Source organism: Empidonax traillii, unplaced genomic scaffold (assembly GCF_003031625.1).
Source record: "Empidonax traillii isolate 1590-97213 ecotype Southwest subspecies unplaced genomic scaffold, ASM303162v1 scaffold1817:size114834, whole genome shotgun sequence".
Taxonomy (NCBI): domain Eukaryota; kingdom Metazoa; phylum Chordata; class Aves; order Passeriformes; family Tyrannidae; genus Empidonax; species Empidonax traillii.
Window position 1 is genome coordinate 61,455 of NW_020957010.1, and position 53,380 is coordinate 114,834.

Below are 53,380 nucleotides of genomic sequence, written 5' to 3' on the forward strand. Positions count from 1 at the left end.
ACTCTTCGCTGAGCATAGTTTTCTTAAATGATTTTTTATTCTGTAAACATATTTTATGTAGTTCTGCTGTAGGTTTCTTACAGAAGTAGTAAGCAAATTCATGGGTGACTGTTCTTGGAAAAGTAATGCAGGAATTGTTCTCAGAAGATGCTGCAGCCTGAGTATTTAAAATACAATGCAGGTCTGCCTTTTGTGTGCCCTTAATCTGAAACCGGGTAATGCGTCAGTATACACTGACTTGTTATTCCGTAGTGTGGTAAATAATTGCATGGACTTGTTCCTAGTGATGCATTTTCTTAGGCTTTTTGTCTTACAATCAGTGATTAAAATGTCATTAGACAACATGTGCATAATCATAATATAAACTATGCAGATCTTGCAGTTTCTTTCTTCTGACATAAATATTCTATCTGTGAAAAAGATGCAATGTAATACAAAGAAATTATAAAACAGGAACACATCAAGGAGAATACACATGAGCACGTTTTTAGCTCAATGTAAATGAATCCATGCATAAACCATGAGAGTCTGAAGATGGCTGTGAGCTCTATCCTGATTTTTACCTTATAACATACTGAAAAATGATCTGTGATGCTAAAAGATGGTTATTTTTGGCAACCTATATCAATTTTCTATTCACACAGCAACTGGTGGCAACTAAAAATAATCCTGGTTCAGTACTAGCTAAAAATCTGGTCACATTTGGCACATGAACAACATGCAGAAATAAAATTTAAGATCGCCTGTTCTGCTATTTCATTCGAACCCACTCATCAAGCTTAGTTTGCTGCCATTTGAAAGCTATTGAAAAGCCATTAACTGGCAGGACTGTGAAAACCGCAGTGCAGCAGCACACCTCAGTGCTGGAAGAATGTGGCTGCAAGTGCACACCAATTAAATCTTTCTATTCCAGGGATGTGGGATTAGGAGCGGTGTCAATCAATTGTGCTACAATAGCACGTGCAGCAGTCATGGTTCAAGACACACAGAGGTTTATCGTAACTCCAGCAGCCGGGTGAGGATGACTTGGAAGCCTCTGCAAGATCCTGGAACAGAACCTACATTAAATAATGTATTCTGAGGTATATTGGATACCTGAGGAAGGGCTTTAAATAATGCATTTTCTGGGCATGACAGTTGTAGCAGAAGAGAATGCTGAAACCTGTAGCAAGACTACAGCCTGAGATGAAAGAATGTCTCATTACCATTTTATCAAGTGCTGTAAGTAACAAAATGGTTATTTTGCTCTTAAAACTGTCTTTTTATTTTCCACGTTGTGTCTTTTAAATGCATATGCAAACAGTCAGAGGCAGATGCTGCATGATGCCAACGTAGTAGTGGGGAAGGGGAGTTGTTACTTTGCATGTGAATATGCAGGCAGAGTCCAGTGATTCTTTTTTTCCTCTGTTCAGAGGCAACTTCATTGTGTGTGTGATAAAGCTCTCATTCTGAACTTCATACTGATCAGCTTTTAAAACTTTTGTTTAAATTAATCACCAAAGAATATAATATCCGGAAAGAAGAAATGCCATTCACAGCATTATGTTAAGGACGCCTTTAAGGACAACCTTGAACATGGCTCTCACACTTTGCAAGGGTGTACAAATGAGAATAGCTTTATAATTTTGAGCCCAGCTCATCATCTACTATAGATCAAATGCTTCAATCCCCTCTCTATCAGAATATTTAGCTATTTGGTGTAACAGACTTAAAAAAAAATAGTAATGAACTTTTAACCTTGAATCATGCAAGCTGCCTCCTTAAAGGCATCCTGAAATTGGGATCTATGCTAAATATATTGATTCAATGCAGAGCAAATTCCTAACAGCATTTTTTTCAAGGCTGCTTCTCTTCCTAGCTGCACATTTTTCAAGCTTTTAGGATTTTCCTTTTAAAGCATACAGGATCTGAGTGGAAATTGCTGGTTCTACATCAGATTAAATGAGTTATTGTATAGGTACTTGTTTTGGACAGCCAGCAGTAGTTTGATAACCATGAATATTTTTTTACTGAAGGACTTGCAAAGCTTCAGACTTCTAATCATTATGTCACAGTTTTAAAATGAAAAATAGCAGATTACTGTAAAAGATTTTCTCTCCAGATTGTGGTCTTTGACGACTTAAGTGTACCAAGGATATTTTTGAAACTATTTTTAAAATACCATGTTACAGTTAAGAAACGAGTAAAGTGGTTCTCTGCTGTTTAAATATGGAATTAAGGTGCCCTGGAAGTATTTTAATAATTCAAGGAAAAATTATTTGTGTGGTTTTCTTCTTGTCTGGATTCAATGGGACTTGTATATGGACTGTTTTTAAAACTAGTGGGAGTTACAAGCCCAAATTCCCTGTTCATGCAGAGAAGCACAGATTAGTTTTACTGCAGTTTTAAAGGTGCATTCTAAGAATAAGTCTTTGAGCTTGTATTAAGACTTGATAAATGCAAATGAGGAATTTGCAACATAATAACTATCTTGAAGATGTCAAAAAGGTATTGTTCAGTCTTTATTCACTTTAGAATTGCTTTCTTAAAGTGAAACTGTAGCAAATCTATATAGGCATGTGAGTGTCAAGAACATATTAAATGAATAACTTTTCAGTGAAACCATAGGAAAGAAATGAGGAGGACAATAAGGTGCTTTTATTAAAAGGTAGAAAATGATGACTATTTGGGATGTTCCTTGCATTGATTAGAAGGCAGAGATGAAGGACTAAAACACGGCTGAGGGAAAGGTGAATGTACAACATTAGTTTTATGTATAATATTTGTCTCTTTCAAATTTGGAATTTTGATTAGTTATTTCTCAGCAAATTGGGGTATTTTACTACACATCTCTTTTCCTATTAAATAGTATGCTTTAGAAGATATTGGGTGCTGGCTGGAGCCCAATGGGATGGCGTTTTACTGCCTGTCCTTTTCAGAATTGGCAAAAGTGCTTCCATTTCCAACTGTAATTAGTGAAGGAGAAACACTTTCTCTGTGATGCTCCCCTGAGCGTTATTATTTGACTTAACATGCCAATATGTTGCTGATATTTTGTGCTTGGCAGACAGCTGGGATCAAAGATGGGCCAGGGCTGCATGCACAATGGCAAAACCAGCAATGTTCTGAGATATGCTGAGAACAGCTGAATCTCACAGTGGTTGGGACATGACTCTTCACACCACACTTTGCTTTCAATCCATTTCATGAATGGTTTCTGTATCAGAAGGAAAAGACACTGAACCAGAGGAAGCATGGTTGCAGAGCACTGTCTCTTGGTCTGCTTTGGGGAGAGGGGAAATAGCTAAAAAACACAAATTAATGTCACCTTAAAAGTAGTGTTTTATGAATTGTAGCCATGTGCCTGGCTTTTGCATGTATTTGCATTTTGGTTTTCTACCTCTGCAGGAATTAGGTGTGGAGATCTGAGCTGAGAAGGGCTATTTAGTTTTTAAAATGTTTTAGTAACATTTTACTAGTAGTCTCTAATTTATTCAGTACATTGCTCCCATTAGAAGATTGTGAAAATGACCTATACTTCACCATGTAAGTCACCATCTTGTCATAGGCTCTTTCAGGCTGGAAAGATTCAATCTTGAAGGTCTCCAGTCCACCATAGCATCATTAATGTTGGAAAAAACCTCCAAGATCACTGAGTTCAACTATTAACCTACCACTGCCAGATCCATGACTAAACATGTCCTTAAGCTCCATATCTGCATGGTTTTTTTGAACAGTTCCAGGGACTGTGATTCCACTGCTTCCCTGGGCACTCTGTTCCAATGTTGACCACGCTTTCAGTGAAGAAATTTTTCCTCATATCCAATCTAAACGTCCTCTGGCACGACTTCAGGTCATTTCCTCTTGTCCTATCACTTGTTACCTGTGAGGAGAGACCAACACCCACCTCCTTACAGCCTCCTTTCAGGTAGTTGTAGAGAGCAATAAGGACTTCCCTGAGCCTCCTTTTCTCCAGACTAAACAGCCCCAGCTCCCTTAGCCTCTCCTCATCAGACTTGTGCTCAAGACCCTTTTCCAGCTCCCTTGCCTTTCTCTGGATATGCCCTCCTTCTCTAAGCAGGGTAGCTGTGTGGTCAAACCAGATTTTCTGGGACCATGCCCAGTGAAGTCTTTCTTCCCAGTAATACCCTGCTGCAGCCATCATGTTGTCTTTAGCTGGCACCTGCAGCATTAACACACAAGCTGTATGTGTCTGCCTCTTTGAGCAGCTCATGTTGTCACTACTTGTGCCCATCTTCTTTTTAGCAGCCAAGTATCGCTGCTGCTCTGAGCTGTCCCTGTCTGTGCTACTGGCTTCTCCTTGGCAATCTGTGAGCATGAGCTGTTTAAAAGAGAGAACAGTGGTGCATAGGAGAGTATCACATCTGCCAGCTGCTGGATACCATTTTATCTCGATGATTTGTGTGACAGACTGTACAAATGAATGTAATTTTGCAAATTAGGCAGCACCTCGATGCTATTTTCTCTCCTTGTATATCTCGCTATGGCATAAATATCATCATTTACGTGTTACGGCATTGGGTTTCCACCTGTGCTCTGGACTTCATCTGAGGGATCTGCAGAGGTAACTACGAAAAACAATACACTACTAAGGAGGCTTAAGTTCATTACTCAAGAGTCTGATTTCCGCTGCAAATGGTGTAGAGGTGCATAAATGCAAACAGAATTAAAACCTTGCTAAAGGGAGTTATAGTCATGCCAGCTGGAAGTCTAAGCCAAGTGAATTTATCCAAATATCAAGATCATCAAATCTGAATATCAGAGACTACTTCTGTTTTTTTTTTTGGTTTATCTTTGCTTCCATTTCCTTTATCTCCATTGTATGAGTTATGAAACACTGAATTGTGCTCTGTTACAGAGCAATGCTTACAGAGATTTGGGATTGAACTACTAATTAGGCAAATTTTATTTAGAATTGAAACAAGATATAAAATAGAGAATTATTCTCTTCAACATCTAGCCCTTATTACCTTCAGCATCTGACTACCTGGCAAGCATTGTCCATGAAGAAAATTAACTAAGAGTACAAAAACATAAAGTCATAGAATGGTTTAAGTTGGAAGGGAACTGAAAGATCATCTAGTTCCAACCCCTCTGCCATGGACAGGTACACCTTCCACTAGACCAGGTTTCTCCAAGCTCCATCCAACCTGGCCTTGAACATTTCCAGGGACAGGGCATCCACAGCTTCTCTGGGTAACTTCCAGTGCCTCACCACCCTCACGGTAAAGAATTTCTTCCTGGTACTGATCTAAACCTGCCGTCCATCAGTTTACAGCCATTCCCCCCTGTCCTATCACTACATGCCCCTGTAAAGAGTCCCTTTTCAGCTCTCTTAGGTGCTGGAAGGCCACAGTAAGGTCAACCCTTCTCTTCTCCAGGTTAAACAACCCCAGCTCTCTCAGCCTGTCTTCATAGGAGAGATGCTCCAGCCCTGTAATGATCTTGGTGGCCCTTCTCTCAACTTGCTCTTACAGGTCTGTGTTCTTGTATGTTGGAGGCCACAGAGCTGGATACAGAACTCATGTGGGGTCTCACCAGAGTGGAGAATCACCTCCCTTGTTTTGATACAGCCTAAGATATGATTGGCTTTCTGGGCTGCAAGTGCACATTGCTGGGTCATGTCCAACCTCTTATCCACCAGCGTGCCTAAGTCCTTCTTGGCAGACCTGCCCTCAATCCATTCAGCCCCCAGCCTGCATTGATACTGGAATCTGTCCCGAGCCAGGTACAGCACCTTGAACTTGGCCTTTTTAAATCTTATGAGGTTTCCATAGGCCCACTTTTCAAGCTGCACTGAAAGATGCACTGAAAGGTTTGGCCTTTAAATTTTGCTATGTCCTATGACATCCTTTGGATGTCTTGTCATCTCAACTATTCCTTTTTTTCTCTGCCTCCTAATCAGAGTACTTAACAAGTCTGTATACTGCAGCAGTGTTTCCTTACATGACAAAAACATTGTCTTGACTTTAGTCTGCAGTGACAGAGACCTTAGTCATATAATTTGTCTTGAAAGGCAGAAGCCAGCAGTAATATACTTACAGATGTCATCTTGTGTTTTTTCACCCTATGTTCAAGGTTTGATAACGAAATTGCTCACATATTTATGAATGAAAGAAGAGTAAATTCTGTGTATTCTTTTCATGTTTTCCATTTTGTTTAATTTTACCGCTCTTATCCAAACCCCAGCTTACTGTTTCAATACATTTTCTGTTTCAATAAAACTATTAACTACTAGAAATCTCAACGTAGTTGGATGAGAGTTTCACCCATGATGGTGCCTGTTCCTCTTCAGCAGGGTTATGGGACAGAATGTATTGACACATTCCAGGATGCTTTGGTGGAACGATGTGTATTGTTCTAAACACTCATTTAGCACTTAAAATTCAGTCTCTGTGCTTTTCCCAAGAGATTCAACCAGTCTTCTGATGCTCCAGACATGTGCCACAGCAGTAGCTCTGCCTGAACCTTATGCAACTTAGAAAGGGTTGGGGAAAGATGAGATATGATACATTAGTTTCAGTTTTCAGAGGATGGAGACTTGAACTTGATTCTCCTATGGGTGAAGAAGTGGTGAAACGTGATACCTTCGTGTCAACTTACTGTGAGACAGTAAGGCCTGTGAAAATTTCATCTGTATATCAGTAGCGTGAGTTATTGTAGCTTACACTGAATAAGAAGAGAAGAGGAGCATGAAAAGAAAGTTGGAGACCTGTAGTTGTTCTGTGACACTGGAACCCTTCACCTCTCTGGAAGGACATGCAGAAATGTGTGATGACCCAAGTAATGGTGATGTAGGTATTCTGTCACACTGGATGGTTAGTGACAAGAGAGAATTAGCAAAGTTCTTTGAAGTTTTTTCATTCCTGTGAACAGGATTTCTTCTATTCCAGGGTTGGTCAGGAGCTATTAATAATTTATTAGTTCCAGAGAATTCTTATGTCCTCTTGGGCATGTCCTCTGCCTCCAGTGAAGAGCTCCAGGGACAAAATAGTAGCAGTTGTGCAGGTGGTGGGAAATAGAGCTGTAAACAGAAGAAGGATGTGTGTGCCAGTCTTTATTCAGCAGCTATCCCATTTGTTTAGGTTGATAGTTTGTGCTGGTGTCTGCTAACTCTCGAGTCATGGTTTATTTCTGCAATAAGAGAGCTAAGTACAACATGGCTGCTGGAAAATACTCCTTTTCCTCGTACATCCTTATAACACTGTGACCTGTGGCATGAGGTTAAGATTGTTACTGAAACGAGATGCTTAGCATGACTGAGATACTCTGCCTGCTGAAAATGAGGCTGGGAGGCAGAGGCAGGAGACCTCTTCCCTGCAAGTCCTGAAAGAGCAGGAGGAGTGGCTCTGTATAATGAGCCATGGCTTGGGAGTTTTTAGGTCCTGTGAAGATACATAAAGCAATTCTGGGGAAATAAAGAGATTTTGATGAAAGATATTTGTTTGAGAAGCTTATACTGTAAAAATTTATAAATAAATGCAAAGACAATACACAATATTTCTTACTCCATTTTGACAAACTGAATCTGTGTCTGATGTACCAGTGATACACAGTGCAGACTTTTTTTAAAAAAGCTTGGTCAGTATGATAATTCAGATGTCATGAAGGATATCTGAAAAATCAGGTATTTAATTATGCAGAAAAGAACAAATGAGTTTTATCTTACTAATCTTGATACAAATAGAGCCACAATTAGAATATTTTTACTTTTGTTAAACTGTTTGTGTCTCTGTCTTTCTCACTGTCATCACAGGATAGGTGCAGGATAAAGAAAAACAGGAAATTATTTACCACCTATGAATGCTCGTACATCTGTACCAGCTGATGATCCTAGATGCATTTATTTATTTTTATTCTTCAGTTACTGAGTTCATGTGACAATGAGAGAAACTTGACATTATTTTTTAATTTAACGAATTTTTACCTCATCTAAATTAAAAAAAGTTAAAGATCATGACACTGGATTCCAGGGAAGAGGTAAAAATATTTGTATTTAGGAAGCAATACTTAGAAAAATGTGTCAATAAGCCAATTATCTTGGCAATTACCATGTAATACTGGTGATCTAATAGTTTGACAAGTATGCCTCCAATTAAATAAAACTTCCCTCAGAGTAACAACTAACAACTTTCCGAACAATGGCAACCATTTAGAATAGCATTTGGAAATTACATTACAATGAAGATTTATATTGCATTGTTCTTGGAAAAATACACTTTGAAACAAGAGTAGCAATATTAACTTGGACAATTGAAAGCTATAACATTTCCAACTTTGTATTCAACTAAAAATAGGCTCTATTTATAATATTTTAGTGGAAATCACAGTAATCCACCAAATATTTATATATCATCATTTTATTTCTCACTGTAAAAAAATTTGTCATGGGAGACAAGTTTCAGGACTTTCTGTGGAAAACTTTGCTGTGAACTTGTAAGGAAATTTAAAAGAAATCTTTGATAATTTTGGTATTTGGAGTGCTTTTTTCTTCTAATGTACTAATTCTGCCAACAGCAAAGAAGTCTAACCACCCTGAAAATCAGATGAAAGAAGATTGTAAAGGTCAAAGTACCATATTTTCTCACCATATTGGCACAGCATGTGTGAAACTTCAGATTCTTATATTACATTTTTTGAGAAGATTGCTGCAAGAACAGAGAGCAGAAAAAAAAGCAAACCAACAACACCCTCCCCAAACCTCTCTTTTTCGACTTATGAGATTGTAGCAATATAGCCACTTTTCCTCACAGTTTGTGAAAATTTTGAGACTAGAAAACATATTTTCAGTTGAGAAGTAGCTCAAATTAGTCACAATTATTTTTCTTTCTTTTTTTCATGCAAATTAATATACGGCATCATGGTAAATTTGCTAAGTTGCAAAACCAAACCAGAAAATATTTACAATAATTCAATTAACACTTGCATCAAAATTGCCACAGTATGTGTGGTTATTTTAAAGCAAGTAAAATTTGAAGTTGAATTAATTCTAGTTTGTTCCTAAACAAGTGAAAATAATTAAGTTAACAGAAGTTTAGTTTGATTTTTGAGCAAATAAAGAGCTGTCCTAACACAAGTTTTTTAATATATCATAAAGGATCACCACCAATTAAAAAAAAAATATGTTCAGTTGTTTATTAAAAGTTGTATTTTGCATTTGTTTGCTTTTAAGCAAATGCCTTTGTTACAAACAACAGCAAAATAAGACTTGCTAATGAAACCCTCAAGTTCTATTATTTTGACTAGTGCACATACCCACAGCTAAGAGATGATATGGATCAGTCTGTTGTCACTTTCAGAAACACAAATGCAAGTAGTATCACCAAAATGGTTTTCCTTGCCAGTGCCATTCTTGTATGATGAACAAAACCATCTCTGACAACTTCCCCCCATCTATAGGGTGATTCAGAGATGTAGTCCATTTTAAACCTCTTTTTGGCCAGTAAGAATAGGACCTGGCAAGGTGGGCAGGAGGGCACAACACAGAAGTAGAAGAGTACTTGGTCATTTATTACTAGCATTTTACCCAGCTAGAATACAGGTGTTCATGTAGGGTTTCCACTTGGAAGTGTACTTTGCTCTCTTTTACTTCACTGTTGTTTTTAAAACAAAAAATGTTATTCTTGGTAAAAAGGAAAAGATGGAGTCATATCTTTGGTTGTACATCTTATAATGAATGTCTCTCTATGCAGTATGACATTTCAGAAGAGACTGAAGTGGTGTTCAGAGCACATTGACAAGAATAGATCTGGGCCATTCCACCTCAGGTTGGTGGACTCCTGCTGTGGTCCCATTTGGTGCAAATCTTGTTATGAAGTGTGACATAGAAAATATATATGGGATCTTGTACAAGCATCTACAGAAAATAGAGCAATATATTAAGGTCATATTTTGAAAGTTAATTGATGGCTTTCAAATGTGGTCTCTTTACTAGAAAAGCTATCAAAGCTTTCTCCAGTAAATGTTGACATCTAAGCTGAGGAAAAGGAAGGAGGGAGGAAGGCATTAGAAATTTTCTCTTTTATCTGTCTTTGTGGAAAGAGTAGCATTGTTGTTTTAAGGTATTATTATTATTATTGCAGAAGGCTCTAAGAAAATGGGTGAAAAGAATGTATCCCTTACTGAACAATCATTTTTATGTATCATTTTACGTTCAGATTGCACATTAATAGCTTTTTTAAGGTGTTTTCCTTTGGACACAATTATTTGATTTTGTTAGCTGCAGTACTAATGGTAGTTACAGAAGTGATATGTGTAAGTCATATATAGACTGTTGTGAAAAGTAAAATTCTTAAGGCAAACCAAGTGACTTAATTCCTCTTAATCACTAATGAGTATGTAGATTTATTGTGTCTTAGAGTGACACTTTTTTGTCTTGTAAGCAGTAATGGAACTGCAATAATAATTTCTCTTTGATTTCTATTTCAGTTTTTTCAATAGCTGTGAAACATTATTTATATTTGTACAGTTATTTCCTACCTAAAGGAGCTTGAAGATTCATGTAGTCTAGAGTCCATCCTTTGATGCTATGCTCTTTTTCAGTTGGTCAAATGAGCTGAAGCTGTTCACTTGTTTCTTCTTCTTTCTTCTTCCTTCTTTCTTCTTCCTTCTTCTCTTCCTCCTCCTCCTCCTCCTTCTCCTCCTTCTTCTCCTTCTTCTCCTCCTTCTCCTTCCTTGTCTTCCTCCTCTATGTTTGCCCATTTTAATTTAACCTGGAAGTGACATTACAATGCATGTTAACAATCAAGTGTGACTATGCTTATCTTTGCTTCTTTTTCTTAATATGTACATGCCATGCAGCTGTGCTGTAGTATTGTGTGACCAATATATGTATATATGTATACATATATAGTAGAGATGGCAGATGTGGAAGGTGACCTTACAGACTATTGTAAACTCTGTTGTCAGGACAGCTGCCAACTCTTTCATTTTCATTTATCCATGAGAATCCAGCTCAGACTAGCAACCATCCTTGCTCTTCTAGCTACCCTCCCATTGCAAGGGAGAGAAGCCTTTCAGATGCCAGTGGTGTAGCTCTGCATACCAGAAATTCTCATGCATTGCTTCTCCACTTTACTGAGAGGTTCTCTTAACAGAACTTCACAGGACCATTTGGAGATGTCAGTACTGAGTCAGTGAGCTGACCTTAGTACCAGAAACATTGAGCTGCAGTGCCCACATTGGTGCTTTTGTGTGGCTCTCCACCCAGTACACCAAACAAGGAATCTTGTGGTCTTACCTGTTAATCTCATTCATATGTGCTATTTTTATCTTGGTACTCTGCCTAAATCTGTACTATATTAATTTTATTGTTCCAAATTCCCTTCATTTTTATGCTATATAATCTTTCCTTTTCTCTTTCACTCTTTAGGTTTCTGTTAACTTTTCTCTCTCCTTAGTCACTGCTTAGCTAAGCTATACATATTTGATTCTTTTCATCTTTCCTCATAAATCAGTCCCTCAGGCCCCAGAACCATTTGTGGTACTTTCTTTTGAACTGCTCCAATTTGACTGTCTAGAATTGAATACAATATTCCAGATAAGTTGCCTTTGTGCAGAAAGGAGGAGAGCCTGTTTCCAATCGTCTTGCTATATAAAAACTGAGGCGGCAGTCCCTTGATGTACACTGAACAGTGACCAAAGGCCTACATATTAGGTCAGCTGCAGAATTTTTGTTGGCTGCACTGTGCTGTAAACTAATTTTCCATCTGCTTTTACTTTACAGTAATCTCTGTAAATTATTAGAGTGCATGTAGAACCACAGTTCACTTGGCATAGGATTTCCTTTCCTATGTGCTTGCCAGTCCTTATGGTTAGGTCTGTGAACCAGTGTTTCCCTTTTGGCTTTAAACTCTCTATGGTGTGTGATACTCAATATCATCTTTGTCTTGATTCACATACATATATATATATTTATTTTTTTTTTTACTGAGTTTTATTCATGCAGGCTTTTTCAAATTTTGATTTATGTGTTTTTCTTCTGTGTTTTCTGTAGTTCTCATATGCTAAATGCCTCTTGATCCCTGGCATATTTGCAGCCTAACTAGTGATATCTGAGAATGTCTGCGATGAAAGAATTTTCCCAGAATTTGAAACAATCCAATTTTTTTGTTTCGTTATTCAAGTACTAAAACAGTTGGTTGTAGCTCCTGCTGTTTAGCTTTCTCAGTACCTTCAGGGTGTATCAACTGTAATTTTGACTTCTTCTCACTGTGCACCTATGTGTTAAATCACTCTTCCAATTTGCAGGTTTACAAGTATTAGCAACAGTGACAGTGTTTTTCATCACTTATTGTGATGAGTGTCTGTGTAACAAGCCCTTTTTATTATACTGTGATGGCAGAAAGAATTTTCCAATGCATCTGTTCCCAGGTGCACATCCTCCCCTCCTCTCTGTCCTATATCTGAAAGTGTGGACCAGAGGTGAATGTGATATTACATCTCCACTTACTGCACTGTAAGGAAATTACTATTACCTTCAAAGCTTAGTTGGAACTTAGTAGTTTTTGTATTGCAGCCAAACAAAGACAGCTAGGTCTGTGCAATGACTAGTAGGAGCTATTTTTTTCTAGAGGACTTCTCTAGAAAGAGGACTTCTTTGTTCTCATTGTGCCTTCTGATTTGGAGCTTCTTGGGGTTTACTTGCTGTTGGTGCGATTTATAGCAATTCATGTAATTCAAAGATGACCAAATATGCTGATGCTATTTTCTTACAGGCTTTGTGAGTGAGAAGCATTAACTAGAGCTTTATATTATTCTAACAAATATACATAGCTTGCGTCTGAAAATCCCAAATAACGAGTGACATAAATTCATAGATCCAAAAGTGAACCAAAAAAAGAGTGAAAGACAGGGTTAGATCAGACAGCCAATTTGTTTTTTCTTCTAAGTTTTTGACTTAGATCTATCTTAAAAAATTGTGTTAGTGCGGTCAGTTTGAATCAGAGGACTGTTGCTTTCTGATTATTGTAGACTCTCTCTTCAGATCCTGACATGGGGACTTAAAATATTTCTTAAAAAACCAAAAAAAAACCCCAAACCAAAACAAAGAACAACAACAAAAAAAACCAACAAAAAAACCCCAAAACATATTTTGCTTTGATCTTCCTATGGATACAAAGTCTATACGATTATGTTACTTGTAAGTGTGCATCTTTTAGTTTTGATTCCCATGATAATTTCCAAACCTGTTACCAAGTTTCCAAAAAATGTTTCAAAAACTGTTTAATCGTGACACAGTTTATTCAAAGAAGTGACAGCTACATTTCCTGGTAATGTTGTACAGCTATTTCACTGTGGTTAGAAAATATAATGTTGCTTTTCCACTACATGGTAGTTTCATGGATCAATTGCTCAAAAGCCTTGAAGTCCAAAAGAACAGTAAGTAGTGTTTCAGACTATTGTCTGGCTAGTGCTGGATGCTTTACTGTAGCATTTTGGAGATGCTACAATAAAGCCCTGAATCCAGCTTGAGCACAGACTTTCATCTCCAAAGTGCTCAATTGTCTAGGATATTCTATGAGAAGAGATGAATGGGTTAATGTGTTTTACTCCTGTCTGAGAGTGTACAGTCTTTTCACTTGGAAACTCTCAGTGCTCCAGAGCAGACAATGGTGTTTTAGTTTGTTTCACAGAAGGTTCTGATGTTTGCAGGAGAAAGTACTTGAAGTATGCTAGGGTGTGTGGGAATCCAGACTGCACCTTTGTCTCATCATCCAAGGGAGTAGAGGGAGTATAGAAGGATGACGGCAGTAGAGAGGATATTGAGATAGCAGCTTTACCAGAATAAACAGAGTGTTCATTTTGCTTGCATTCATGTAGTTTCTGGATGTGGTCCACAGATGAGGACTGCTCTGGGATATACAGACTTCCCCAAAAACCATTCAGACTTTTGAGTTCCCTGTGCTTCAAGACAGGCAAAAGAAAATAATAATGATTTTTTTTATTTCTAAAAAATGGGAAGAACCACTTATGCGTGTTTTTCAAACCTGTGTTTTATCACATCAAAGGCCAATGCACAGGCAAACAGTTTGGCTACATTTCTTGAATAAGCTGGCACACAGTTAATGAATTTTACTTAGAACGTAAAATAGCCATATGTTACAGACTGCTACATAGCATAAATCAGAAATGACAGGGCAGAGTCCTCTGTTGTATTTAATTAGATATTATTCAGGCTCTCTTTTATCACTACAATGGCAAGATCCCAAAGTAGTTGATTCTTTGATTTAAATATAATAAATTTTTTAGAATCTGCTATAACTTCACTGAATTGCTGATAGATAGGTTTTAGAGTCTATTAGAAAGCACGTAGAGTTGATTAATAGTCTGATAAGTAACTTTTACTTGGTATCAAGCTGGAAATTGATTGCAGATCCTGTTTACCAGTCTAGTCACATCGAAAGGCTCTTGAAGAGCATCACACGGGTAGGGTTTTTTAAGAGGATGGTTGCTCGAATGTGCTCAGGATTGCTCTTCAGCAAAGACAGAATTGGGTATTAAGCAGAAATTGAGGAAGCTTTATGTATCATGCCATTTAAAAGACCTGTTTCCTGTTACACCTGAAAGAAGCTCTGTGAAGCCAAGAACAGAAGAAACACATCGCTTCCTTTACTGCAATGTAGTTTATTCTCAGAGGACCTGGCATTAATTAAATTCTTTGCATTCTTTACAAGGTAAATACTTTATATTTATACTGCTCCATCATGATTATCTGCTTTTGGAGTGGGAAGGGATACAAGAAAAAAGGAAAGGACTAAGTTCGTTGCTGCAGTGAGCAGAGCACTACTGACCTGATGAAAGCGTTTTAGCTGTGAAAGTCAGGCTGAGTGGTTACTAGCACCACGATTCAGTCACAGCCTAATAAATGTAATGGAGAGGCTGTTCACATGGTAGGTAATTTTTTCTGTGCTGAACAAAGGATTTTCAAATGTACGTAGTTTAATACTGACCTTAATGCTGCAATTTGAGATGGATTTAAACTAAGCTAGCCCCTTCTGTGGCTAAGAAGTATTTCTTTTTGAAACTGGAAGATGAGTAGACAATACATAATAATTTCTGAAGAGGACACCTGTAAAAAATGCATTGTTCTGTCATTCAGACACCATGACTTCGGTTAGGCTGTAATATTTTTGTCACTGATTTTATATGGAATTCAGTTCAGCTGCATAAATACTAATAAATTATTATTTCTAATTTAATATAATACATTTAAATAATATGCATTGCTGGTGGCAGAAAATTCTCCCATATAGTGAAGTCATTACGTGTAACAGCAAAGTGCATTGCTGAAAGGGTCAGTGCTCAGTCATTGCTGAAAGGGTCAGTTTCTGGTCTGATTTCTGTTTGCAAACATGGAGTGTACATTAATGTAGCTTTTTGAACTAGATGAAGCTGCACTGATTTACACTATCCATGTATCTTGGTCTGTAAGTGCCAAAGCATTTGCTTCTCACTGCATGCCTTTTCCACATATCTTTGTTAGTATTGTGATTATGTTTAGCTAGAAAATTTTAAAAGTGTTATACAGTAGTACAGTTCTTATTTTTTAAAAAAATGGGTTTTTTATTTATTTAATGCTAATCTATTCAACAGTTCACCAAAAATGTTGAAATTATGAAATATTTTATATTTCAGGATAATTTCAGGTATCTTAATTAGAATGTAGGTGTTTAATTGCAGTTCTGAAGAGGAGCTGCTATCACTACCTTTAGCAAGAACAGACCAAGAGTGGAGCTGAAGTGTCGCAGGACCCAAACTACCCTTTTTCCTTTAGTGAGATCAAGACGCTTAGAATACTGTTTAGGTAGCAGTCTCAAGCAGACATATTCTCAGAATCTCAGATTACCATTTTTCCAGATACTTTAAGCCCTCTGCATTTTGTTTCAATGCTGTAAAGACCATAGTCTTACAAATATTTGGATATTTCATTATTCATTGTTTAAAATATCATCAAAATCAACAAAAATGTTTACATAAAGATAAGCATGTGCCTTAGTATTTGAAAATTTGCAGTTTCAAGCATCATGCACCATCATTCTGTGTCATGTCACACGAGATGCTTGCTGCGTTGAGCAATGTCAGCAGTTTAGATTTTGCCTTTAATGAAGAGAGACTTTGCAAAACACACTGTTTGCACGGTACAAGACTTTTACTTACTTCTCTGAATCACAATGGCAAATCAGCAAATATTTATGCCATGTGGAAAGTCACAATACATCTGAGCAGAGAGGCAAACTTTTGTAGTACCTGTGAGAGAGAACATGTATGTAGGCATTTAGCTTCACATTCTGGAAATGACTTCTGACCTGTGCCCCAGATTAGACAGGAACATAATCACCCCTACGTCATGTGAATTACCATCTGAGGTGCATTTTTTTAGGATGACTAGTCTCCCAATTTAAATGCCAGAGCAAATGACTAAAAATAATTAATATAAAGAAACGAAAGTATAAAGGAAACTGAAAATAGGCGTGGCAAAAACATTCCTGCATACTGTAAAGTTACTTGGGCTCAAGTCACCTGCATGAGATGGAAGAAAATACAAGTGATAATCACATTCTTTCTCTCTATGTTCCATCACCCTTTCCGTGCCCTTGGTGTTGTTCAGGAGCTGGTGCTTGTAGTGCCTCAAAATATTCCCTCTCTCATCTTCACAGTGAGAACTGGTGACAATTCAGAGTGAACATTTCCTCTTTACTCAAACATCTTGTGTTTGTACTGACAGGATTAAGCTCATAATTTGTGTTGTGATGCAGTTAGCTTCTGTCCAGTTGTAAGTAAATTGCTACAATTTTATGAACAGGTTGTTTTGTGGCAATGATTTTCTTTTTCTTGTGGTCCGAGATGGACCCAGGCAGTGAAGCAGCTCTACACTAAAACATCCTTGAAACATTTTTTTTCCTGTTGGTTACAGTGGTAATGATTTCCTTTGTCCTGTACTAGTTAATAACCAATGCAATACAATAAAAGATTCTCTGGTTTTGATATTTCAGTGTTTCATGAAGGTTTTTGTATTATGTGCTTGTACAGAAGATGCAGACCGTAAAAGTGTATATCTACCAACAATCTTGTTTATTCTAGTAGGTTTTGTCCAGAACATCTCATTAAATAAATAGTAACTTGTTAAGTTTTTTCAGTTTTTTTATGGGAGACACCGCCAGTGTGTTATTTGGTGGAATATTCCATGACAATGGCAGTGCCCTTATTGAATCACTGTAGATAACTGTAATTTGTCATACACTGAGGCAAGAACCACATAAAATAATCTTCAAACATGATATCTTATATCATGAGATATAAACCCCTATGCAGATTGATTCAGAAGGCAACCTTTCTCGCTACCCACAAACCTTTCCTCATGTTACTGCCCTGCCTCCTGACTAGCATACTGAAAACCAGCTCTGGTTGAGAACATGTTTTTCATACATCTTCTGATATTTGAATCTGTCTCATACAGTGTTTTTTTCCAGTTCAGTATGGCAGTTTGTGCTGTTTTTCTCATATAATGAAAAGGAAAGATGGACAGACTTGCCGCACGTTACCCTTTAAGAGGCTCTCTAATAGTTTTGCTTTTGAGTCTGACTGCAGCTGAGTTGTCAATCTCTAAACAGTAACAGTTTACATCTGCCAAATAAAGTTGTGGATTTTAGCACCTATTTTTTTTCCTGGAGGTTTTCTTTACAGTGGAAGTTATTGCTGCTGTTGGCAGTGCTCAGTTAGGACAGAGTAGTTGGCATACTTCGGATGGTAGAGCTTAATCCTGAGGATTGGGTTGACGGTAACTTTGGGTAGTTCAACAGGGAAGTGCATATTTTCATGCCTGAGGCAGACTAACCCTGTGCGTTGGTATGGACTGGGAACTGACTGACTTGAGCTGCAACCCTGCTGAAGAGTTTGCAGGGCTTACAGCAGACACAAAGTTGAATGGAAGCCAGCGCTACAAGCTGATGATGAATCATGCAAACCATATAGTGGAGTATACTAGGAGGTGTATGACCAGCAGTCCAGGGGAGCTCTTTGTCTGCTGCTACATGCGGCTAGTGAAGCTGCACCTGCAAGTATCTGTTTAGTCTTGGTCCCTCCCAGTGTAAGAGGGACCTTGAGGAAGTGGAATGAGGGCAGCAGAAGGATAACTAACAGACATGACAAAGCTGAAGGCTTCTCAGTAGTGACAGTAGTAACAAGGGATAATGGCCTCCAAAAAAAAAAAGGCATCTTTGATAGAAGACAGTGCAGCACTGAAACAGTTTACCCAGAGAACTTGTAGAATTCATTGATAGAGGTTTTCAAGACTGCTAGACAAGACAAGGTTATCTGATCCAATTTTGGTGACTAAACCCCTACTCCAAGTGGTATGAAGAGGTCCATGGAATTTCCTCCAGGTGCATGTCTATAACCCTCCTGGGTTTGAGTTGAGCTCTCTCAAGGCACTCTGCCTCTTGTGCCATTGTTGGTCCCCCTGCTCAATAGGCCAACACAGAGCAGAGATCTGCCTTGTTCTAAAACTGGGACTTAATGTTGCATGCCTTAGAGATGAGCATCTGAAGGATTAATTCAGGGAGTTTGCCATCTCTGCATCTATACTATGTGGTTCAATCCAGGCTTAATCTAACAAAGTTACTGACCTGCAGCTGTTACATCCACAGTCAGATACTGATCTCATCTGGGATGTATCGGGTTCCAGGTGTGATGAGAGAAGATACTGCATCTGCAATTCATTACTTTTCAGCTGAGAACAGTGCCCTAATGGATGGAGGTCTTTTGTCAATCCGCCTGAATTGTTTGACTCTGGCCGCACACTGGAAAGTCCTATGTGAGGCCAGTTCTGGCAGTCAAACACTGTTCTTCATGGAGCAAGTAGATGGGCACTCATACAGGCTGAAGTCATCCCAGTGGAGAGGCAGAGCACACAAAGAGGCTTATTCTTCCTGAAACTGGAATCTGGCTGTGTGAGCTCATCTTTGCTGTGTTGTGTTTGACCAAGACATTAGGCTAATTTGTTTGATCATCGGGATCTCCTGGATGTGGAGAGCACTGTGACGGCAGAGATGTCCTACAGTTTGCATCCGTCTCAGTTGTGATGTGGCAGTGAAAACTACCAGTTCCTGCTAAGAGAGAGGCTATACATGAGCTAAGCTGAGGAACAGCAAGGATACTGTTGAACTCTGTGGCTATGGCTGCTGAAATATTTTGCACATGGCAGAACATTTTTAATAGGGAAGATTTGCAGTTTGCTTATTCCCTAGTCCTGTCATGAGAGAAAGAAGATGCAGTTGCAAACTACTTCAGGCTGAGGATGGTCTGAGTGCAGCTCTTTTGTGTGATTAAGTGCTCTTAACACTGGGATTGAAACCGGGAATAAACTTACATCTTCTGCAGCTTTATGAAGCTATCCTTTCATTTCCATGTCTCTTCCAACTAGGAAATACAAGAAATAAAACATATAATTTTTGCTGTGAAATAAAACATATCATTTAAGGTCAAATGGAAAATTTTATTTTATACAGAAGGAGTTGATGGCTTGTGCCATGCAGGAAGAAAGGGTTTGTGTTTTGGCTTAATGCAAGCCAATACTTGTTTCCAGTTTTTGGTTTGACAACTCGTTTTCTTCTAACTAGAAGGGCATGCTAAGAAAGGAACAGAAATTATAGGGAGAGGTTAGCCTATGTTAAAAGAAACTGACTGAACCTGACCCATAGAATTATATTCTATGTCTGCCTCTGTCACAGAGTTTCCAGCAAGACCCTCTGGGCACTTTTTGGATAAATTATGGGAAGTCTGGTTTGAGACCTTGAGTTCTAATTCATAGTGAATACATATAATATATAGTATAGATTATATATTATTTGTGTCACATGAAATTTATAATATAAAATAATATACCAAACAATATAGCAGTTAATTATATAAAGTTATAGATAGAATTTATAGAGTGATTGGCATGCAGACCTACGACTATCACTTTGATAAATTTTCTTACTTTTTTTTAAATCATAGTAGTTTATAGAATACTATACCTTTAAAGCAAAACAAAACATGTCAAGAGAAGGACATATAATTCTTGAACTGGTCGCCTAAAATTAGTGCTTTAAAAAGAAAATAATTGTCTTCTGGTTCCTCTATAGAGAACAGAGATAAGAATGTTCCTTTGTCCTTCTTTTTAAATGAAAATAAATAAATATTTGTGAAGCTTTTATATGCTGTGATGATGTGAGCTTTACAAAAATCTGTCATGAAATTATTAATTATGCCTTCAGAGCGGGGTTTGAATGGTACTCAGTAGATTAAACACATGTCAAGCAACAAGGAGAAAACAAAGTGGTCGTTTAGTCAGCACTACTCAGGTAGTGCCCTGAATGAGGTAAGGGGTCCTTTGATAATGTAACTGCATACAAAGCACAACAGGTAGACAAAAGCAAGCCTAATAAGAGTTGCACAGTAATGCTTAATTTTGGTATTTCTTGACTGCTCAAGGTGAATTGAGCCTACATCCCCTTCAAAGAGGCCTTCCCTCAAGCTAAAGAGAAAACCTCCCTCATCTGGGCAGCGGTCAGTGCTTAGAGATTACAAATTTGAGCACCTAGCCCACATATGAAGGAAATTTATACATGTGAAGTAGAAAAAGAGAATCAGAAGTGATTGGGTGGTGTGTAGCTACCACATCAAAAGGTCTTAGGGTAGGTTAGAGGGCATGTCATTAATGGGTGTGGATTCATATTCAAGGACTTGGGCAATAAAATTATCTGACAATCTGCTAGACTCCTTTTGTAACATAACAGTCCCCTGAAAAGCACCTAGCAGCATGTAGTCTGCTACAATCTTTACTCTCAGTAGAAAAGAGAACATACTGGAAAAGAACATCAGTTTTATTGCAATGTTGTGGTAACATGATTGTGATTTAATGGTAACAACAAACGAGGAATCTAACTGAAAGGTGAAGCTATGAATGTTAGCAATAACTGATTCAAAGACACATTTGTGATCGGTTTCCAAATAAAGATTTCAGTTTCTGACAGTTTCATTAGAAGAATCAATTTTGAAAGCTCTATACAGTAAAAATTAAAAAAAAAAAAAATAGACATTACTTAGGAATCTGAAATGACTTTGATGTTTTTAGTAGTTGCCTAAGTACCCACTGCACGCTAATGAAATATAATTATGATATGAAGATTTTTCTTCTCACCGAATACAGGAATCTACCAACTTAAAGAAAGATGAAAATTAACAAAAAATAAACACGGGCATCAGACTGGCATTTCTCTTTGTAATAGTTTCTTGTTTGTAAGCAAATGTGAGTTACTTGAATTTTGTTGAAATATTTAGATACTTTACCTATCTCACATTTGAATTTTTAGAACTCTTTCTATTCACATTTGTTCACGTGAACTGAGCTAGCTTTTAAAAAAAAAAATCAATGTTTTAATGGGATTAGTTGTGTGTTGTTTTCAAATAGTAAATGGCGATGACATATACTCTCTATAGTCAGCATTGGTCAAGTAGGTGGAGCTCACATGGTAGACGTAGACATGGTTAGAACAACAAAATAATTGGTGGAGGTTTAATGGCACTTTTGAAAGCATGATCTAGATTTGTCTGTCTTCAATTTCTTGCAGGCTGTTTCCAGCTATGTAATGTTTTTCGGACCCATGAGATGGAAATTGAGCAGTGCTTGCTGGAATCCCTCCCTCTCGGCCAGCGGCAGCGGCTGGTGAAGCGGATGCGCTGTGACCAAATAAAGGCATACTACGAACGAGAAAAGGCTTTCCAGAAACGGGAGGGCTATGGGAAAAAACTGAAACATGGAAAGAATCATCGAGTTCGTTTTAATCTTGCTGATATGGTACAGGATGCAATCATACGTCATGATGATAAAGAAGGTACGTAGTAATGTTGAACTTGTTTTCTTTTTTTTCTATGGAAAAAATTTCAGAGGAAAGCTCCCTTGTTCTGCTCACCTATCTTGAGGTAAAATACAATTCTACATGATAGTAATCATAAAGTGATTGCCTCAATAGAATATGCAGGCATATATTGCATACAACGTTTTAGCTTGTTACTGAAATGAATAAGGTGCAGAGAATAAACCTTCAGAAACCTATTTAATTTGTTTTGAGGTTAATATGTGTATAAACTAATATATTTAAAAACAAGTTAGGACTATAATTCTGTGATTATGTATGGCCTCTTATATACCTCTTATATACTCTTATATGTAGGTATATAGGATATAGAAGGTATATAGTAGGTATATAGGCAATAGAATTTAACAAAAGTTACTTTGAAAATTGGGTTCTCTCTAATAGCCTAATGTCTTTCTTGTACTGAGGTGCTCAAAACTGCACACAATATTCAAGGTGAGGTTGAACCAACGCAGAGCAGAGTGGGATCATCCCCTCCCTTGACCAGCTGGCAATGCTGTGCCTGATGCACCTCAGGACAAGGCTGGCCCTCCTGGCTGCCAGGACACTGCTGACTCATATTCAGCTCACTCCTGAATCTTTATTTATTTGTGCATTTGTTCTGACTATCACTGGGGTGTAGTTCTACATGTTTAGATCTTAACGGGAAATCAATCAAAAAGTTCTTCTTTTCAAGTAAATGCCCAGGTCATCATTTATAACTTAGTTACAAATAAAATTCACAGCCTTTCATTTCAGTCCCCTAGTGTGTACAGGGATGATAATTGAAAATATTCTTCCTCCATGTTCCCATAGCTCCTATGTTTCTCTAAAAAACAAGCAGAATACCAGGTATGACATTTAGCATTCTGTAAAAGTCAGATACTTGAGGCTATTTTTGACATTTACGCTGAAGAAATGTAGTTTGCTTATTGCAGTGGTGGTGGGGCACCAAAAATCTTTTGTGTTGCATATACTTAACCTTGAGGCCACCCAAATCAGGATACGAAGTTCAGCAACTGCTGAAACTGAAGCATAAGCATAAAGGGAAGATACCTCAGGCAGAGGACAGTAAGGTGAGAGAAAAACAGGAATGCTGTCCTGCACTTGAAACAAATAAAATAGGTCCCTATAAGCAAATAGCCTGCAGGAAACTCAGTAGCAGTAACAGTGCTATCATGAATGTGTGGTCCTTTCCAAGAACTATAAAACTGTGATTGTTGTCTTGAAGCAGTTTGGGGGCCTGAAAGTGCCTGTCTACTCTGTTTTTAGACAAATGTTCCCAGAGCCTGTTTTCTTCGGGGTGAAAAATGCTATATTAAGAACTGTTATCATGTAATCCAATAAAAACAAAAAAAAATTAAAAAAAAAAAAGTTGAAACTCAGAGACATGAAAAGTGCTTTCCTACCAGTGTTGATGAATGGAACATCCAACCATGACTCTTTAGTGAATATATATACATTAGAAGTTCTGTTCAAATTAGACTTATAGTTTTGTAGAGAACATTACATCAATTTACTGTGTTTGGTCTTCTTTTATGGAGCATGTAAAGTAGATTCCTTTCAGAGAAAATTGGACTTGAAGATGTGCTCTAGTAGTACACCTAGTGCCTCAAAACAGTAATGAGTTTTCAATCCATAAGGCTAGGTTAGACATAGCCTGAAGTAATCCCACTAAAACAGGTATAGCTGGGGAAGTTGCGCTTTTGTCACCCCGTTTTCCTTGTCTATTTAGGAATATTTCACAGAGTGCTCAGGAATCAACAGCATTTCAAAATATGCTCAGTTTGAATATAGGAAAGCAAATTCAGTAATAAGTATTTTTAAAATGCTTCTCTTTGGAAGACCTGGGCATTGAACAAATGTTTTTTAAAAGGTAATTCAATGCAAGTAAGCAGCAGAGAGGTACTTTAACATGATTTAGAAGTAAGAAGTAGACTTTTAGAATAAAAGCCATTTTACTATATGAAGATAAGTTTTTATCCTGTTAAAAATGGAATCTGGGCTGATCTGAATGTTTTGTATCTTGGAATAAATGTGAAAAGCAATCAAGATGATAATTTAGCAAATTATCAGAAATTCATTTTTGTTTACTCAGCAGGGTATTTTAGTGCAGTTCCAATGTCTTTACTTTTTAAAAAGAATGTAATTTTAAACTGCACATTTGGTTAATAGTGAGGTATGTAATAGCAAGTGTAAAAGTCTGGTACAGCATATTCAGTACTCAAATAGCTTTAGTCAACTAAATTCTATCGGGCAACACCTTTCCACGTGGGCAAATAATTTTGTGAGTTTGAAGTGCAATGGTTTTGAAGAGAGAATTCTTCTCAAGATATACCTAATTTATCTGGCTGCGAATAAGACTGATCCTGCCGTTTGGGATGTACGGACTGTGGTGTCCAAGAAGAAGACTTTGCAATCTCTATACTTTAAATTAAATAACTGAATACACATAGATGGATTCAATTTTGTAATGGAACTGTAAATGTTTTTGTGGCCGTTGGGTTCAAAGTATAAGTCCCCAAGCTTCAAAGCTTTTAGGGTGTGGGATTTTTGTAAAATAAAACTGAATATCTCAGGGCTAAAATTCTTGGGTACCTACAGTTTTCTTCCAATTTTACCCTTGGACAAGTGTATAGGACAACAGAATTATGAAGGAGTAGGTTTATTTACAGAGAATTGAATCTGAGCCTGTTTTCTTCAATTTTTAGATATATTTAGGAAACGTTTGCAAATCTTAGGCTTTCACACACTTTGCCCACAACTATGTGCTTCCTCTATCTTTAAATTGAAACACTTCTCATGTCTAGTTGACTGTTTCGCTCCTCTGAGACTGTTGAGCAGAATCCTATTTGCTGATGAATCCCAGAGAAGTTTTATTTGTTTGGGGTTCTGATTATAAAAAACCTATGTCACTCACACAAACTGATTAAGTAGAAAATGCAGATATTTTACATGAAGATCACAGAAGAGCAACAAAACCAGGAGGATTTGTAGAGAGTGATTAAAAAGGAGATGAAGAACTATGAGAGTTATACAACAATGTTCACATCTGAACAGATTTGAATGCAACTTTCAGCAAGAAAGAACACCCATTTGATAGGTGTAAAAGACAACTAAAGAGGGATGTTTTACAATTCTGTGAAGGAAATACAAAAACCTGTAGCATAGAAAGTGGAAATAGCACACAACAGTAGAACAGGATAGAAATATCTTCCCAAGTGAAGTCCAGGGGTTCATTTCTTCTAAAGTGTCATAAGCTATGTAGACTGGACAGCACATTTTGGAATGGTGAGTAATGGTCTGGTTCGGTAGGTGAGATAAATTAGATAACATAAATATAGATGAATTTATAATATGTTTAGTGCAGACACATTTTGCACCAGAGTCTGATCAGAATTTCACTCTTACAAATTCATTGTCTTTGTTATTAATGAAAAATGTAATATACCTTTTGGAAAATTACTATAGCAGCTGCTATTGTGCAGAAAATGCATTGCTGATACTGCGTGCTAATAGGTGTGATCAGTAGTTTGCATTAAAATTAATTTTACAATGGACTTTTAGAAATTTTCCCAGTGACCTGCTTTGTCTCAAATTTAGAAATTAAATATATGCTCATTATATTTCTCAAAAAGTTAAAAAACTAGTTAAATATTGTATCTTTGCTCTTTTTGGAGACATTTTAAATTATTAATTGTATTTTTTACTTGTTATTCCTAACTGTTATTTAGTATTTTATCTGACCCAGGGAGATGGAAGGGGAATCCTCCTTCTCTTTCTCCTTGCAGCTTCCTGCAATTTCTCTCATTTAAATCAATTTTTCTGGTGCAGTTCATGGGCCACACTCACCCACATTACTAATAGTGAACATTTTGAGAGATTCTGCAGCTATCATTCTCAGTGATGACATGTATAGAAGCAGAAACTGATGAATAAGTGAATCTGTTTTCGGACACTGATTTTGCTCATCTCCACTGCTAGCAAGAGAATAGTTGTAGTTCATTTTCCTTTAAATGCTATATGGCTTTCTTCTTGTGAGATGTTAAATCCCTAATAATAACAGACAGCAAGACATTTGTCCTGCTGATATTAGTCATATAATTGTACTGCAAATTGGGAGATGTAGCCAAATTCTGCATCCCATTCTTCCCCACTGTGAAATAGGGATACTTGCACCTCCACGTTGCATTGGTGGACTTCTCTGATATGCATTCTCTGGTATTTACTGAGCCTGCACATCAGCTGAGAATCATTTACAAGCAATAAGGAAATGAACTGAGCAATCAGGAAATAAACTGAGGGAATCTCAGCTTGAATTTCTACTTCAAATATAGGATAGTCAAATGGATTTTGGTATGTTGGCCTCTTGAGGATAAGGGGTATGCATCCTTGCTGAAGCAATGATGGAGTTCTTGGCACTGACAACAATGGGAAACAGTGGCTGCTTTGAAGGAGGTGATTTTTTGACTGTGAAATTACAAACATGCTATAATGAAAAAAGTAGCTAAAAGTGAATTTGGCAGTCCTGTACCTGAAATCTAACACAGGGGAAACTAAACCACTGGCTTTAGTTTCTGTCATCTTTTGGTATATTCTGTGACCCACCCTTTCAGTCATCCTGTAGCATTATTCAAAATATAGGATGGTCAGAAATTATCTATATGTAGTGTATTTTGTTATAAAAACTCTGAAGTTGTAATGTAGTAATGATATATACCACAAGGTTTGTCCTGCTGGCAGATCGTGGTAGTTCAGGGTAGAAAGTTCAGAGAGGCATCAAACTCAATCTTGCTACAAAAGAGTTACTCAAGTGAAAATCAGCATGACAAAAGGGAAATGCAGATTCCCTAAACCTCTTTAGAGCCCATTTCATCCTTCTGCTGGGCAATATGCTGATTCTGTGGCAGCATTGTTATTCTAAATAGTGTGAGTGTTAGCATAATGTCTGTAATAAGAATTCTTGGTCCTTTCCATGAAGTTGACCCTGACTCCCTGTTTTACTCAGCCCTCCTCAACTCTGCCAGACCTTCTTGCTAACCCTTCAGGGCTGCTGGTGTGACCTTTTCCCTTTCGCAGTGGGATGCTCAGATGGAGTGGCTGGATACAGCCTTAACCTCTCTTCTCTCACCAGGGGATGCCTGGAGAAGGTGATTTATAAAGCAGAACATACCAATATCCTACTTTTGCTGCATTGTTCACTTCAAGGGGAGGCCTCCCAGGACTGGGTCCAGCATATTGGCTGCAGGGCACTTGCTGAGAAAAAAACAAAGATCCTACCTTACTTCCCTTATCATGATGCCAGTATCTTTAGCTGTTAGAAAGATGTGATATTATTGTGAGATTGGTACTATTGTGATATCTGAGAGGTCTGGAATAATCATTATACTGGAAAGTTTTAGTATTATTAGTTATTTTAATGAGCACTGTATATAATGTACAATGTTATGATAAATTTCAGTTACATTAATTAACAGATTGTGTAAGTGAGCATAAAGGTGGGGCTGGTGCTGAACTGTAATTTGCATCTTAACAACTTTGGGCTATAAAAAGGACTCAGGGGAAAGAAACCAAAACGTCTTCAGAAGAAGGATGTATCTTTAATTTAAGGTGGCAGATGAGCTGACCATTAGCTTTCAATAGTTAGGAGAATGTTGTCATGAATATGTCAAAAATGATTATTCCTATTCATACTAAAAAGGATAAATATAATTTAAAATAGAAAACTGTGGCTGAAACTGAGCTGAAGTAAAGCAGATTTTTTATTATTTCTTTATTGTTTCCAAATCTACTGACTCCTTATTTTTGCATCTTATTACATTAGGCTTGCGTATGCTTTACTGTCGTTTTTTCAGTGCAAACATTTTGATTGGTTACACACAAAGTGTTCTGGAAAACAGAGTTGCACTGACTGTGTCTGACAAACATACCAGGGCAAAGTTAGTGGTCTTCAACATCAGATTTAACAGTTGCTGGCAGTTTTTTTAAAAGATAGGAAAACCAGGAGATGGGCATTAGTGACAGGTTTGTGAATGTAGGGTTCCATTATGTGCAACCTGTTGTCAGACAGCAGGAAACTGGAGAAAGGGGCTGAGGAATGAAGACCACTGAGAATGTGTAACAGACTATTCATTGTAAACACTTTTATAATTAAGAGGAATGGGAATGTATTCAGGTAGCCTGTCTCCTGTTTGAATTCTGACTTTCAGCCTACCTTTTTTAGATGTTCAATGACACCTCTTCTTCTCAAACTGGTTGCAGGCAGCTTTTCTGATTTTTATGTGCCACATGGGGGAAGATGAGTTGTTAGAAGGCAAGGCTCTGAGCACAACAATGCCTTGTTTTCAAAATTCCCCAAAGCCTTGCATGAGGATTGCTTTTTTGTGTCAGTAATTCAGAGGCATTGTTGCTACTACATAAGACAGAAAGACAAATATGTTTACTAAAGACAGAATTTCAGTAATAGAAGAGATTTATAGAAAGAAAAAGTTATAAACCATGATATTATGCTTAATATTTAGGAAAGCAGTGAAAAACAGGTGTAGCATTAAATCTCTCAAGTCAAGCCTTTATTGTTGAACCAGAGTTTTCTTAAATTAGGCAAAAAAAGCACATCTTGAGTTAAAAGAAGGTGACGCTGGAAAAGAGAAGGATCTCTGTGTGAAAGTTCAGATTAGTCCTCTGTGCCATCCCAAATTACAATAACCCATTCCACTGTTCGCTTCCACCTTTAAAAATCTTCCTGCCTTGTTTCCTATGATTAATATTTAATATCACCTTCTTTCATTCCCTTCTCCTCCCAAAGGTACTTTAATTAGCATTTCTTTTGTATACTCTCTGTTGCAGCTACAGCCTTCTGAGGAGGCAGGGCTAAAATTATAATAATGAATAATAATAAAAATAATAAATGAGAAATATTAAATGCACGCAGTATTTATACACACACACACAGACAGAGTTGTAGCGCGTAACCTTCATGACAAAAGAAGGTCCCAAATTCAAAAAATTAAGTCTTGGGTCAAAACTAATATTAATAGGAAATGAGACAAATTGCACTGATTAGTAAGGTGCTGCATAGTGACATCTTGAAGAGGGAGAACAACAACAAAAAATTATCCTAATCTCAGTTTGAACACAGCATGGCCTATAACATTCAACACAGAGCTACCAGGCAGCTACAATGTATTTGAAGGATTACATACTCCTGTATTTCCTTACTTCAGCATGCTCAGTCCTTTTAAAATTTAAACCAAAGAATAAATTTCTCAGATTTTAGAGCGCTTTGTTTCAGGATTGCACTATCATTATTTAATATATTTTAATTTCAGGTTACTATTTACTCTCACTCTAAATGTCATTAAAATCTTTTTTTTTTTTTCCCCTCTACTGGGAAAGTATATGAGATTCAATATACATTTAATAATAGGGAGGCTTTCCTGTACAAAGCTATTTTGGATTTTACAGCTAGGTTCCTTCGAATCAGAGGAGAAAACTGGACATTAGACAGTAATGTAAAAGTGACTGTTGGCAAATATTGATTTAGTACGAACTATTGTACAAGAAATCACAATACACATGTGTGATAATTTATACCATTTAATATTTATTGTCTAATCCTTAGAGACATGAACACTAGACACTAAATAGTGAAGTCAAGAGACAGTTCAGAGCATATGAAATTAATGAAGTACACAAAAATTTTGCCAAATTTTGGGGCTTTTGGAAAGAAAGAAAAGTATATACTGTAAATTAATGCATTCACAAGACAAATTCATGCATTCTGGACTGGGAACTCATGTCTGTAACTTTGGAAGACACTAACACAGCTGTCTATCCAACATGTTGCTAGGGATTTAAGCCCTCTGTACAGGAAAATGAAACATCAGATAACCATTTCAATCTATCAATCGACAAAGAAGCTTTTCAAGGGCCCAGAAAGTAGAGAGACATTTCAAACGAGGGCAGACCTTCCTATAGGTTCAACACTGTTGTTAACTCTGCTTGGCTTCATGTGTGCTGAATTCAGCAACTTAAGGCATCGTTTTTGGTATGACACAGGAAAACATAATGCCTTTAGTTATTGAGTAACAGATGTTATGCAATTAAAGCAGCCCATTTCAAAAGCAGTCATAAAATCACGGGGAGATAAAATTTGAATACATTTGAATTCCTGCAGGATTCCATATGTGCTTTTGGTCTATGTGTTTACATTTTCTGTAATTTGGGAATGATATGGGAAGTGGATCTTAAACTATTTCTTGTTGATAAAAAATGTATGGTTCTTAATATACAAGAATTATTTAATTGGAAAAAGTAAAATTCACAAAAAAAAAAGGTATGACATATAAAAAAAGTGAAGGATAGGCTCCAGGGTGTAGATTTTGTCCAGCTCTTTTGTTCTGCCTGTGGACTGTCTAACCACAGGAGTGCACTGCTCCGTGGCTGCATTTCTCTTAGCCCTCAGATCTTCCTGGCTCCTTTCAGCTGCTCTTTTTATCTCTGCACATGCCCAGAACTACCTCGATTTGAAGAGTTATCCTTTGCCTGTACCAAGCAGGGAACTAAAGACAAAGCATCCCTTTATTTTGTGTCTCTCTGACTAGGGGGATTCACACCAAGTATAATTTATCTGTCTTACGATCCAGTGTAGTTATACCTTCCTCCTTTTCTCCACAAAACTGAGATTGGAGCTGTTAGCCCCCCCATTTTTGCTAGCCCACAAGTTGTGCCTGTGTGTTGCTTTGAGAGCTGTTCTTTGCATTTCTCTCTCCCATTGCCTCTTCTCTGCTGTCCCCACACCTCAAGCATCCCAAGCAGTGTCCAGCCTTGCATGGCTCTCCCCTGGGGAAGGGGCCCAAGAAGCAAACGGAATCTAGATGGTCTTGTTTACAATATAGTAACTGCAGAAAGTTGATTGAATAGTAAACTGTTGTACAAAACCCTCAGTGTTATCATCATCCCTGCTGCTGTGTTTTGAAACAGGAATATATACTAGACTATTTGCAGTCCCTTTTCACATGCATAAACTCTGAATAAATACTTAAAGTATGTGTTTGAACCTAGTAATTCCTATTTGGTGATTTAGTGTGTCTCGAAGTTCACCCTGAAGAATTTGTTGCTCTCTGAAAAACATGCCTTTTTCTCATTGATATAGAGAGTTTCTGGAAATTCAGCTCCTGGATTTTTCTCTGAATTGCAGATTTCTAAAATGTAGGCACTGAATTGCTTGCTTTCCATGTAGGTAATTCCATTCTTGAACTTTAACCCTATATATCCAAACAAAACCACATTTGGTTAACTAGAGATCATAATTTTAAATGTTGCTTCGATTCAAAGTGTAAAGCATAGCATTTGTGAGGGAACCTTTGTAAAAAGACATGCATTTTTCTAAAAAAATGTATGTATTTACTTTTTAACACATTTTCAACATTCTCATCCATTTATTTTTGTGGACTATTATATAAAGCTTTCTGGCAGTGGGACAATCAGTATGTAAATTATTCATGACTTTACATGATCAGAGTATAATTCAAAATGCTTTCACAACCTAAAATGTCAAGAAAAAACTATTTAGAAGACTATTACCCCTAAACAAGAATCCAGCTTTTTAACAATTTAATCCAGTCTGAACAGATAACCTCTATAGACACATATCTGTTTGTTTTTTTTTTTTTTAATTATTAATATTTTAAACCTATCAAGCTCATTTATAATTCCATGTTGGTGTTTTTCTCTTCAAGACCAACTTTTATATTTAATAGTAAAATGTTCTTCTGGCACCCAAAAGCATCAAGAAACACAAAGACTAATCACTCACAAATTCACTGTCATGCCAATAAAGGGTCATTAAGCCATTAGCAACCAACAAATTGACACCTGGCATTCTTCCTATTCATTTCAAAGGGGATCCACAGTGGGATGCAAGGCTATAAATTGGTAGCAATCAGGCACCTATTCTGTCTGTGAAAGACAGCATCCACTGACTTGCAGGTACAGCTGACATTCCCTGGATATTGTTATAAGCCACACTGATTAACAAGAAATTTGCTGTGATGGCAGAAGACTCTAGTCTATACTAGTGAAATAAAAAGAGAACAAGAATACAATATTTTCTATATGATTGGCTGTTGATTTCTTCTCTAGCATAGCTACTGTGCTTCAGATGGATTTCCAATACAGATTTCAGTCCAAAGGGGAAACTTTTTTGTATCTATTTTTCGATATCACTTACTTTAAAGTTTCATTTCAATCAGAGATAACGATAGAAATTAAGCTGGGAAATTACAGTAATCAATAGAGAATAACCTTTTGTGTTTTTTTTTTTTTTAAAAAAAAAAACAAACAAGCAACCTTTAAAGCAATAATACTGTTCTTTACAAGAAATAAACTGCACTTTTATTAATTCCTTAAAATATTTTTCTTTTTTTTCAATTCAACTTTAGAAGCCTTATTTCATCAGGATATACTCTTATATTGCTACACTGGAGAAATAAAATAAAATGGAATACTGGAGTATAAGACGGGGAAAAGACCTTATTTTGGGATCTTGCAACATACAGACTTTATTTTATGACTATTTTATTAACTGACAAATTGAGAAGAACATTTGTTCAGCACCAAGCCTGTCTGAGTTCAGGAAGCATTTGGACAATGCTCTCAGGCACATGGTGTGATTCTTGAAGTGTCCAGTGCAGGGCCAGGAGTTGGACTTGATGATCCTGATGGGTCCCTTCCAACTCACCATATTTATGATTATTTCCTTCTGTCTGAATCATAGTACCTTTCCCAGTAAAAACAGAAATGCATGTGAGAAAGAAACAGGTTTATTTATGTCCTGCCTAGTAGTTTTTCTTCCTCAATACAAATTCTATACGGAAAGTATAAATACTGCTTATTATTTCAGTCATCTTTCTATTGTAGACATAATTTGGAGGATTATTTTTTCTTAGTACACTGAGGTATCATCCTCGATCTGCAAGGTTTTTAGCTTTTAAAATCTTTTGCAATTCAAGCTGACAGTGAACAAACTCTATAGCCATAATATAAAGAAATGAGTTGTATGGCCTAATGTAAAGACAATCGATTCTTCTTGATTATTGTTAATTGCAGCCATCATAGTAATAGGCTATTATAGTGGAGGAACTGAAGGTTGCAAGAATACAATCAATAAATCTAAGGGAATGGATAATTTAGCTTGTGTTTCTGTGTGCATTGCATCTAAGAATGGAGGTGGGAATGTGGTAGTTAAGGTGAAATTCACAATATTTCTGAATGTCCAGCTTTAAACAAGGGTTTTAAACGTTCAAGGTAGAATTCAGACAGTCATCCTGGAGCCTCATACTGCTTTCTTATTATGTTTCTTTCTGATTACTCTCTATTACAGTGCAGTGTATATGTGACCTTGAAGCAGTACAGACACTGTCATTTTACAGGGCAATGAGAGGAGGTAATTTCTCACACCATGCACTGTTTAGGGTTTCGATTACATTTAGACTGAAAAGACAAGCATGACAGCTGCAGCACTAAATCCTTGAGCTGGGGTATGTGCTCCAGATTTTAGCTATCACAACTATTGCTAACATACAGTGGTAGTTTTTTCTAGACTTCCTCATTGTACACTGTACACTGGCAGTACAGAAAATATGACTTGAAGTGTTCTTAAAGCTGGAAGTATCTGTGTGAAATTTTAACTGCTGCTTTGTTTCTTAGTCTACTAAAGGACATCCTGTAAGAGGGTACCAACTACCACACCTTTTAATAATAACCTTCTGAACTTCTCTGGCTTCTCCGTTCCTATACAGGATGAATGTTGGTCTTCTTTTGCCTTTAAGCCTCTTCCTAAAAATCCTGTGAGGGTCAAATATTTAGAACTGTACAAGTTGGACAGAAAAAGGCATATGTAAAGACCAAATATATGCAGTTCTACTGATTTTTACACGGGAATTACTTTTTTATCCCACTCTTTCTCCATATATGTAGTTTTGGTTATATACATGCAGGCTCTCCTGGTTTAGTCCTTATCTCTGTTGGTGACTTAGGCACTTCTAGCATGGGGTTCTCTCTGGCTTCTCCTTGATTTATCAGCTTTATGTACCAGATACATGTCAGGTGCATTATTTGAGCAAATGAGAATGTGTGGAATTTTGTATCACTTGGGAAGTTTGAGGCTCTGTAGTGATAGCTCGTCACTGCAGCCCAGACCTATCCTTTGGCTCCATATGGACATGAACTCATTGGTGTCGGTCAGAATTGAGAACTTCTGTCAGGTGATGTGATGCTGGTTGCTCCTAACCCTTGTTGACATCAATATTGTTGAATTCATAGAGTTGTAAGATTGGTCAGGCCAGAGAGGACCTCAGGAGGTCTGTAGTCCAGTGTCATGCTGAATTTTGCAGAGGAATGAAACAACTAGGACATTGAACTATGGCAGCTCTTAATATTGTGCAAGAGTAGACCAAACAAAGGAGAGAGGTTTCTGTTGAGAACAACTGATAATTCTACTTCAAAACCAAATTAAACCGTCAACTTGTATGTGAGGCTTTTGCTTTCTGTAAGCTGTAAAAACAGATGTGATTATACGAGGTACTATGTGAACGTAATTTTTTTCTTCTCCATGCTGACCAAAACTGCAGTTTTCACTGTGGCAATCCGTACCTGTAACAACATAGGTAAAACATAAGTAAAGTAAAATTTGCTTCGTGCTGGTTTTGTGCTGATTGCCCCAGCTTTGCTGTAATAATCTGGCCCTTCTAGTGGCTCACCAGCATCAAAGAAGAGGTGTTGATTACTAAATAGGAAGCAAAGGGTCTGTTTCTCATATATCACCTCCTCGATTCCCCGGGTCCTCAAAGGCTTCACTGCTAATCCCATGTAGGTTCACTTTACATAAGATTGGTGTGTAGGTTTAGCCATCTGTAAGCTTGGTGATATTGAATGCAGAGTTGTTTGTGCTTCAAGTTTGTCTCTTTGGCTGGAAACTTCTTTTAGGTGAACCATTATAAATCCATCATTTCAATCCTCTGTGTCCCTGTATGTTTTTTCATTTCAAATATTGAACATTTAAAGAAGTGAAGTCTACATTGCTGCAATCTTCAACTGCCCAAGTCTGACAGCCTTACCTCAAAGCAGGTACATAGAGATGTTTTCTTATTCTGAGGTGGTTTAAGAAAGTGATAGTCACAAGTTTCAAGTTTGATATCTCTTTCCTTCCGTGATGGCTTTATACATGTGATCTGTTGTTCTTGAGGTGAAAATGTGTTTATTGCTGGTTTTTTAATTGCTTTTTGTTTTTGGCATATTGATAGTGGTGGTGGTTGCTGTAACTGGTGTGGGTAAAGAAGGTGCTAGCCAGAATACACTGAACTTGGAAGCATCCAGAAACAGCAGTGGGATAAGGAGTGAGAACAGGATGATTTCGAGAGGGCTGCACTTGCGCAGTTGGAGCAACACTGACTGGAGAAGATAGTGACTCCTGTCTGGACCTGACTGTGGCCAATTTGTTCTCTTTGGTGGACATCCAGGCCACAAATCAGGGAGACTAATAAAGATTTCAGTATGTATTAAAACAAATTTAATTGGGACAAGTCCCTTATTAGTGTTGTTAGGCAACTTAACAGTTGCCTTTTGGTTTCACCATTGACAGAAGATGCATAGTCTGTGCAAAGAGTACACAGCAGGCAAGTGTGAAAGTTAGTATTTGGGCCCCCTTGTCAGAAACGGGCAAAGGTTACAAAAGTTGTTGTGTTATATTGAAAATGTGTCAAGTCTGTCCTCTGCCAAGTGTGAAGGAATTCTTTGCAGATTGGGAGTTTGGGAGCCAATGTGTGAGAGAAGCTCTAGCTATAACTGTGAGACTCTTTATGTCCCTGTGCTTTGGATGGAAAGAGATGTAAAATCAGAAAAGACTGAAGAAGATTTAGAGATCAGCAGATATAAACTGCTTGGATTACCACTAGGAAAAGTATAATACATTTCAAGCATGCAGCAATTCAGCCAAATATAATTTTGGAAGATAAGTAATGAGAAATGTAAACATCTTTGAGCTAGGTGCCCAGGCAGAATGTAGACCATTGCAGAAAACAGGCATAGTTATTGTTAATGAAGACTTCTGATAACTAACCAATATGTGAAAATGTTCATATTTGTTATTTGTAATGCACAGGCATTAGAAGGACTTGGTAACCATCATGTTGCAGTCAATGCAATAAGTGCTGAATAGGAGTGTAAGGTAAAATTTGAAGAGCTTACCCAAGCTGAGGTATTTATGCAGCATGCATGCTTTTTATATTCATGTTTATGTGGGAGATGTGACTGGATCCCATATCCTGCTTTGCTGCAGTGATCGTGGCTGTTTGCACAGCACGGGTAATCTCTCCAGACCTCACAAATCAGTTTCTCTGTAACATTTGCTTAGCAGAGTAGGAGGAGCTCCACACTGCCTCTCCAGAAGTCCAATTTTCAGAATGACTGCCTGTGAGGTGATTCTATCCTTGAGTTGGCAAGGAAAGCAGATCCTGTATCCCATCATCTCCAATAGGAAGATGTGTCTCATGTGTAAGGACTCATTAGCCTTTGAAACCTCATGTATTGTATTAGGATAAAAAAAAAAAAAAGGAAATTCAGAAGTGTGGGTCTGCATTGTCAAGTAGAAGAGAACCATTAGGAAGTTTAATATGTTATTCTCAGTTGGTTTTGGCCAACTAAAGGACTCTGACTGCATGCTGATATTGTTGAAAAATGTGTGACAATAATACTCCAAAACCTGACTTATCTCCATCTATTTTAAAACTCTGTAAAAGTGAAGAGGGGAATGACTTCATGTGAGCACAGGACTCTCTTCACGTCTCTTGACCATCTCAGAGATGTCCAAAAAAGGATTCTGGTATCAGTAGTCTGAAGTGTGTTGATGATTTAAGGCTTACCATACAGCAAGATGTATCTCAACCAGAAAATGTTTCACAGCACACAAATTTTAATGTGCTAAAATTATCTATATAAATAAAAGGGATTTTAGTCAGAAAACCTTAATTTTGTGGACATTCCAGGTGTCCAAGGTGGAACAGTAGAGACTTGATTCTACTCCCTTGAAACTTATGGAAGTGTGGAAGGGACATGAAATCCTTGTGGATGTGATAGTTTGTTGAAATTTAATTAACTAGAGGTAAATGTTGTAAGGGCACCATGGGGGCCAGCTGCTCCCTGCTGCGTGGAACACTGGGAGAGTGAGGACCACCCCAGGGCAGCTGGACAGGGCTTGTCCCACCACCCCAGCTGGATGTTATACCAGTGCTATATTTTCTAATTCAGAAAATTTCATTCATTACTTTTGATTCTATTCTTACCATCCTTCTTGCTGCATGCCCTTTGTGTCAGATTTAGCAATTGTGTGGCAGCAGAGTAAGTCAGTTTAGCACACTGATCCAAGAGAGAGGGCACCACCCCCTAAAATCAACAGCCAAGTTCTTTGTCCCCCTTCTGAACCAATTCACCTACCTGTTGCACAGCTGATGGGCCTGATGCAAAGAAAGGAAAGGAACTATGCAGGCATCTTGGAGCCACTGACTTGATTTTAACAGTTTCCTAAGAATATCAAATGACACTTAGAAAGTCTGTTTCTAACACAGTTTAAACCTAAGCTAAGATTGAGATTGCTCTCCCTTCTGTCCTCTGCTTCTGTGCTATCCATTTGTCCTCTCATCTTTAAGCTTGTCTTGAAGTGAGAGCCAGGGAAAAGAATGATGTGGAAATTATTTGTCATAAGGTTGGCCTTCAGCTGGTTTAGCTCTCCATACCAGCTCATGACAGAGTGACATGGGTCACTTCTACGCAAGAATGAGGGCAGAAATCTGAATGGATGCATGAACAAGAGGGAAGCAGTTCTGATTTTGACAATGTAAACTGTCACAGATTACACTCTGTGAAAGGTGGTGCCTAAGCCACATATGTCAAGTGGTGAGATATTCCAGGAACCACATATTTCCTTCATAATTCTGGTCACTCATCTGCCACAGGCATGACCATTTTTGATAAATGCATGGATTATTAATGTCCCTAGTTTGTTCTATACTGTCTGGTTTAAGTTTGCTTCCTTGGGCATTGCATGCCCTGGGAATTCCATTAGACACACAGAATCTAACACCAGTGGTCTACAGCTGGTAATTAGTACCATTTAGCAGCTGCTAAGCAGGATAATAGTCTGTTATCCTTGAAGATCTCTAATACAAATCGTAATGAGTTGCTTACAAGGCTTCTAACCCAGCTGGCATAAACTTGCTTTGCATGGTGAGAGAGTTAAAGGAGGGAGTGAGTCTTGCTTCATATGGCATATAAGTCAGCAGTAATTTGATTTATGCCAATTAAGTAACGTTGGCATAGGATCAACATAAATGTTGGGTGAAACAGAGGGGGTGTACAGTCTGTTCAGCTGAAAATTTGTGTTGTATGCAAATTCTCAAATTGTTACACTGGGGGAAAACATGGTTATGACAGTGGTTTTCAAATTAAGGTACTGACTGCAGAATGAGTTATTTTGCTGGAGTGTGTTTTAGTATTTATCATTTAATGACTATGGTAGTGGAAAGCTGTATATTCCCAAACAAATTTAACATACTGATTGAAATATTGTAAAGATGTAAAACTTTTATTCAATTCTACAGACATTTGAATGTACAGTCAGGTATTTCTGTGGCTGAAAAGTTGGCCTAAAAAATTACACTGGTAATTTAAAAAGCTTTCAAATTGACACATGTTTCTAAGGTGAACCTAGTGGGGTGTGAGCTTTTGTAATTACTGACTGTAGCCTGAGGATAAAGTTCTTGCTGTTTTATTCACATTTGTCAGGATCTCCAGGAGAATCCACACATAGGAGACAGATAAAATATGTGTACAGAATGAAATAGGTGACTTAAATGCAAAGATATTAAGTTCCTTTTTTTTATAAATCTCATTGGCTAGTTGGAAGTGAAAGCTTTGAGAATAGCCTTATTGAAGTTTACTGTATGATCAACTACTTTCCCCTAAGGTTAATTTTAGAGTGTTCAACTAGTGGTAAATGTTAAAAAGCTTTGTTTCTATTGTAATTTTATCTCACTAACAGGCATTCCAAATTCAGTCAGGTCTGTGCTAACAGTTTTTGGTGGCACAGCTATTTTGGCCTAGGAAAAAGCTATGCTGGCAAAACCCTGCTGTGCTATTAGCTGTGATGATAGAACCAATATTTTTAGCTAAGCATGTGTTATTTTTTAAGGTAGTGTTGAATCATTTTAGCAACAGCTCTGTTATACACACAGGTCATAGTTACTGTGAGATGAAATCATAGCTTTATTAACAACTACAGTAGACCTTACTGCAGCAGTTCCCTCCCTCTGGCCTGGCCAAACCTCTAGCTCTGGTAGAGTTAATTCAAAACTGAGGCAAAACAGAGGATCACCATCATTGCTTTGTGATGCTGGATGTGCCCCTTGCAGTAATGTCTTTGCACTGTAGAACTCCAATCTTCTCTAAATTACTGTGATTTACACCAGGATTTTTCTACACCGCTCTAGATATTTTTAGTGCATGTATTTGCAAGTGTAAATTGGGGTCCTTCTATTTGAAAAAGTAATTATAAAGTACACTGAACTGAAAATGAAAGAAAATAAGACTTTAGGAATAAATATCCTAAAGAAAAATAAAAAAGAGAGAAACAGAAATCATATAAACAGATGTAGCTATTAGGTAGGGTGATCCAATAACTACTAAGTCTTGTTCCTCTGAAGTGATTTCGGAGTCTACGCTGCTCTTCAATGTGAGTAGCTGTCTCCTCACAGTTGAAAACAGATTCTTTGCCTGTCATATCACATCTTAACTGCTGCCCATTGTCACTTTTGTGTAAGGAGATAGATTAATTTGTAGCACTCCTTGGGCACTGTAAAAGACACACACTAGGATTTTTCAGGCCATTAGATTTGTGGCCTTAATATTTCCCAGTGGAGACACAGACTGCATTATGTTTAATGTATATAGAAATGAAAAAGGGCAAATTTGCAGGAAGAAGTTTTAAATTTAGCAGTTCTTGAATAACTGTGGTCCCTAAACTCATAAATTATTCTGGCTATGTCTACAGTGATAGAAATGTCTGCCCCAGGAGGGAACTGTGGCTCTCCTCACTGATCTCACTGGAGTTTGACTTAGTGTCTGTGTGGCCCAGAGACATAACCATTAGTTTCTGTATGGTTTTCCAGTTCAAGGTACCTCAGACAACAGGAGGGCTGTGCCCTTGACTTCAGAGTGATAGTGCATTGGCAGGAAGCTGTCAGGGTTGGTGAATGCCTGGGCATGGACATACAATAGTTGATGGTGTAAGGCCTGGTAGGAAAGCAGACGAGGACTAGGCAGAAAGGGACCCATCTTGTCTCATGCTTACCTGTTCTGCTTGAAGTTCACTCCCCCAGTGGAGTGATCAAGCCCCTCAGCTGTTTCCAAGGCTGGGTTATGACTGATTCCTCCACAAAGAGCATGGGAAAGAACTACCATGTATTTTGATCTACCAACACTGACTGGGGCTGTGGAACTACTCTGTCAGTCTGTTTCACTGGTGCCTTGGTTTGTTTCTTTTAAAGATAATGTTGTGTTGAATGGAGCGCAGGAATCAGCCTGACATTTCACATCATGCTTTTAAATGCAGAAGAGAATCAATGACCCAGTTGCTTTGGGGTCATGGTAGCATGATTGCTGGCTGCTTGAAAAAAATTATAGACTATGGGAGGATAGAAACATCAGCCCTGTCCTCATCAGTGATCTGTTCAAACAGCGGGCAGTATAGCTTGGATATGCAAGGCTGACGCTCTCAGCCAGTATGGAAAGAGTAATTTTCCTCTCTTCATTTCTGCGGTCTGTGAATGGCACAACACTTATCTGCCCAAATATTGTGCATATTTTTTTAAGGTTTGTTGTCTTTAATCTTTGTACAGCAAAGATGGGAATTTATTTCCAGAGTTCTCCAGAAAATTAGAAGATGAGATCAGAACAAGTTTGACAGATGTTGCCAATGAACTCAGAAAATATTTCATGTAAAAAGCAGTGGGATTACAAATCAGTTGTTTGAAAACCCAGTTAAGGGCATGACTGCTCTGAACCATGTCAACTGATGACCTTCCTTTGAAAGAAAGCATGAGCTGTTTTGCTAGTGATGAGGTGGTAACAGTAAATGTGTTTGTTAGGTGAACAAGATACCTTAAAAGAATTATTAAATTACCAACAGTGGTACTTGGATTTTAAAATTCAATTTTAAACTAATCATAGCAATGGTATGAAGTAAACATTTTTTCTAAAACTCCATTAACCAAAAATCTGAAATTTTACTTGATTTCATTTGGTGTTCTGATTAAGAATAACTTACCAAGATTAGCATTCATCTATTCTCATACACAGCTGAGTTACGTAGCAGGTTCCTCATAAGTACCTTTTGTACAAGCTGAAAGTATAGGGTGACTGCCAAGGATTGAGAAAAGAGCGCTGAAGAGTCATGAAGGTGAAGAGAATTTTAAGTGATTCATCTGTACAGAGTTTTAAGATGCCGGTGTGGGACCAAATATCTGACTGTGGAGGAAGTAAAGGTCAAAATATAACACTGAATTTGTGGAAGTGGAAGAGGTAGAAGGATGCTACTACACATCTTTATCACTCCTGTTCTTCAGTGATTCAATTTCATGGTCAGTTTATGCCCAAACTACTTTCGACTGTTGGTGAAAAGTGGTGGGAACAACAATCTCCATAATCACCTATTACCCACAGCCACATTCCCAGATTCTTGATCTGGCTGGAGGGAGAACTAATCTTCTCCTTGTGCCAAGTAACAAAAACATGCAAATTGGGACAGAAGGAGAATGGAATAATCCATTCTAGCATCAGCATCATTTTAGCTAGGCTTCTGGATCAGTATGTCGTGTTTCTGTACATAACGAACAAGCAAAGCCTTCCAGCTGGAGTTATTCCTGCTAAACTGAAGAGAACAAAAATAGATATTAACAGGAACAAAGTTTACACTAGCTGCCAGCTACTCCTCAGAGAAACAATTAATAGAAGGATACACTGGTATACAGCACAGCAGATGACCAACTGTTAGGTTTTACAAATATTAGGCACCTTTATTTTTATCTTTTCTGTTACTACTAAAACTGAGTTTGCTGTGAATGCAACATTACCCAGCTCCTAAGTTTGTGTCACCATCAGTGGATGATCTCTGGTGAGTTACTGATAGCCCTGGGCCCTCTGAATTCCCCTTTCAGGCTCTCACTTCAGATCAGTACTCCTTGTGTCGGCAGCGTATAAGGTCATATATAGCTCTATATGACAGGGTAGCTAGATTATATTCAACACAGCACAGTGTAAGTACTAGTTACTGCTGTGTATATCAAAATTCTTAATGTGTTATGCACCACAGTTGTACAAAGCTAAACAAAACTAAAATGTGTTAGGTAATTGTCATGTTGTCATCACCGAGTTGCTGTAACAGCTAAAAGAGTTAAAAGAAAGTTCCAAGCAAACCAAGACAAGCCCAGGAAATGTAAGCTTTATAGCCGTAGTTCCACATGCAAAGTTAGTACAAGACCTGTGGATGGTAACAGGCACAGCAATAATAACTACTACATTATAAGGCCACATAATAAGGTGTAATCTAGTCAATAAAATCAATGGAATGTAGAAAGCTATTCAGCTCACTGGAATAATTTGGTTAAAATTGTATCATTGGGCATATGTGGAAAGCTATGTTGATTATTATCTTTTTTTTACTGCTGAGACTACAATGCTTTCAAATACTTTCTAAAATACCTTTATTAGATATGAAATCAGGTATGAAATTCTGTTCTAAGTAGTCAATAATTTTGTATGTCAAATCTAAAAGACATTAGTGAATGGAGGGACCTGCTTATACATACAAAAGAAGGGCTTGAGAGTTTGTAAAAAATTTTATTCTGAGTAAAAAATCAAGACAAAGCTATTAATTTTTGTGGATTTTGATCTTGGATCCAGAAATGGTCATTGCTTGGTTTCAACTGCAAGGAGTTGCTAAATAGATCTGGAAAGTCATTACTTCATATTTTGCATAGCTTCTCTACAAGAACCAAGTCCTTGGAGGATTGATGGGAGGAAGAGATTCAGTAAATTGCCCATCTTCTTTCTACCTGAGTAAACAGAGTTTCTTTCTGTCACTTCATTTGTACTTTAGACTCCAGATGAAATTCTTGTGGAATACTGTTAGAAATGCAATTTCCCAACCCACTGACCTACCTTTGTGTCCTTCTCCTGCCAAAAGAGAGAGGTCTTTATCCTCTGTCTTTGTTTAGAAGGACATACCCAAAAGCCCCTTTTGGTGATCCCAGCATTCTTAATGATTGAGTTCATCTCAATTACCCAACAAGAAACTCCACATTTTATTTTTGCTGGTGTTACTCTGTGCCATTAAAGTCAGCTCCCAGATGCAGAAGTAGCCTGAGGTAAAGGGTGTGCAAGTCCCTTTGTGAAAAAGGGGAGGGAACAGATTCTTTTGGTTAACTCGTTGTCTTATCCCATCTTTTAGAAAGACAGATTGAGGATGCTATTTCATTAACAGCCTTAGTCAATGCAAGATTTCTGCCACCAAACTATAAATCCAACCAAGCCCTGCCCTCCCAAAAAACTGCCCCACAAACAAAACCTCCATCACCTTATTGGTCCAGTTGAATGTGCAGCTGGTAGGGAGAGCTGGCACAAGGGAAGAGTGGGCCATGAAGTGAATAACATGACTCCTCCTTTTTGACAGCAGTACAGCCTGTGAGAATACACTGTAAAGATGGCATTTTTAAATAATTATATGCTCTTACAATGTCATCAGTTGAAGCCTCCTTGAGAATAGAGTGATTTCTGCAAATCACACTTTAAAGGACTATCTACACTTATTCCCATATTTGCAAATGAGTCTCTTGTTGCAGGTGGATTCAAGACATAGTTCACGTATTTAACCCACATACAGAGTCCATAAGAAAGAATGCTACATAAAAACACTGTATTAAGTGTCTGAGAATCTGAAATAGGTGGATTTTTTTCCCCCTGAAAAACAAGGATGGAGGAAGGGAACAATTTGGAGTGTTAATTTGTTAAGGTGAAATCCTGGTGGGATTGGGAAGATGAAATTACTTTCAGAGCCTTAAGAAATGTTCTGTGATATGGAATTAATATTTTCAGCCATACTAAAGAAATGGCATGACATAGGAACATTTAAAATAATAACTCCTGAGGAGGATGTAGTTGCACACCTATTTAAGGAAGGAGGACTTAACAATAAATCTTTACTCACTGAAACCTGAGGCAGAGGGAGCATCTCCTTATGTGGCTGTCAATTTAGGTCTTAAGCCAAGGAAAGAATTTTGTTCTGAATTTTATTTTTAATGATCTCTCTCTGGATGAGGGCAATTGTGCATTTTGAGATTTGGTGGATCTGAAAGCAGAAATAAATGCTTTGCTTTCTGTTGTTTATCCAATTCTCCCAAAGTTATGAAATTTCGTAAATATTTCTCTACCGTCCCGCTCTGGTTCAGTGCTTTTCATCTTTCTTAACAGGTGTTGTACATTTTTTTATACTTCATGTTACCTAATATTCCAATTCTACTTTTGGTGGACATACTGGGGGCAACAGGGACTTCTGATAGGGATTAACTTTCAAAGTAACAATTGCCAGAACATAAAAGTAATTTACAGTTACGTAAATTAAATGAAGCAAATCCTTTGATGAGGAAAAATAAGTACCATGGAAGTATTCATAAAGTGTGGTTTGTACAACCCTTTGGATTGATCTTTGAATTTCAAAACTTATAAAAGAGCAAAAGATTAAATGAATTAGTCTAACTATTGTAAATATTTGTCCATTATACCACTGTGTTTACTATGCAAAGTATTTAGTGATAATATTGCCAAGTGTTTCACTTTAATTTTACAGGGTTGCAAACATTTAGCCGAATATTCTTTCTTAGGCTGCATTTTTCTAGGGCACCTGATCAAAAATAATTCAGCACATTCAGAAAACATTGCTTCTATTAGTTGACAGTATTTGAAAAAAAAAAAAACCTGACCTCTTTCAAACAGGTTAACTGACTGTCTAAATGCTGTAAGAAGTTCAAATGTACAGTGAAAATGGAGTAGCAAGATATTCTTGGGAAAAAGAAAACACATACAAAAAATGCATAGATAGGGAGGAGGTTGTGTTTAAGAGTCTCCTAATGGATTCACAGAAGTTAGGAGGGCCATGAGGCAAATTTATGGCTCTCTTATGGGGCAAAGCCACAAAGTAGAACAGATTTTTGGGGTATTCACTACTTGAAATTTCTTAACAATTGTTTGCACAAGTCCATCCAGTATCTTAACTAGGGATTCAAACTAAGTTTTCCAAACGATGGAGTCAGAACCAGCTGTGCTCCCACTCAGGAAACATTACTGACAGTTATTCTCATGGAGAGGGGCCTTTTAAAAGGGTTCTTTATGCCAGTTTATTGAAGACAGGGTTGCAGTGCTGGTGGGAATTCCCCTGATAATGTCTGGCATTGCTACCATGCAATTCTGTTCAAGGAATGAACACTGTTACCATGAGTTAGTCAATGCTTTGATTTAGAGTGAAAAGGTTATAAAGGCAATAGGGAAAAAGTGCTGAATTTTCACTCTTGAGTGAGCACCAGTACGAAAGGTTGTGATTTTTCTTGTGCTTATAAGCCTGTTTTCATTTCAAAAGGGTTTGATACATGTAACTGGGAGTGGAGTTTGACTCCAAGTATCGTTTTAAAAATTATGCTGCATCAGTGATCTGACAATGCACTGGAAAGGTTAAATTGACTGCAGATCATTTAGCTTTGGTATGATGATTAATTTCAAATTATACCAGTTATGAATACTACTTTCAAGTATTTACTGAAAAAGCCAACATATCTCATGGGAACTCTTATAAAGTAAAATGAAACCAGCTGACTGTGATTTTGCTCCCATATGAACTAATCAGGTGATTGTGACCTTGACGCAGGGTCTCTCCTCCAACTTTCCCCTCCCCTCTCCTATGTACAAAACTGACATGTTTATCTGTATACTTGAAAAGTCCTTGATACTGTTCATATTTGCTGTTCATTGCCAAAGGTCCTTTGCTTACAGGCTTAGCTATTATAACAGGTGAGATGATAAATGCTGACATGATAGTTCTGCAAATGTTATATGAGAGGTTTGCATATATTATTAAATCTTCTAATGAAGATGATGAAGAATCAACCTACTAACAGTTCAGAATTAGGTGTATTGCTGGTATATTAGGTATATTAATTCTTGTTCCTCTTTTCTTTAATATTACAGTGCTGCGGCTATTGAAAGATGGTGCTGACCCTCATATGCTTGTTTCCTCAGGAGGCTCCTTGCTCCATCTGGTGAGAGTGATTGAATATTTGTGTTAGTGACTGTGGATAAATATGGTTGGATAGTGAGTAGCAGATTTGACATATTAACAAAAAAGAAAGGCTTAGCAATAGTTTTTATCTATCCTGACCTCTGCTGTAGTTGTGATTGCATCCAGCTATGCTTTTTAAATGTATGGTCATTTTCAAATTGCTTATGAAAGAATGGATCATGTCATTCTCTAAAGAGAATGAGATGTTTTATTTTTATTTATAAAAATTATCTATAAATTATCTGTTAATCTGTTTTATTTATAATTATCTGTTCAGTAGGAAAGAATAAAGGAAATATTGCTTGATTCTGAATACAGAAATATATGGTTCAGAAATTTATAGGTCCTATATGAAAACATAACGTTTCATATGATGTAACATTTTTTGGTTTTGTGAATATTTTCTTGCACCAGTTTCCAGTGTGTGGATATTTAACACATTATCTTCATTTAGTTTATCATTATTTGCATAGCAATTCAGATTAAGTAATGGAAAGATAAAAGGAAAACAATTTGTATATCACGACCAAAAGAAAAGCGAGAGGTAAGGGCATATGGAGGAAAGACTGGTAGACAGGCAAAAAGAAAATACCACAGAAGTTGAATTTTGGCTTTGCTGGAGCCTATGGCAAAACTCATGATTAATGCCCAAGTCTTATGATCCTTTTCTTTGGTCTGTGATGCTTCAGTTGCAGATGTCTATTTAACGTGAAACTGTTTTAAGACATTTGGATCCAACTTTGTTGCACAATGTGGGTAAAATAAATGCAACTTAGCAAATAAAAGGGTATAACAGATCTATTGAAAAGTCTGCTGGCTGAGTGTTTCATTTTAGAACAGTTGGTTTAAGTTTTTCATAGTATGTACACAAAATAGAGTAATTTATAAAAGAAAAAACCTCCTGTAATATTACTGGACTCCAGCACACCTGTGACCATGTTCTTGCAAGATGTAGCATTTCCTTTATGTAATTAATCTGCTTTTTTCATCTTCCATGGCCATGGTATTTACCATGGACATTAGGAAATTAAGGGGAGAGTCCAATATTGATTTGGAACAGAGGAATTTTAGTTCTCTTTTCTCTCCTCCAACTGTTTGCCTGCTGCAAAGTGCTCAATTGCTCTGTAAAAGGGCAGTCCATAGGAGATGTTATCTTTGGATTCTCGAAATAGAGGCATCCCAAATCTTGTACTGTGCTGAAAGCCCTAGGAGAAAATCTTCAGTGAGGATGATGTGGCATCAGTCTCAGGCAATTTAAAATAGAAGAAATTAAAATCCATCTTCAGGAATTTTAGGTTGCGTTGTCTAGTTTAGCTGATGCACACTTTTTAACTGCAGATAAAATCTGCAGTTAAACTGTACCTTTTTAGGTTTCTAGATCTACATCGCACCCCAATTCACTGTCACAGTCAGTATCTCTCAACTGGTGCCTGCTGCTTCACAGGCACACATGTACTTCCAAAGTAGGGAACACTTTCTGCAGTAAGAAATTTGCACTAGAGAGCTACATGTAACCTACTGCCTCGGTTTAGTCGCAAACCTAATTTCAATGAAATTTGGATTTAACCCTGATTTGGGAGTAGTACAGACAGGAGAGTCATGATGCAGGGAAATAGATAAGCCAAGTTTATTTTCCTGCAAGAATTGAAAATAACAATTTATCATACATCTGTGTTATATTCTTTAAGCCCACGTAGATCCGTTCTAAGTACTAGTTTTACCACTATGATTCTATATAAGCTGCTTTGTCCTTAATCAGTGTTTATTCTTTCCAGTTGTAGGCTAAGTGTTTTTATGCCAGAATGAATGGAAAATATATTTATCTTCGTATTTTCCTTACCATCCAGTTCATGATATAATTCCTTTTTCCATTTCTGTTAACTTCCAAAATGTGATGTATTTCTAAAAGAAACCAAATGTGACACTTGATAGAGATTCTGTTGCCATCTTTGTATCCCAATATTCAATCTCTGGGAAGTTGTGGGAACTTCACAGGTATTCAGTGAACTGTCTTTAGATTCCATGAGAGGAGAAGTATGAAAAGAGAGTACTTGCCTGAGCTACCCATTCACTTGGAAACACATAGCATCACACAGGCATCACACCTGCCCTAATAACAAAGTATATGCTTACCAATTTTTTCTGGAACTTTGTTTCACAATATCCATTAAAAAAGAATCAAAGAGCAGGCACAAATCTTTTTTTTTTTTTTCTCAACAATACCTTGAGAATGGGATTGGTATATAATGTCTTATCTCTGATTTGTTAAAATTTGAACATAGAACAGCTCAGTGTAAGTTATATTGATACACTGAATAATACTGCAACAAAACAAAACTGTTTCTAGAGCTTCCAAATAAGCTACAAGTTAAAGGAAATACCTCAGAACTTAATTTCTGTCCTGTAATTTAGTGGTCAGCATGTTGGAAATCTTTTAAGGCAGGACTGCTTTTTATCCTGATAGAGTTAAAATTTCATCTTCTGAGTTATCAGTATTTAATATTGCAATAGTACATGCAGCTCCTCCACTCAGTTGAAGATTTCAGCTATGTTTTGACTTCACAATCAAATTCAGTTACGTACGTCTACTTTTCCCCCATTTCCTTCAGTATCCCAGCTTCCATGCCAGATTAATAGAGATCAGCAAACTGGATGCCATGGTATGGTTTTACATGTGATAGACATAACACAATTATTTAACCTGCACTAGCAAATTATCTGCAGATTTCACTATATTTGTACTCTCAATGTATATATGTGCTTTTTGGGTCCGGGATATGTTTAAATATTGGAAGAGGCATCGATATGAAGGATTGTGTTCAAAGCATGAAAGTATCTAATAGAGAAAGTAAGTCTCCCTGTAACCTCTCTCTGGTGGGGAAAGAGAGAGGAAGTTTCTCTAAACAGCTACTGAGGTTATATGCTAGAGCAGAGTTAAGATCTTAAGAGGTGCCCTGGTTGTCTTTTACAATATTATCCGTAACCTTATGCATAAAAAGTTGCAGATGTGACAGAGGAGTGAAGTCAAAACCACGTCTAAGTCAGTTTCTTCTTCTCTGCTGAAATTACTGACTGTGACCTCCATCATCTCACACACACACAAACACACACACACACAAACACGTGCATTCCCTCGCTTCTCCCAACACACTTGTAGTGTGCAGAGTATTTATCTGTCAGAGAGACTGGAAAAGGAATCACATGGTTAGTGGACTGGAAATAAAAGTGTAGAAGTGTGTATTACTGCTATGATCTGCATAAGAGGCAGAAGTTAATGTGCATGTGGACATATGTACCTGTGGGTGTGCATATACTTAGGTGTCACTACTCATCATGTGATCATCATGCACTGATGCCTGTGCAGTGATTTGGAACAATGGTACTGAACAGAAAAAAAGCCTTATCTTTATTGTAGATTCAGCAGATTTCATATAGTGCTTTTTCAGAGGGAGAAGGGCGTTCTGTGAATCATGCATATGGAACTGGTAGTCTCCACAGAATTATTTCTATAGATTCCTCAGCTGTTGTTCCCTACAAACACAGCAGTTCAACTATATTGCATCATCTGCCTAATTTAAATACTGTGTAATAAATTCAGTTGTACACTGAGGAAAGCACCATCCCTAATCTGTTCTTTTTCTTCCAGTGTGCTCGCTACGATAATGCATTTGCTGCAGAAATTCTAATTGACAGAGGAGTAAATGTAAATCATCAAGATGAGGATTTTTGGACATCAATGCATGTAGCCTGTGCCTGTGATAATCCTGATATTGTCCTGCTACTGCTACTAGTAAGTAAAGCAATCCAGAGCATTATGTGCTTGAAAAGGAGACAGAATGTAGCACCCTGAGATCTGAAACTGCTGTATGAATGCAACATATTACTACTAATAATATCTGTGAAAGCATATATTGTGTTGGATTTTTTTTCTTGACATTGTTTGGATGCTCAGGATTTTTATAAGGCATTTTTTGGCCTTCAGTGAGAATAAATTGTAAACATCAATGTCAAGTATCTCCTATCTTTTCCCTGTGGTCAGGAGCTTATATCTCTGATAAGCACTCAGTTCCAAAGGGGAATTCAGATAATTTTGTTTCTTTTCTCCCTGTCACTTTCTGCTAAGGGTTGAGTTTTCAGACCCTCTTATAAAAACTTCCTTCTGTAAAGCAAGTATTCAGTCAGTTACACTCTGTATTCATAAAGAAGTGTTTGTGGACATGGTGAAAGTGAGGCAAATTTAATATTAAACAACTTTGACTTCTTAAAGCACAGTTTACCCAGTATAGTAATAGATATAGTATTCACTCTTTGCAGAGAACAGCAGTGTGCCCAGGTGTCCAAGAATTCCAATGGCATCTTGGCATTTATCAGGAGTAGTGTGGTCAGCAGGACCAGGGTAGTGATTGTCTCCCTCTATTCGGCAGTGGTGAGGCTGCACCTCGAGTCCTGTGTTCACTTTTGGACCCTTCACTACAAGAAAGACATTGATGTGCTGGAGTTTTTCCAGAGAAGGGCAGTGGAGCTGGTGAAGGTTTTGGTGCACAAGTCTTATGAAATTCAGGTGAGGCAGCTGGAGGTGTTTAGGTTGGAGAAAAAGAGGCTCAGAGAAGACCTGAAAGGAGGTTGTAGCCAGGTGGGGGTTGGTCTCTTCTCCCAGGTAGCAAGCAACAGGAGAAGAGGAAATGACCTCAGGTTGCTCCAGGGGAGGTTTAGATTGGATATTAGGAAAATATTTTTTTTCTGAAAGGGTAGTCAACATTAGAACAGGCTGACTATGGAAGTGGTGGAGTTGACATCTCTGGAAGTATTTAAAAGTTGTGTAAATAGGGACATAGTTTAGTGGTAGACTTGCAGTCCTGGATTTACAATCAGACTCAGTGATCTTAAAGATCTTTATGATGCTTGGAATGTAATTTTCTTGTATTTTCTATTGCAACTATAATTAGATCCAGTAAATGTGCTATGGAATGTGTGTTGTCTGATTTTCTGTTCTTCGTGCTTAAAATATTTTAGCTTCCCTAACCACAACCATCAGATACGATAGAAGTGTCCCATTCTAAACATGTCACTACTCTTGGCAAATAAAGGATAAAATTTCCAGAAGGTGATGTTTTATCACTTATATTACCTTGATCTGTCTGATGTATATACTTCTGAAGCCTGTGTATCATTGTATTCTGTGTGTGTACTCCTAAACTGATAAATCAGAACAGAACAGCTCGTTTATAAAGGCTCTTTTATTATGGGAAACTCTTTTAATGTGGGGAATTTTCAGAAATTCTGAATGTGGCTGTTGTTGACATTAGTAGGAACAGTTGAGGTTATAGAGGGCACTTGTAAAATTTTCTCTTCCTGTTTTCTCAAGAAGCCCGATCTAATAAAACCTCAAATATTTTTATACAGGGTTATATCCAAAATAATTTTTCAATGCCCATCTCATGAATGTTATTTGATTTGATCCCTGTTTTTTACAGGCTGTCTTCATCTGGATGTTCTAAGTATCTTCTGATAACTTGCTGTAAACAGGTGATCTAATATAATAAAATATCAATAAACAGGGGTACATCTGTATGCATTTTTGCAGATAAAGTTTGAGGTGTCCATGTTATTTGCAATAAATCCTGATAAATTTGACCACATTTTAGGTGGTACTTTAAAGGTAAAATTTCCATGACTAGATAAATAATAACTTAATACTTCCCCTTCTGGAGTCAGAATAAAGATAGAGTGTTGGGGCAGAGAAAGGGAAATATTCTTAGGTAAGCAATAGTTTTTGAACCATGACATTAATGCTATCTTTAATAGCTCTTGACAAAGTGAAGCTGAAAATTGAGGTTGGAGGGGCTTATTTTTCACAATTCTGAAATGCCTTTGCATGAGCAATTCATATTAGAAATTACTTTGCCTTGAGGTTAGAGTGTTTCATGGACCATGTCTAATGTGTAGCATGAGCCTGATAATGCCACTATGAGCTACAGGCAGTTTCTATTGTGCCTATTTTTTCATTGGAAGAAAAAAATAACACTTCTTGTACCCTAAGGAATTACTTTTAGATAAATATTTCTTCTGGACTGATTTTTCAACACAGACAATACCATATTTTCTGTTTTAAAGATGTGAGCTAAAACATAACAGCATGGTCCTTTTATTGAGACATGTTCAAATTCTGATTCATGGAAAATTGTCATAGAATCCAGTGGAGGTTTCCTCAGTGGGAACTTCAAAACATTTCCCACAGAGAAAATTGGGAACAACAAAAAAAAAATATATATAGGGTATATGTAGATCCCAGAAGGCTATTAATGAAGACTTACTTAAGAATGCCTGGTTTCTGGTTTTATCCCACTTTTGGTGGTCTTCATATTTTTCTGGCTGAGACAAGATAGTGACTTGTCATTCATCAGCTTAGCTGTGGTGTCTCACAACTTTTCTTCTCTGGTGGATAGCAAAGGCAAAAGTAAAACTCATTCAGTGCAGGCTAGGAGGGACTCTAAGTGTTTGTGACATGGTTATATGCTATTGTGTTCTGTTGGAAGGTTGTTGGAATTGTAAGCACTGTTTTTGGAATAGATGCTTGAAGCTATTTCTATCCATCATTTCCAACATTTTACCCTAGGTGGTTTAGCTTTCCAGGAACATATTTATGTCTTCTCAGTTTTATAGCTGTCAGGAAGGGGAGAGGGAGTGCTGGACGGTACAGCCAGGAAATACATCTAATGTCTGCTAAATAGTTGGTCAATGAAAAACTTGCCCCCAAGGCAGCTGCTAGCATGTGAGGAAATGTAGAGATCCAAAGTGATCCATAGGGGTCTGGTTGCCATACATGCAGATGAGGTAGTAAAGGTCAGATTCATCAGTCACTGCTTGACCACAGCAGCTTTAGGTGTTTTCCCCATGGGATAGGGGACTGCATTTGTGGATTTTGTATGAAGGAGGCTCCTGTAGGAGGTTGAAGAAAATGCTGAAGTGCCTTTATTTAAGAACAAAGAAGCATAGGCTTATATGCATCTGTGGCCACATGAAATCAGTATCAGTGGGCAACATG

The 53,380-nt window shown here is 37.5% G+C and overlaps 1 protein-coding gene across 1 annotated transcript; it reads left to right on the top strand.

Annotated features, from left to right (window-relative positions):
• Positions 1–748: 748 nt before the first annotated feature.
• Positions 749–51,994, top strand: LOC114071056 (the record flags this gene model as incomplete). The annotated part of the gene is made up of 6 exons (XM_027908713.1): positions 749–1,221; positions 21,615–21,878; positions 46,245–46,315; positions 49,982–50,173; positions 50,603–50,896; positions 51,920–51,994. Coding segments are annotated over exons 1-6 (924 nt in total), but the record flags the coding sequence as incomplete, so codon positions are not given.
• Between the last annotated feature and the right edge of the window lie 1,386 nt (positions 51,995–53,380).